The sequence below is a fragment of the Myodes glareolus genome, chromosome 1 (genome assembly GCF_982192425.1).
Source record: "Myodes glareolus chromosome 1, mMyoGla1.1, whole genome shotgun sequence".
Classification (NCBI taxonomy): domain Eukaryota; kingdom Metazoa; phylum Chordata; class Mammalia; order Rodentia; family Cricetidae; genus Myodes; species Myodes glareolus.
In genome coordinates, this window is record NC_142026.1 from 77316156 (window position 1) to 77388244 (window position 72089).

A 72089-nucleotide genomic window follows, 5' to 3' on the forward strand; every position below is an offset into this window, starting at 1 on the left:
AGCTGCAGCATTATAACCTCTTTCTGGAACAATCCTGAAAGACACAGGCAAAGGGAATTCTTCACAGTGGGCAGAGATTTGGGCAGTACACATCGTTATACAGTTTGTTTGGAAGGAGAAATAGTCAAATGTGTTATTGTTCACTAACTGATATGCTCTAGCCAATGGATTGGCTCCATGGTCAGGGCCTTGAAAGAGCATGACTGGAAAACTGGTGAGAAAGATATCTGGATGTATGTGGATAGACCTCTCCAACTGGGCAAAGGATGTGAAGATACATATATTCCATGTAAATATTCAACAAAAGGTCACTTCAGCTGAAAAAGATTTCAATAATCAAGTAGACAGGATGACCTGTTACATAGATAGTCAGGCTCTCCCTTTTCATTCCTGTTATTGACCAATGGGCCCATGAACAAAGTGACCATAGTGGCACAGATGACAATTATGCATGGATTCAGCAACATGAACTTCCACTTACCAAGGCTGCCCTTGCCACAGCTCTGTCTGGGTGCCAGATCTGCACATAGCACACACCAACATTCACCACCAGATATAGCACCATTACCCAAAATAAGCAGTCAACAATCCAGTGGCAGGCAGACTATACTGAACCACTTCTTCTATGGAAAGGACACCACTTTGTCCTTACTTATATATGCTTATGAATTTGCCTTTCCTGCATGGGATGCTTCTGCCAAAACCACCATCTGTGGACTGCAAAATGCCTAATTTATCATCATGGTATCCTACAGAGTATTGTTGTATGGATGAGTGATTGTATCTCACTACCATGGAACTCTAGGTTAGATTAAAGGCCATTTTCTACAGCTCTTTGAAGAGGTTGAAGATTATACTATCTATACTGAATATAATCTCTATGTATCTAAAGAACCTGATTAGCCTAATTATAAATATGACAAACATAGATGACTATTGATCTATAATTCTCAATACCTATCTTACTTATAGACTAAGACAATAAACAGCTGTGCAATAAAAGAGGACAATGACCTTCAAATGTATCTTGATCAGAGGTAGTAATGTACAGTGCAGCATGGTAAATATATATATATATCAAAACATAAGCAATGTTTTAAACAGAGGTAGAAGCATAAATGCATATAATATTCAATATAATTTAACTTTGTATCAATATACAAGAATCAATACCGATATAATTGTCTGAAAACAATAACTCACAAATACTCCCATCATTCAATTATCCCTCTTTTTTTTTCCAAAAAAGATCCTTGAGCCTATAAAATTCCTCCTGCATCCCTCAACCGTATACCAATTATAATTAACTCCTAAATGATGTCCCTAAGCCTGAGGGCAAACTTTGCTTGGAGAGGGGACGTCATCCTCTAAAATTGCTTCCAGCTGTCATGGGGGCGATGTTCTTCCTAGGGGATCCTGTTAAAGTAAATGATGGTTAAATTCCAAAATTAATATTTGGTCTGGTAAAATTTCAAACAGTCTCTGAGTATTTTGTGGAGGTCTGGCCAGAATGTTGTAAAAGATGTGCACCATTTCAGCCAACCAAGTTGGAACCGTCTTGTGCAGCTGGTACCCAAAATAGGTCTTGTAGTAGCACTATCAGAATCATGACGTCATATTAACCAGGTGGAGTTGTTGTTGTAGGAAGTTCTTTCTATGTGTTTCTTTCATTGGTTGAATAAAGAGACTGCCTTGGCCTTTTGATTGGGCAGCCCTTAGGTGGACGGAGTAGACAGAACAGAATGCTGGGAAGAAGGGAAGTGTGGCAGATGCCACGATTCTCCGGCCTGAGATGGACATAGGTTAGAATCTTCCTGGTAAGCCACGATCCCATGGTGATACACAGATTACTAGACATGGGTTAACGCAAGATGTGAGCGTTAGCCAAGAAGAGGCTAGATATAATGGACCAGGCAGTAATCTAATTAATACAATTTTCATGTGGTTATTTCGGAGGTTAAGCTAGCCGAGTGGCCGGATGCAGCCCACCGCTCCTCATTACTACAGAGTATTGTTTCTGATCAAGGAACTCACTTCATAGTAGAGAAGTGCTACAGTGATCTTATATTAGAACTGATCTCACCAAGTTCTCCACCATCCTGAAGCAGCTGGCCAGAATGAATTCCCGAAGAAACAGTTACAGGACCAATAGGTGGCAGGCACCAGGCTGTGGCAGAGTTCTCCAGAAGGTAGTATATGATTTCAATCAGTGTCCAGAATATTGTATTTTTTTCTCCTTTAGCTAGGCTCCATGTGTACCAGTAATCAAGGGGAAAGGGAATAGCTCCTCTCACTATCACCCCTAGTGACTCACTAGGAAAATTTTGCATTCCTGTACCCTCAACCTGAAGTCCTGCTGATCCAGAAATTTTGGTTCCAGACAGGGGAGTGGGAGCTGAAACAAGCATTCCTTTGAACTGGAAGCTCAGACACCCGCTGGTCACTTTTGGCTTCTAATGCCCTTAAACCAACAAGCTAAAAAAAGTAATAAATGTTATAGGAGGGGTGATTGTTCCATGTTACCTTGGGAGAAGTTTTCCTCTCTATTCATTTTGCTTTTTAACACAGTGAGTTTAACCAGAGCCATCCGTAAGACTGTGGGTTTGGGCCTATGTGTTAGAGTCTGGTGGGCTCAGCAGGTCTGTAGCTAAAGGCAGTAATTATTTACCTATAGTTCATCAATAGCCAATATTTGAGAGGTAAAGAGTGGGCCCTGTGCGCCTTTGTGGTCTAATGTGAGGACAATGCAGGTAAGTACAGTTGTTGTTGGTTACTGATTACAGCCGCTATCTGGAGTCTAGAGAATGGTAGGTCTTAGCCCTTTCTCCTCTTTTCCTTCTTATTTCCTTTGCTTCTCTTCTTCAGTGTTCCCAGAGCCATCGATGAGATAGAGTGACGTTTTTAGGGCTGGTATCACATACCTCTCTTGTTTTCTACATCTGGGACAGTTAATAGTCTATAATTCACCACTGCATTAAACATTTTTTCCTTTCTTTTATCTACAAACATCTTTAGCATAAGTCACAGAAGACAAACGTGTCCCTTATTTAATAAAATGACAAAACCACTATCCTGTAGCGAAAGCAGTACACACAGGATGAATTCAGCCCTAGGCTGTTAGCAAGGACCTTACAAGTGACTTCCACCTATTTCTTTTCAGAATTCAAGCTCCTTAAATATCTCTCCCCAAGGCACAATTGCAGTATTTGGTTTGGGCTTTTCATGTTTGTGTTAGCTATGGGACACTGGCATCTGAATTTAGCCTGCTATCATGTGGTATAAGTTGTAGCCAGGGAGGCTGGTAATCAAGTCGAGGTTAGGCTGCCTTTCAGGGTTCAGAACTCACTGTAGGATCAGATACCACGTGCTCCTAGATCCAGTTCTGCTCTAGACTGGCAGCAAGCATGTGGGGAGGCTGTGCAGAGCGCATCTAGGGCAGCCTGACAGCTGGAGCTGTGTGGAAAGTGAGAAGACCCCCCCGCCCATCTGCCCTCGCAGCTATCCCTCCCAGCTATCCCCCGTCTGCCCTCACAGCTACCCCGCCTGCTTCGAGGAATCTCCGTTGAGACCAGGTCAAGCTGTTCCCAGGCCAGCCTAATCACCCTGAAACTAGATAGGTCCCTAATGATGAGAAAACAGGATATCTGTCACCCTGAGACTAGATGGGTCCCTGATGATGAGAAAACAGGATATCTGTAGTCAGATACCTAGAGGTCAGCCTTCGGCCGACAGGAAGACAAAATGGGAACAGGGAGCTCAGAGTGTGCTGAAATGAGCCTTAACTGACTCCCATATATTCAAGATAAACAGACAACCCTGTAACCATATATTTCCCTGACCTGCCCCTAACCTGAGCCCATCTCTTATCTGAAATATATTTCCCTGACCTGCCCCTAACCTGACCCCATTGTCTTATCTGAAATGTATTTCCCTGACCTGCCCCTAACCTGACCCCATCGTCTTATCTGAAATAACCACTGAGAGTGCATCCGCTTCTGTAAGCCCGCTTCTTGCTATATAATCAACCCCGAATTTAGCCTGGGGCGCCTGTGTGAATAAACTACCTCTTGCTTTTGCATCCAGTGTGGACTAGTCTTGGTTCTTGGGCGTCGTGGTCCCTGAAGAGAAAAGACTTCTAGTCGGAAAAGAGAAAAAGAGAAAGAAAAAGAGAAAAAAAGAAAAGAGAAAGACTTCTAGTCGGAAGTCTTTCAGGAAGCCCCTGACGCAAGTGGAGGGACTGGTCCCCCGATAGGGCGGGGACACTTATCCGGAAACAGAGGTTGGATGGATTTAGCTGATTGGCTGCGTGTTAGAAGAAGGATGGAGAATGGGCGGGTTTAGAGAAGTGACGTAAACGGAAGCTGGGACTAAATTTGTGTGAGCACTGGAAAGTGGACTACGTAGGCGAAGCCACAAGTGTCAAGGCCCCTTGTCTGTCGTTGCACCGGGGCCTGTACCGTGGGGAATCGTGTTGTAGTCTTGGGTGCGGAGGACACGGCCAGGTGTCGCGGGGACGCGAAAACTCCCCGGAGCCAGTGTCGCTGCGCAGGGCGGTCTGGGAAAGTCAGCGCAGTGGCGGTCCTGGACCTTCCAGGTCAGAGGAGCTGCGGGGCTTGGACACAGGAGGGAAGGGACCAGAGATGCGAATTTAAGAACTGGAATAATCCTGTTTTACTCCCATTATTGTCTGATGCCAAAATATTCTTAAGAACACTTGAGTAGAATATTTGAATGTATCTGTTGATGTGTGCAAACGCGGTTCTGTTAGCAATTGTGGAAACGACAAAGCTATTGAAATTTACAATCGTGCATACTAACTTACGTGTCATATACCTCTTCTCTCTGCAAGAGATTGGCATATAAACCTGGGGACTTTATTTCCGATGAACTTTTAGTTATTAATCTGAAAGGGACGCCTGAAATTTTCGTTGAATCTGATTTTTATTTTTTATTTTTTTGCGAGTTCCACAAGTACGGTTGTAAACATTAATCGTTAAAAGTAAACTTTATTTATCATTAAGTTTTCATCGTGAGATATGCATTCTGTGCTGTAAATACAGTATTCTGAAAAGTCCTTGCTGACTTGATGGCACACATCTTTAATCCCAACACTCAGAAGGCAGAGGTAGGTGGATTGCAGTGAGTTGGAGGCCAGCAAGATCTACATAGTGAGTTCCAGGACAGCCAGAACTCCATGGTGAGTTCTCAAAAAAACAAAGGAAGCAAAACAACGACAAGAAAAAAATAGACAAAGAAAAACGAAATGTTTCATTGTGCATGTGCTGAGTTTGTAATGTTGCAACTTAGAGCCTGAAAAAGCACAGTATGCTGTTTTAGTATCAGATCACAGTATTTCTACAGTTATAAACCAAGTGGGGGCGACACATGCCATTAATCCCACCACGGGGGAGGCAGAAACTGGTGGATCTTGGAGTTCCTTGCTAGCCTGGTCAACAGAGTGAGTTTAAGGACAGCGAGAGTGACAGAAAGAAACCCTGTTTGGGGAAGAAAAACAAAGAAAATGAGAAAAAAAATTAAAAGGTATTATAGTGACCTCTGCTGCCACCTGGGGCCATGGTGACATCCCAGCACCAGCTGCTTCTAGGAACCATGTCTGGATCCATGGTTCCACCATTGCCTGGGTCTGTATCCCATTATTTTCACCAAAGGCCACATGAATGTCCCATATATAGGTTTCCTCAGGACATCTTTGCAAATTTCTCTGCCAGTGTTTGACCTGTGTGTGAATGAGTCTCATTTCTCACAGAGTAAAGTGCAGATCTCAGATGAAAAAAGAAAAATTTCTAAGAAATTTCTCCCTTCTTTGTGTGTATCCTTTTGGGAACTGTAAGACATTGTAATTTTTGGTTCATGATCAGTTCTGAACCTCACTGTGTATAACATTCTTTTCCGAATCATTCAGTACCATTTCTGCCCTGAGTTTTCACTGAGCTGTGATTGGACGTGGGATTCAAGTTACAGTAACTAAAAATGCTATGTAATTATTTTCGATATCCTGACACTGCAGGACAGTTAGGGAATCACTTGTATGATCCTGTATTTCGTTTTCTCTTCACCTATTGAGCACAGCATTGTGTTAGAAATCCAGGTGCTTCCTGAACAATCTCTTTCTCATGTGTAGGGGGTTAACTGATCACCCAGACCTGTTCACCTGTGCAGCAGAAAAAAGGGCATGGAAGGAGAGAGGAGACAGTAGCTAAGGTTCCAGGTATGTTGGAGAGATTGAAGAAGTGGTTTGAGTGAATGTGGAAGTGGGACGTGAAATCAGTTTCGCCACATTCTATTTTATTAGAATTCAGAAGGCATCCACTAAGAAAAAATCTCAGGGTTTTCCTATTGTAGGCATGAGAAGACTTTCCACAGAAGAATTGATAGTGGAGGCAAGTTAAAATTTTATGTGAATAAGCATATGAACGCTGTCTTTACTCCACTCACCTCACTGATTGTTTCTTCATACTGTGGTCTTAATATATTATAAAATAATGGAATAAATGCCTCTGGTTTTATTCATTTTTTTCAGAACTTTAGAGCCTTTGGTATTCTAGCATATTCTCTACATTTTAGTGTTAATGTCTCTGTTTCTGAAAATAATGCCAACAAAGTTTTGATAAGAATCAGGAAATATATTTATTGACTGTTAAACTCCATCTGTACTGTCTTCCCATGAATATCTCCTATTGTCTTTTAGGAATTAGTATAAATATTTAGAATAGAATATTTAGAATAGAAATCTTTAGAATGTAGTAAAGGATTTTACTTGTTTACTACTTGTAGGTTCTCCTCCAAGACCTCTGACTTCACTAGCACCACCAAAACTGGCTAGGTTTCCAGTACTGGGCATGATTTCTGTTTTGTTGAAGGTCTTACGTTCTATTAGAAGCTGTTGGTGACCTTGAAGGTATGTGTGACACTCTTGTACCCTTGGTGCTATCGTGCAGTGTAGATCAGTGCTGTGGTTCATCCGTATCATAGCTGGGTAGGACTGTTGATTGGCTTCCTCCTCTGTATGTTTCCTTCTGGTACCTTGAAAGCTAGTCCCCACAGTGCAAGCTTTAAGGTCATATTCATTTGGAATTCTCTGGGTTTTGTGTCTGAAGTACATGAATTCTTCAACATTAGGTACTCACCTTATACTTTGGGAAGCCACCATGGGCAATAGTCATAGTGTATAATGATTTGGGAGTCTTATGGACAGCTGTGACCAACAGCTTCAAAACAGACTTCTCAAGCCTGATTTTGGTGGTTTTGTTAGAAAATCTATGGCTCTTGTGAGGAGCATCATCAGCTCAGATGGGAAATTTTCATTTATACTTTAACTGTATTTGTATTCATGCATTTATATGTATCATAGGCATTTTTGTAGATGGATAGTAGTATAGTTTCTTATGATTGTTCCGGACTTCCCTTTTCCATAATTCCCCATAATTCAATCCCTCCCCTACTTTTCCATTTATCACTTTAGATCATTTATTCCCTGTTAATTCTGTCTCCCCACACCCCACGGTGGTCTCCTTTTACTTTTCTGGTTGCTGCAGTCACTCTAGGTTGTATACTCACATTTGAAGATTTGGAGCTCGGAACTTCCTATGAGAGAGAACATGCAATGTCTGTCTTTCTGGGTCTGGGTTACCTCACTCAATATGATCCTTTCTAAGTCCATGATTTCAATTTCTTTATATCTGAATTGTATTCCATAGTGTATGTGTACCACACTTTCACTGTCCATTGGTCAGTTCAAGGACATTTAGGTTGTTTCCATTTTGTAACTATCGTGAATGAAGCAGCAATGAGTATGGTTGAGTAAGTAGCATAGGATCTGTTTAGTAGAATGTTAAGTCCTTTGAGCATATGTTAAGGAATAGAACAGCTGGGACGTGTGTTGAATTTATTTAACCTGAGGGTTTATTTAATTGATGAGTCTCTATTTTAGTTTCCAGTGTGGCTAGTTTTTTTGTTCGTGGAATTTTTATTTCCTATGGTTTTGTTTTTATGTTGTTGCTGGTTGTATTGTTCATAGTATTCTTCCTTTTCTTTGAAAATTGGTGATTTGCTATTTTGTTCATGGTTGACTACATCCCAGTTCACATGAAATTTATTATTTCCCATGTTCTCACAGATTATTCCTCTGACTGTCCTGTGTTTGTGTTACCTCTAATTTATTGTTGGCAGTGCTGCTTTAGTAACATCGTTTGTATTAATTCGTGACTATCTTGAAACACACTTATGTCTCCATCAATTTTAAGGAGTAGTTTTCTTTGTGCAACAAAATGCTTGATGGTGATTTCCTTTTCAAGCTTCAAATGTTGTTTTATGCTACTCTGTCTTTGGGATCATTGATGAGACATCTGGTAGAATTCTGTTGCTTTGGTCTTTTCATGTGGTTGGACATTGTATTCTAATGACTTTCAGTATTAATTTTTAACTCTTCCTTTTTGACCTCTTGATTTAAAAGGGAAGCAAACCATCTATCTATAATTCATTGTTCCTGGAAGAGAAAATCAAAGAAGAGAAACAATAAGAAATGGCTAATTCTCCAACAAACATGCCACAGGTCAGTGGTCCTTTCTATCTAAATATGTTTTGTTTTCATATATTGAAAGCCTTTGGTTTTCTGCTTTTAATATTTTTTAATTTTATTATGAAAAATGATGCAAACAAACAAACAAACAGACAATATCACTCACTGAAATTAAGCAGACCCAAAGACTATACAACTCAGTGTATTTTTATATAGGCACAGTAGTCAGGGGGTACAGAAACCTTGGAGTCTTACATGGGATTTATTTTATATTTTCACAGTCTAATATATTTTTATTTACTTATCCACCACCAAAACTCCAAAAACCTTTGATACAATTAGAACTAGGAAAGTACTTCACATTATATCTTTTTTCATTATATCCTGGTCTTCATTACCTTCATTTAGTCCCTGATCGTTTGACCTTTTCTGTTCTCTTTTCTCCGTGTTATATTGTGGCCCCATATACATTGTTTCTATATACATATGTTATTGGGTAGATTCTGCATATGAGCATAAAATGTGGTGTCTTCTTTCTAAAAGTGGATGGCTGCCTTTAATATTACACATTTTGGTCTGTCCATTTTCCTGCAAATTTTTATTTTATTTTTCTCTTTAGCTGAATTGTACTCCATTTATACAATTTTAATTATCCATTCATCTGTTGATAGATTAATTGTTTGATTCCAGTATTTTTTCTTTGGTGATTAAAACAGCAGTAAACATGGGGTAGAAATATCTTTGTAGTGGGGCGTGTTGTTCTCTGGATATATGACCAGGAGTGAAAGAGCTGGTTCATATGTTATTTCTCTCATTTTTTTCAATAACTTTCATACTAATTCCTACAATGGCTGTATTAATTTGCACCATCTAGTCCATCAACGGTGAATAAGGATTCCTTTCTCTCCATATTTCCTCCAGCATTTATTATCAGGTTTGTTGAGGACAGCCATTCTGCTTTGGATGACATAGTATTTCCAAGTAGTTTTAATTTGCATTTCGATATGACATTTTTTTGGATCCGGAACACTTTTTTGAATGTTTCTTGGCCATTTCTTTTTGTCTCTTCACAAAGTGTCTATTCAGTTCATTTGCCCATTTGTTAATTGTCAGTTTTATTTTCTTGCTATTTAATTTCTGTCATTCTTGCTAAATTCTAGGTATGAGCTCCTATCCGAAGTGTCACTGGTACAGACTCTCTCCCATTTTGTGGGTGTCTGTGTGCTCTGATTGTTTCCGATGATAAACCGAAACTCTTTATTTTCATGTAGTCAGTCCCATCTGTTGACACTTGGGTCAGTTCCTGTGCTGTTGGTGTTCTTTCTAATCAATATGTCCTTGCCCATGCCAATATCCTGATGGATATTCCCTATGTTTTCTAGGTTTTTGTGTTTCTGATTTTAAGTAAGGCTTTTGATACATTTAGAATGGATTTTGTACAAGGTGAAAAATAAAAATTTAATTTCATTCTCCTGCTGGATCCCAGTTGAACAGCACCACTTGTTGAAAATACCATATTTTTGTAATGTATCTTTTTGTCTCCTTTGTCAGATTTTAAGTAGGCATGGGTTTCTATTTTCTTTTTGGGTCTTCTATTTTCTCATCCCCCTTTCTGATTTTATGATAATACCAGGCTATATTTACGAGTACAAATTTATAATATAATTACATAAATCCTCACTTACATCACTTTTCTCATTTTTCTCCTCCCCAGATTATTCCCATTCGTCACGCCCGGGACAAATATCTCACATGAACTTATGACCTTTAATTTAAATATATTTCCACATTGACTTATGAACAAAAAATATATTGATATCTAATTGCTGTAGAAAAATGGACTACATCCTTATATTCTGTTGAATAAGGGTTCATGTGCCATGCAATCTCTGTTTGTGAGATCTGTCCCATTTTCTTGAATCATGGTTATAAAAGTGCATATTGAGACACATGGATGTTTCCATAACATCTTAGAAATGTAGGGAATTAAAAGAGACTAAAATCCTGATTCTTAGTACTAAATAATACTTGCTTCCTGATACTAAAGTTTCAACATACTATATAATACAGAACGTGGCACAATCTGTGTGACTTGATTTTGCCATGAAACTGATGTTCTTGAGTGTAGATTCAGATTGTTGTAGCATGAATAATAAAAACCCAGAGACAGATATTGGAGTTCAACCTGAATATCAGAGCAGCAAAGCAGCCAGCCACTAGAAGGACCTTTTACCTCTACCAAATCTTCAGACCGAAGGGGCGAGATCCTGTCTCCACAAATCCTCAGGCTCCCCACTCCACTTAGTTCTTGTCTCTTTCCCTTTATATTCCTCTCTTGGCCCAGTCATATCACTCTTGTCTCAACCTTTCTAGTGCTGGGATTAAAGGCATGTGATCCCAACTGCTGGAATCACCTTTGTGTGAGCTCTGTTTCTTTTTTAGACAGATTTAATCTTGTGTAGCCATGGGTGGCCTTGAACTCAGAGAGGTCCATCTGTCTCTGTCTCCCAAGTCCTGGGATTACAGGTGTGTGTCACACTTCCTGGCCTGTATGACTGACTAGTGTGGCTGTTTTGCCCACTGTTCTTCTAGCAAGCTTTACTTATTAAAATACAAATAATATGCGACTATAGATTGATTTACATTGTTGTCTATTTGTATTTCTTTTTGGTGTTTAATATCATGGTAATGATGGCGTTCCCATGTGCTTGTTGACACCTGCTATCTGTTTATCTCAGAAGAATTGCTGCTCACATCACACACTTGGTTAAGATGCTCAGTGTTAACTTGCTAAACTAGAAATATCAGTATTCCTTTGTCTTTTTTTCCCCCAAACAGCATTCCTCTATGCTTTTGGGGTTGGACTCATTGTGTAGCATTATGTGGAATGCTTGAGAAAAAAATGTCTTGAGGTCATTGACTTATTGATGTGCTGAAACAATCACATTTGATGCAGAAAGAACATTCCTCATGTTTATTAGTTTGCTTTAATGCCTTTCTGTTTAATTGTTTACTCTCTATGTCTACCTTAAAGCTGCAGTGTTTTAAAGTGGAGATTTTAGATATGGGCTTTGACCCGAGGTTTACATTAATTCAATATTCGTGACAGGGACACAATATGTCACTGGTTTGCATTTTCATAGAAATAACAGGAGAATCACAAACACTCTAACCTAAAATCTGCTAGATAATATAGCATAAGTACTGAAAAAGAACACATAGAGTACTATCAAATTTAGACACAATAGCTCACATTTTCTCCCGAGCCATTCTTCTGTACTCTGTTATATTTGCAAAGCTCTGAAAGTATCTGTAATTTGCAGAATTTAATATATCTGTTTACTTGCATGAAATCTATGTCATTTTGTTAATCCCATTGATGAGAATAAGACCACTACCACAAATTTGAAGTATTCTTGTTTTTTTTTTAATTGAGGTGCACCCACGAGATGGCCAGCAACTCCTCCTTAGGTTGATGAGAGCAGCCCCAACTCCTCCTTAGGTTAAAGAGAACATCCCTGAGCTCCGAGTCCATCTTTTGGGCCCCTATCAGGAGTAAAGTCACAAATTGTTTTTATAGAAGGGATACAGTGGAGCAATAAGAAAATAAAAAAAATCTTTTAAAAAAATCAAATAGTCACTATGTAATTAGGGAGGGGTAAGGGAGAGTAAGGATATTCTCAAAAACAAATCAAGGTCATAGATTGGTATTGGGGGAAGGCGCTAGTTCGTTTCTCAACCATCTTGACTCGAAATAATCACATAGAAACTATACTATTTAAGTCATAGCTTGGTCAATCACTTAAGTGTATTGCTAGCTAGCTCTCATATCTTAAATTAACCCATTTCTATTATTTTATATTTTACCATGATGCTTGCGGTTTTCTGACAGGGTTCCAATGCATCTGTCTTCAGCAGCGGCTACATGGCTTCTCCCTGATTGCCCATTCTCTCTATATATCTCTTTCAGCCTGGCTTAACTCTGTTAAGTCATTGGCTGAAAGCAATTTTTTTATTAACCAATAGCAATAAAATATATTCACATCATACATCACCTCCCACATTAGTTTGGGGAAGGTCAGGATCCAGGAAACAGCGCCCCTCAACTTTCACAGTAAATAGAAACTTAATTTTAGAACTAGAGCGTAATGACTCCTGCTTTCAAAATGAAGGTGGGCAGCTTTCTCAGCTTCTGAATGAATCCACAGTTATTACACTTGCATGTACATGCTTAGCTATAACTTAAACAGTATTTGATTAGATTTTTTTTACTCCTTTCAGTTTTTATTACTCTTTGTGAATGAAGTGAAATATTCTTCAAAACTTCTAAAATTGTCAGAGTTGTCTTATGTATGTGCTTAGGAAAATTTTAGATAGTATCAAATGTGGCTGATGTGGATTTTTTTTTTTTACCTGCTTTGTAGTGGCCCAAATATTCTTATAAATAAATTAATTTCTTGGAATACTTGACCTAATATGTTAATATTAAATGGAAAGTATTCAGTGTTATTACTATCTTTCTTACTATGGGAAAAAAAGTAAAATCAGTCACATATTCTGCCTCCCATACTTACCCCTTTGCTATTTAATGGTGTGGCATTGGACCTAGAGTTTACACATCCCAACTAAGCCTGTTAAAATAAAGGTCCAAGTACAGACAGGATTGATTCAGTGTCATGTTTCCTCATCACAGAGTTCCCTTCTGAGACATGTCTGCTATGATCCTATGTAACAAAATACACCATTCATGACAAATAGTTAATGATGTCCCAACTGTAAATGTCTGCTATTTCATGTATACTGCTTGTAAGATTATTCTGCCATCCTGTTTTCACAGAGTTAAAAAAAATTCATTATAGAATGTGACCATATTTGAAATTAGGTTTTTCAGTAGTTGTCTTTGTTCATTTGCATCCTGTCTCAGTATGTTCTGGAAAGCACTTTTCCCAGCATCATGTGATCAAAATGTACGTTGTGTTTCAGGGTCTGTTGACTTTCGGAGATGTAGCTGTGGACTTCCCACAGGAGGAGTGGGAATGCCTGGATTCTACTCAGAGGGCTTTGTACATTGATGTGATGTTGGAGAATTACAGCAACCTGGTCTCTGTGGGTGAGAACATTTTGCTTATAGAATTCTTCATTCATCCTTTGTATGTACTAACTTCATAGGTTATAAACTCTCTGTTAAACTGTTACTGAAACTACAGGAGACTAGGAAATTTTGATAGTAGAAAAGAACTTTTTCGTGGTATTTACGTTTTTTCATTTTCTGTTTTTGAGCACCCTTCATTTAGTTTCCAAGGTGCATTTATGAACTCAGTAGCGTAGAATATTTCCACCAGATTCTTAAACCTCCATGTCCTTTGTAGTTGTTTAGCAGTGACTATGAGAATGAATCACAGAATATAGCAACCCCACATGGGAGTTTATTGTTAGAGGGGTAAGGGGGTGATGGAGGAGGGTTATCTGTCTATTGTGTTATTTTCATTGGTCAATAAAGAGACTGCCTTGGCCCCTTGATAGGACAGAAAATTAGGTAGGCGGAGTAGACGAGGAGAGTTATCTGTCTATTGTGTTATTTTCATTGGTCAATAAAGAGACTGCCTTGGCCCCTTGATAGGACAGAAAATTAGGTAGGCGGAGTAGACGAGGAGGGTTATCTGTCTATTGTGTTATTTTCATTGGTCAATAAAGAGACTGCCTTGGCCCCTTGATAGGACAGAAAATTAGGTAGGCGGAGTAAACAGAACAAAATGCTGGGAAGAGGGCTATGAGCCAGACGCCATGGAGCCAGCCACCAGGTCAGACATGCTGAATCTTTCCCGGTAAGCCACACCTTGTGGTGTGATACAGATTAATAGAAATGGGTTAATATCAAGATATGAGAGTTAGTCAGTAACTAACTCTCTAGAGATAATGGGCCAGGCAGTGCTTAAATGAATACAATTTGTGTGTTGTTATTTCTGGGACTAAGCTAACCGTGCGGGAGCTGGGCAGGATGAAAAGCAGGCCTGCCCGCAGCTCCTTTCTACAAGGGGAAATTTGTGACAGTCAGCTGTTAAAGAGAAGTAGTACAGAAGAGAGGGATGAGAAAAGTGCATGTAGAACTTGTTTATAAAGGGCCCCTTTTTCATACCTACAGAGCCTTACACAACACGTCACACATGACATAGTGACATACGACTTTGGGCCCCTGGGCTGACTAAGTATTTGCCTGAATGCTGGCATATAGATTCTGCTGCCTACAGGGGACTGGCCAGCTTAATGCCTAGATTCTAACATTCCCATTTTTGTTTATTATTAAAAGGTGAGGAATTAAAAAGCATACCAGGTAGGGCAGTGATGGGGATGCCTAGTTCTCAAGACTGCTTTCTGCTGACATAGGGCGTGTCAACCATCTTTGGGGGACCTGAGAAAGACTGAGTGCTGGCCATATCCTGGGGTAGCTGGTGTTTTCGCTGCCATCCAGGCTGTGTGGAAGTGTTTGGTGTTTCTTGGACCTGGCGAGATGCTGTCATAGCAGAAGATAAAGTTAAATTTAGGAAAAAAATATTTTCTTCCGTCCTGGTAATTGAAGGAGGGGGGTGTCAAGACCAGGGATAGGTGGGGAGACTTAGGCTGTCTATTGACAGTACTTATCTAGAGTGCATCTTACCTGTTCTAAGAACTATAATAGTAATATATAGAGAGAAATCTGGAACATGTTTTATTCTTTTTTAAAAAATTATTTATTTATTTATTTATTAAAAATTTCCACCTTCTCCCCTCCTCCCATTTCTTTCCCACTCCTCCACTCCTCCTCCCCTCTCCTTTTCCAGTCCTAAGAGAAGTCAGGGTGCCCTGCCCTGTGGGAAGTCCAAGGCCCTCCCCACCTTTATCCAGGTCTAGGAAAGTGAGCATCCAAACAGACTGGGCTCCCAAAAAGCCAGTACATGCAGTAGAATCAAAACCCAGTGCCATTATCATTGGCTTCTCAGTCAGCCCTCATTGTCAGCCACATTCAGAGAGTCCAGTTTGATCATATGCTCATTCAATTCCAGTCCAGCTGGCCTTGGTGAGCTTCTATTAGATCAGTCCCACTGTCTCCATGGGTGGACACACCTCTCGCGGTCCAGACTTCCTTGCTCATGTTCTCCCTCCTTCTGCTTTTCATCTGGGCCTTGGGAGCTCGGTTCAGTGCTCCAATGTGGGTCTCTATCTCTATCTCCATCCATCGCTGGATGAAGGTTCTATGGTGATATGCAAGATATTCATCAGTGTGGCTATGGGATAAGGCCAGTTCAGGCACCTTCTCCTCTGCTGCCCAAGGAACTAGCTGGTGACATCTCCTTGGACACCTGGGAACCCCTCTAGAGCCAAGTCGCTTGCCAACCCTAAAATGGCTCACTTAATTAAGATATCTTCTTCCCTGCTCCCATATCCACCCTTCCTCCATCTCAACCTTCCCATTCCCCCAAGTTCTCCCTAATCCTCCCCTTCACCCTTCTCTCTCCTCATCTCCCCTTTCCCCCCAACCCACACCCACCTCTGTGCTCCCAACTTTTGCCTGGCAATCTTGTCTACTTCCAATATCCAGAAGGATAAATATATGTTTTTCTTTGGGTTCACCTTCTTATTTAGCTTCTCTAGGATCATGAATTATAGGCTCAATGTCCTTTGTTTATGGCTAGAATCCACTTATGAGTGAGTACATACCATATTCATCTTTCTCAAATCATGTTTTAAAAAAATTACCAATTAGCTTTTGTCTTTACAAACCTTAAATCTCTTGTTTTTTCCCCATCACCATGGCATCACCTTAACACTCAGGAGACACAGATGGTTGATCTCTGAGGACTGTTAATAGTACAGAATTGTATTGAAATCTGTTTTGTGAGTCTTCTATTTTTTTTGAGTCTTGGGGTATGAATGTCTCTGGGCTGTTGTGTCTTATGACTCGAGCATGTTTGATAGTTTTGTGACTCCAACTCTGTGGCTAACAGCTGATAGTCCTGTAACAATAACTGAGTTGTTTGATTAGAAGTTTTGAATAAGTCATTGGTGATACATAGACAGGAGATCAATCGAAGCAGGTTTATTAATATAAACAGGAGAACATGGATCAGCCTGGGGAAGGAAGAGGAGTCAGGAAGGAAAGCATATTGGATTCCCAATCTGGCAGAGTACAGTTGTGGGGTAAAGCCTTATTCTTCTGAAATTGGGATAAGGCAGTTGATCTTGGTGTTCTCTGAAACTTAACGGAGCAGGATCCTGTCAGAGTTGCTGTGTATGAAGAAGGATGAGTTCGAAGTGGAGCGGTAATGGGTTTGAGATGAGATAAATGAATGCAAAGAGGAAGGCCCTTAATCTGAGTAGCTGTTGGAGTTACAAGAATTACTTTGCAGGGGCCGTGCCATTTAGGAGAAAGATGTGTGGGGCATTGGTCTGGGGGAGAGAGAAGGACCTGATCCTTAGTTTTGATCAAAGATAGACAAAAGTTGTACATAGTTGCGGTAGAGAGTAGTCACTAAAGTTCCATAGATGGGAACAGAGGTGATAAAGTAAATGCGTGAAGAGGTGGTCAGGGAGAGCCGAGAGTTTAGGTGGGAGACTGGGGGTTAGAACTGGCTGCCCATACATGATATCAAAGGGCAAGATGGAAAGAGGTCATTTGGGGAGAGCCTGGAGCCTGAGTAAAGCAAGAGCTTTACTCAGTCATGGGGACGTTCCTTTGACATTTTAACAAGAATGTTTTTAAAGCAGTGGCTAGTTTGTTCTATCTTTCCTGAGGACTGGGGGTGATATGAGATATGAAAAATGCCAAGGGGTGATGAGAGATTTAGATAGTTTGAGAGTTCTGAAAAGTGAATTCAGGACTGTTGTCTGACTGAAGAGATGCTGAAATGCCAAACTGGGGGATAATCTCCCTGAGAAGGAGGTCAAAGACTGAGTTCTCTTGTTAGAGGGTGGAAATGCTTCTGTCCAGCCTGAGAATGTATCCTCTAGGACCAGGAGATATTTATCTCACCTGACTGTGGGCAGGTGGGTAAAATCAAGTTGCCAGTCAGTCCCTGGGAGGGAGCCCCTGGCTTTGTGAGTAGGAAAAGGGAAGCTACAATACCTGGAATCATGGTCTGACATCTGACAAGTTTTACAAGAGACAGTAATAGTTTTTAAGAAATGCAAGCCATTAGGAGTGGGCGGGAGCTGAGCCTTGACCAAATGAGATAGAGCCAGACTATTAGGATGAAAGAGCTGTTATAAATGGGATAGAATTTGTTGAGTATCACTGGGTGATTGTTTAGATGTGGGTTGTAGAGTATGGAGTCCCTGTTTTGGGTAAGGTGAGTCTGGGCTGGGCCTTGGAGGGCTGCAGCTCTAGCTGCCTTGTCAGCCTGGCTGTTTCCCCTAGAGGTAATGGAGCTCTTGGTTTGATGAGACCAGTATATAGCTTTGGGGAGATGGGAGGCTTTCAGCATGGCGATAATCTGACCTGAGTTTGGTATGGGTTCTCCTTTTGTTGTAAGTAGCCCACACTTGTAACATGAGGGCTGGCTTGTTGGGGTTTCTGTTCCCACCTGGTACCCCACAGCCGGCAACTCCCAAGGAAAATCACACACAGGACTCCATAAGATAGTCTCCCGCATCATTTCCCTCTTTTTTTTTTAAACAAAGGAAAATACCCATAGTCCATTTGTTGGGAATGTGGGCATAGTATTCCAGGCTACTTCCTGCTGGTTGGGAGCACTGATAATCTTATGGGGACCTAAAGAAAATTTAGAGTTATAATCAAGTCCTAACTGGAGTATGCTGTGAGTCTTGATCATCTCAGGCAGCAGTCTTTGATCTGTTCTGGATGTAGAACTCAGGCATCCTGGCCGTCTGTTCCTACCAGAGATTTCTCGGGTGGTCTTCCTTGTTCAAACTGGATTTTTCTTAACTCAGAATGAATCCACAGCCTCTCATTTTCTGTGGAAACAAAAGTAAAATCTCTTCTCCAAAGTATCATATCTTTTGACTTCAATTTTGAAGCCAAGGTATTTTCAAAATACCTGTCTTGGATTAATTCAGCAGCATTTATAAGCAAATATCTTTTAGCAGTGTTGCTCCTTGCTCAGCATTCAAACAATTTAAAGAGAGCATAATAGCATACAATATCAAGATTCTCTGTGTATTTTCCATCTTTATGCAGCTTTATTTTAACCTCTATTTTTTTATTTTTACTTTTACTTTTTGAGACAGGTTCTTTGTATATCTTTGTTCTGAAATAACTCTGTAGACCAGGCTGTCCTTGAACTCACAGAGATCTGCCTGTCTCTACCTCCCCAGTGCTGGGATTAAAGGTATGTGCTACAACACCTTGAACTCAGAGATCTGTCTGTCTCTGCCTCCCAGGCATTGGGATTGAAGGTGTGTGCTACCACACCTTGAAGTCACAGAGGTCAATCTACCTCTACCCCTTGAAGTTACAGAGGTCAATATGCCTTTGCCTCCCAGGCACTGGGATTAAAGGTGTGTACCACCACACCCTACTGCTCTCTTTCTTTTTTATTTTTAATGACTTTAACCTTTAACCTGCATATATTCTTAATACACTGTAAACCATTGAGAGGTTCTCTTCCTCTTTGAATCTCTCTTTTCTGTATATCTCTCCTTTTTTCTGACCATATGAGCCTTTAAGAAGCGGATTGAAGTCATGGCTTTGTAGGCTGGATCTAGCCCATTCCTTAGCTTTCCAGCATCATGGCAGAGGGACCGCCAGAGCCATTTTTTATTGTCACAACTCTACAGTGTTTCAAGGTCCCTGCCAGCAAGCAAGCTGCAGCATTCTGCTCACAGACCACACTCAGTTGGACCGCCTGCCTGAAAGTCAGAGTTTGCCCTGGCAGGACGGCCCAGAAAGCTGGCATTTTAAAACAGCACAGCTTTTTTCCTGCTACAACTGACAACCAAAAAGCATTCATTCAGTTTCTCGTCAACACCATTTATGTGTTTCGTGGCAGGACCTCTTAAAGGAGCTGCAAAGTTTTGCAGCTAAAGCTGAGTCAGGAAGCCTCTCTTAGATGAGAGCGCTTGCTTGCCTCTAGCAAACAGAGCAGACCCGAGAAATTGCTGCTACCAAGAAACCATGCATAATGCTGTTATTTTGTTCTAGAATTACTTCCCAAGCTGTCTCAGGCTTAATGTGGATACAGCTGTCCACATGTTGACACCATATGTAACATGAAGGCCGGCTTGTTGGGGTATCTGTCCCGCCCGGTACCCCACAGCTGGCAAGCCCAAAGAAAATCACACACAGAGATCTCTATAAGTTATAAAGCTGATTGGCCCATTAGCTCAGGCTACTTATTAGTTCTTATAACTTATGTTATATAAGAACATAACATTCTTATGTTATGTTCCTTAACATAACATTCCATTGTCCTTATCTACGTTAGCCACACGGCTCAGTACCTTTCTCGGTTGGGCAGCTTACATCTTTCCTCTCTGGTGGTCTGGGCAGAACTACAGAGGGAGCTTCCTGCTTCCCAGACTACTCCCAGTCTCTTTGCTCCACCTCTACTTCCTGTCTGGCTTTCCCGCCTACACTGCCTGCCTGGCCAATCAGCGTTTTATTAAAATATGATTGACAGAATACAGACAATTCTAAAAATTGCAAACAGTCTTTGAGTATTTTGTGGAGGTCTGGCCAGAATGTTGTACAAGATGTGCACCATTTCAGCTAACCAAGTTGGGATCATCTGTGCAGCTGATACCTGAAACAGGACTTGTAGTAGCACTATCAGTATCATAACGATATCATAACGATATCAACCGAGTGGAGTTGTTGTTATGGGGGGTCCCATCTTCTTCCTGGAAACTTCAAATGTCAGTGCAGGAAAAACTCATTGTTCATTGTGGAAAACTTAAACATTAATTATATAGACATAGATAAACATATATTCAATGAAAGGTATGATAGACATATTCAATGAAAAGTATGATAGATATGAAGAAAAGTAAAGATGTTTTCTAAACTCATATTTCTTTCTGTCTCATATCATGGCTCTTGACATAAGACAGAAACTCCAGAAACTCTGGGTTTTTCTCTTAACAACAGGCTTGGAATTAGAGAGGGACCGAGCCAAGAGTCCAACTCCAAAACCAGCTCTATAAATTCAGAAATATGATTTAGTATATTCCAGAGCTTCATACTCACAGAACCTGTTCAGTTTTCTTGATAATCCATATTGGGTAGTTATTTTTCCATCTGTCAGTATTCAAACATCCAGGGTCCCTTGAATTTTTCAAAGACGAGTGTTTTCCTGTGGAGAGAACAGAACCCTCTCCCCATTCTATGTTTTTCTTACCACCTGTATGGTCATCATCATCGTAGATGCTGTCATTTCTCCTTTCCAAGGGGTTTCTTCTCTTCAAATCTAACCTTTATTAATTTTGATGGTATCCACAATTTTTCTTCTCCTGTGGAAACAAGAGCAAAACCCCTTCCCCAACGTAGCACATCTCCTGGCTTCCATTGAGAGGTCAGCACATCCTTGATATAAACCAGTTGATTTAGTTCAGCAGACTTTTCCATTATCCAATGTCTTTTGCCGCTGTTGTTCCCTTCTCATTAGCATTAAGAAAATTCAAGGTTAATAGGGCATTATGTAATCTATTTCTGGGGGTATTTTCCACCCCTTTATGTTTATTTAACATCCTTTATAGTTCGATTTGATCTTTCTATGACTGCTTGACCTGTAGGATTGTATGGTATACCTGTAACATGCTTAATATTATAATAAGCAAAAAACTGTTTCATTTTCCTAGATACATAAGCTGGACCATTATCTGTTTTTATCTGTGCAGGTATACCCATAATGGCCATAACTTCTAATAAATGTGTGATTACTGAGTCAGCTTTTTCTGAGCTTAAAGCAGTTGCCCACTGAAAGCCTGAATAAGTGTCAATGGTGTGATGTACATATTTTAATTTTCCAAATTCTGCAAAGTAGAACACATCCATCTGCCAAATTTCATTCCTTTTAATACCCTTTGGATTCGTCCCTGCAGGCAATGGTGTTGGGTTATAAAAAGAGCAAATAGGGCATTTCTTTACAATCTCCTTAGCTTGTTGCCATGTAATAGAAAACTCTTTTTTCAAGCCTTTGCTATTGACATGATGTTTTTTATGAAATTCAGATGCCTGCAGCACACTACCAATCAATAAGTGATCAATATCTGCATTACCTTGTGCTAGAGGACCTGGCAGACCCGTATGGGATCGGATGTGTGTTATATACATAGGGCAAAGCCTGTTCCTGATCATGTCTTGTACCTGGATAAATAATGAGGTCAGTTCTGTATCATCAGGTATAAATTCAGCAGTTTCAATATGCAAAATAACTCTTTCTGCATATTGTGAGTCAGTAATTATATTAAGAGGTTCTTTAAAATCCCTAAGCACCATAAGGATGGCATATAATTCTGTCTTCTGGACAGAATCATAAGGACTTTGTTCCACTTTACTCAATTCTTCTGATTTGTAACCTGCTTTCCCTGATTTATTAGCATCAGTATAAAATGTACGGGCTCCGGTTATTGGAGCATCACGGACAATTCAAGGAAGGATCCAAGAAGTTCTCTTTATAAAGTTAAGTCTCTTGCTTTTTGGGTAATTGTTATTGATTTCTCCCAAAAAATTAGCACAAGCTCTTTGCCATGGTTCACTGTCTTCCCACAACTTTTTTATCTCATCAGCAGTGAAAGGCACTATAATTTCTGCTGGGTCTATACCTGCTAATTGACGAAGTCTCAATTTTCCTTTTATAATCAATTCAGAGACTTTTTCCACATAAGTTTTTAATTTTTTACTTGGTTTGTGTGGTAAAAAGATCCATTCCAAGATAATATCATCTCTTTGCATCAAGATTCCTGTAGGAGAAATTCTGGAAGGAAATATGACGAGAATACAACTAAGCTTTGGATTTACCCTGTCCACATGAGCCTCCTGTAATTTTTCCTCAACCATTGTCAGTTCTTTTTCTGCTTCAGCTGTTAATTCTCTGGGACTGTTTAAGTCTTTATCACCATCCAAGGTCTTGTTTAAATGAATTATTAGATCAGGTGTTATCTCAACAGCCGGTCGTAGGCTGGAAATGTCTCCTAATAATCTTTGAAAGTCATTAAGAGTTCGTAACCGGTCTCTCCTGATTTGTGCCTTTTGTGTCTTAATTCTTTGTAAACCTATTTTGTAACCTAAATAATTAACAGAATCTCCTCTCTGAATTTTTTCAGGAGCAATTTGCAATCCCCATTTAGGTAATACTATTTTTACTTCTTCAAACAGCCTTTCTAAGGTGTCTTTGTTTTGATCAGATATCAGGATATCATCCATATAATGGTATATTATGGACTTAGGAAATAGTTTGCGTATAATTTTCAATGGTTGGCTTACAAAATATTGGCACAGGGTGGAAGAGTTTAACATTCCCTGTGGGAGGACGGTCCACTGGTACCTCCTTGCAGGCTGAGAGTTATTATAAGTAGGCACTGTGAAGGCAAACTTTTCTCTATCTTTTTCTTGTAATGGTATAGTGAAGAAACAATCTTTCAGATCAATAACTATAAGAGGCCATCCCTTTGGTAACAGGGAGGGCAGAGGAATTCCAGATTGCAGAGGGCCCATAGGTTGAATAACCTTGTTGATAGCTCTAAGATCTGTCACCATTCTCCATTTACTAGATTTTTTTCTTAACAACAAATACAGGAGAATTCCAAGGGCTGGTAGATTCTTCTATATGTCGAGCATCTAATTGCTCTTGTACCAGCTGTTCTAAAGCCTGTAACTTTCTCAGCTAAAGGCCACTGTTTAGTCCATATTGGTTTCTCAGTCAACCACTGTAGAGGCATGGCTGTTGGTACCTCTGAAGGGCCATCAATTGTGTTGTGTTCTTGTATAGCTCTAATGGCTGGTTTCTGCTACCTGTAATAGCTTGTAATATTGTCCTCAGAAATATACGCTCTGGAAGCAGCAGGAATGTTAATTTGGATATTCTATTGCTGCAATAGGTCACGGCCCCATAAATTCACTGCAATATTGGCTACATATGGCCTTAGTTTTCCTATTTGTTCATCTGGACCTATACAATTGACCCATCTTGTGCTTTGTCTTACTCGAGATAGGGTTCCAATTCCTAGGAACTGAATATCTACCTCCTGAAGAAGCCAATGCGGATGCCAAGATTCTAGAGTAATGATACATCTGCACCTGTGTCCAGTAAGCCAGTAATAAATTTGCCATTTACACACACTCTTAGCTTTGGTCTTTGTTCATTTATAGAAGTCTGCCAGAATATTCGTTTACTTTGTCCTCTTAGATTTCTTGATTCATTCACCACATTTAACTCATCCTTCAGGCCATTATTGCTTTTAACAGCAGGCATGGGGCATTCTAATTTCCCTGAAGAGGCATGTTCTCTTTAGTGATTGGAAATGACTGAACCACATTTGCCATGGGGGCCTACGTGAGGCCTCCCATTGAATTTCCCAATGGCAATGGGTTGCCCTGTTTATCTCTTGTTGACTTACACTCATTCGTCCAATGCCTGCCCTTTCCTCATCTCCTACATAAACCTGAAGGCTGAGTCCTCCTATTCCTGTTATTCCTAGAAGAGGCGTTATTCCTGGAATTCCATTGTCTGCAGTCCCTTTTCATGTGTCCCATTTTGCCACAATGAAAGCATTTTGTAATCTGATGTCTCCTTTTACCTTTGGAAATTGCTACTTGCACCCATGTTTCATTGCCATAATCAAATGTATCAACATTCATTGTATGTAAAACCCATTCATCCAAAGGTGCTGATCTGATCTTTAAAGGCCCCAGGATCCTTTTGCATTCTACATTGGCATTCTCATAAGCCAAAGACTCAATTACTATATTTCTTGCTTCTGGATCAGGTATCTCTATTTGTACAGCCTTAGGGTTCTCTCTGACCCTGTTTGACCCTGATATACGATTCTACTCTCTGACCTGAGTCTTGAACCCTGTCCCAGGCCCTTAGAGCTGCTGTGGCACATATGGATAAAATGTTTTCATCATAAAGAGCTTTTTCCTGAGGATCAGAGTAAAGTCCTTCCCCTAGAATTTGATCTAGAGAAACCTCAATTCCTTTCGCTGATTCTTGTTGTTGTAAAAATCTGGCCTCTTGTTTGAATAGGCATTTGAAATGCCATAAAGGTCCGTTCTCAAGGACAGCTGATGTTAATTGATTCCAATCTTGAGTGGTGGCCCTGCTGCTCAGAGCCCAGGATTTTAACATCTCCCTAACAAAGGATGAATGTATTCCATAATTCACAATTGCTTGTTTAAATTCTTTCAGATCATTCATACATATAGGCTCCCATGTATATTCTTTAATGACCTTAGGGTTTTTGGAGCTGGTTATCTTTTCTGATGTTATTACTGGAAAGGCAGTTATAACTCTATGTAGACTGAGAGTTTTTTGAGGTGAAAGTTGCCTTTCTACCTTTTGCTCCTGTTCATCAGAGTCTATGATTTCCTCAATCTTATTAAATCTGCTCACCATTGCCTTCTGTAAGTCCTGAGTCTCCTGTCCAGTATTATGCTCCAAAGCCTTCATTAATGATTCTAAAGCATGGAGCTTGTCCGTCAGAGACACCATTTCCTCCTTGGACACAATCGCCTTCATTGATAATTCTAAGGCATGGAGCTTGTCCGTTAGAGATACCATATCCTCCTTGGACATAATCCTCATGGCATGTACTGTGCCTTCTTGTATGGAAATCCTGTCAATTAATCTATCATACCCTTTTGATAAAGTCCGATTTTCACATTCAATGGTTATAATCTTCTCAGCTAATGTTTCAGCACTTACAGTCATGGACTGGAGGTTACGAGTCATTTTAGTTGTCCCCTCCTCCAGAGCAGTGAAGCTCCCTTCTAAAGAAGCAATATCAGACTGTACCTTCTTGATATTTTGGTCAGTCGACCGAGTCATATTAGACAATGATCTAGTCTCCTCCTTGAGAACTCCAAACTCTGATCTAGTCTCCTCCTTGAAAACTCCAAACTCTTTTTTGAGGAGGCTGGTGTCAGTCTGAATTGTCCTTAAGGTTTTAATCTCTGCCCTCAGCATTGTGGATTCAATCTGTAAGGACTGTATCATCCTTATAAAATAGCCACACACCAGAAAAGCAACAGATCCCAAAAATAACCAAGTAAGAGGAATATCAGAGACATCCTTCATAATATCCTCCATAGCGCAATTAAAAAAACCATTGAACTTTTGGATAGTAATATTTTCTGACATTTTCAATCAAAAGAAATTGTACTTGTATGTATGTATGTATGTATTTATTTTCAACCGAAAAGGGAAATCTTACCTGTAATGACCGTTGCCTGCCAGTAGGTGGCAGGGGTGCACCTGAATCTACCTGGCAATGGCGTCAATCCAGGAAGTAAACTCTAAAATATATACACTCAAATCCAGAGGTTAAGTTCACAGATCGTGTGCTTTGGCACAGGTCGAGCGCTGGACTCAGCCAGGCGACGGGGAAGACAGCGCCCAATAGGGGTAGCAGAAGCCAAAAAGTTCCCTCCCCGATCCGCCAGAGATCGGGGCCAGTCGGGAGCCAGTAGCGGTGTGTGGCTCTGGTTGCTTGGCCCACGCCACAAAGGGGGGAAAACCCACATGTTCGGGCGCCAGATAATGGCGAGTCAATCCCACACCAGTTTTGTTTTAAAGGGGTATTTATTTTGGGGGGTAAAACTTACATACACCATAAACCGTCAGGAAGGGAGCTTAGTCGCTGGAGCAGGAGCTGGGAGCAGGAGCCGGAACCAAGTGCCGGAACCAAGAGGCTGAGCCGAGGCTTGCCGCTCTTCTTTTAAAGAGAAATATACCACACCCCAGTGGGCTGGTATTTCAGCGGCTATTGACTGACGCAGCGGAAGGCGCTCCTGCAGCACTGTGGGCTTGTGCTTCAGCGACTATTGGCTGAAGCAACAGAAGGTCCTCCCGCAGCACACACTTATTCCAGATATCAACATGGGACAGGAGGATATGAAAAGCATGGTTAGAGTCTCTGTAAACTTTTAGGAGCAATCCTTGTGCCAATTGGAAGGCACTGGTGAGAGCTATTAATTCAGGCTGCTGGCTAGTAGTGTGCAGGGAGTGCCTGTGCTTCTACTACCCCAGTATCTGATTCCATGGCATAGCCTGCTTTTTGGGTCCCCTCATGTAAAAAGATGCTCTCATCTGTGTGACTGGTGTAGGTGGCCTGAGGTGCCTTCCTGTATGTAGGAAGCATGGGGCAGTAGTTCCACTAGGGGTTCAATGTAAGAGTGAAAAGGGGAGTGGTCAGTGTTGGGTTGAGAAAGATTTGAGATATTGAGGGGTGGGCATGATTGGAAAGTGTATGGCATCTTTTACTATTGCCACCTGGAGTGAAAGAACTCAGGAAGTGGGTAGAGTTTGTAAGCCTTTATAAGTTAGGAGATGGGACAGGTTGTTGGAGGAGAAGATAGTGGCAGGTGAACCAAAGGTTAGTTTTTTTGATTCACAAATGAGAAGCTCCATAGTTGCTAAGCAAGTATTCAGGATGGCCATCCATGGGTGGTTAGAAAAAAAAATCTAGGGTTTTTTTTTGACAGGTATGCTGTGGGTGCAAAGGAAATTCCCAGCTTGCAGCCTAGGACCCCAAGGGCACATTCCACTTTTTCTTTTACAACAAGGGAGGGAGGACGAGTTAGGTCTGGGAGCTGAAGAGCTGGAGCCTAGAGAAGAACCTTTTGGGGCTTCTGAAATGGCTTAGTAAAAGGATTGAGGAGAGGTTCATGTGGGGGGCCCAAAGCTGCCTCATGTAAGGGGCAAGCCAGGACAGAAAAAGCGGGACTCCAAGAATGCAAGAAGCCAGATAGTCTTAGGAACAATAAAATTTCTTTTTTAGTAGAGGGGACTTTAAGAGATTGGAAAAGTAATTCTGTCTAAAGTAATATTTTTGTGAGTTGGGGTAATGATTAGTCTCAAGAAGGTGACCTGGGGTGAGGACATTTTGACCTTGAAAGATGAGACTCTTTAGCTCCTGTTGAACAAGAAATTTAGACAAGCAGATATGTTAGTTTGGCTAATTTCTAAGGACAGACTACAAAGTAAAATATCATCCACATACTGTATGAATTTAGATTTGGGGAGAGACAGAGAGAGTAGATCTGAAGTCAGAGCCTGACCCAATAGATGCGGACTGTCTTGGAAACCCTGGGGTATGATAGTCCAGGTAAGCTGTGTGAAGAGGTGAGTGTCAGGGTCAAAAGTGTTCAGGTAAAAGCAAAGATATTTATAAGCTGAGAACTGACAGTGATAGAGAAATAAGTACCCTTGAGACCCAGAATTGAGAAATGAGAGGTCTCTGAGGTACAGTGTAGAGTAGGTTGGAGGGATTAGGTACTATGCAATACAAAGGGAACTACTGCAGAATTAATGAGTCAGAGGTCTTGAACTAGATGGTAGGTCCTGTTAGGTTTGTTAACTACAAGTATAATGACGTTAACTGGAAAGGATATAGGACAAAGTAGGTTTTTTCCTTAGGAGGTCAGAGTTGATAGGTTTATGTCCCGTAGGGCTCGAGAGTGGGAATGTGTACTGGGCTTGGGTAGTGTACTGCTTAGGTCCTGTAATTGAATGACGATTAGGGAATGGTGTCTAGCAAGAGAGGGGTTTTGGGTGTCCCAGACTTGGGGATTCACCTGGGATGTTAGTAGAGGGAAGAACATGTTGGAATCGGTAGGGTGCGTAGCTAGGAAGAGGAGGAGGGAAGGGGCTGCTGGTAAGTCTAGGATCAGGCAAATGTGGGGAGCAAAATAAATAGAAGCTCCTACTTCTACTGAAAACACCTTCCCAGTAAGGGGACAGAACAGGTTGTTCTGTCTAAAAATAAGTGAGTGAGAGGAATGCCACTGAAAATGCAGTTGAGTGGTCAGATATGATGAGGCAGGTAAAGCTGCCCCCCACCCTGACAATGGGGGATGGAAAGGAGAGGGAGGTCCTCCGAATTCCCTCAGGACTGAGTATGTGGCACCAGTGTCAAAGAGGAAGGAGATAGATTTCATTGACACCAGGATGTCTACATGGGGCTCCCTGTCAGACATGACAGTGGTTGGGACAAGAGAGCCTGGGTTCCTTCAGTCATCCATGGCCAGGCCCTAGGAGGTTGGCTGGAGGGTAGTCTATGTTTGATGTCCCCATGCCTCAAGTGCATAGGGGCAATTAATTGACCAGTGTCCCTCTTGATGATACTTTGGACGTGGCCTAGGGGGCCCATGGGAATTAGTAGAAGCCTGGGACCAATTACTTTCCTGACCACATTTGAAGCTGGAACCTAGAGACACTCACTGAGGCTGTTGGGATAGCCTTGACCAGCATTTGGTATTTTTGTTCACAGGCTTTCTCATATCTCCCATGATATAACTTAAAAGCTAGTGTTAAGACTTTTTTCTGAGACATTAGGGACCTTTTTACTTTTTCTTTCTTTTTAAAAATACTTTAGCACTAATGTTGGCAAAGCTCTCGAAAAAAATAGGTCATAAGGATTTGTCTGCCCTCTGGTTGTTCAGGATCTAGGTTAGTATGTTGTAAGAGGGCCTTTGTGAGGCATTCTAGGAACTGAGACAGACTTTCCTGTCCTGAACCATTTCCTGAAGTTTCTCATAGTTCATTGGCATAAAGGTAGACTTACAGAGACATGCCAGGAGGCCAGTTGTAAACTGATCTCTAGCTAGCGTGCTCCCTGGAGTGTATTATAATCCCATTGGGTGTCACAATCAGAGACTGCCTCTGCCCCAACTGGATGTGCTGCATTAGTTTGATGAACCTTGTCTGCATGGGCTCTAGCCTGTTCCCAAACTTGCCTGCATTCTTCAGGGAGTAGGTTGTTAGGTAAAATCATATATGTGTCACAAAAAGTAAGACCATAAGATTGGGTTATATATTAGAATTCCTTTATGAAAGTGGTAGAGTTGGAGGTATAAGAACCCAGTTTTGTTTTCTATTTGGGAGAGGTTTGCCATATGAAGGGGACGTGTACCTTGACCAATTTATTTTTCACTCTGGCTACTTCTTGCAAAGGGAGAACTGTTATCAGACTGGTTGGTGTAGGGTGTGGCACACACACCATGGCATCAGAATGAGTGACAGTAGGGGTGAAAGTGGGCGCAAGAGTTGGGCAATTGGAGTGGTCCATTGCTGGAGAAGAAGAGGCTGCTTTATAGAAGCTTTTCAGTTTCAAGAGGTCCCATTTATTAATTGTTTCTTTCAGTGTCTGTGCTACTGAGGTTATATTTAGGAAGTGCTTTCCTGTGCCAATGTGTTCAAGTGTACTTCCCACTATCTCTTCTATCAGGTTCAGTGTGGCTGGCTTTATGTTGAAATCTTTGATCCATTTGGACTAGAGTTTTGTGCATGGTGATAGATATGGATCTGTTTTCATTCTCCTACATGTTGATATCCAGTTATACCAGCACCATTTGATATTTTTTTGCTTCTTTGTCAAAAATCAGGTGTTTTAAGATGTGTGGATTAATATCCGCGTCTTCGATTCGGTTCCATTGGTCCTCCTGTTGGTTTTTATGCCAATACCAGGCTGTTTGAGAAAGACACTTAAGGAAATGTTCAACATTCTTAGACATCAGAGAAATGCAAATCAAAACAACTCTGATTACGTAAAAAAGGTCACTTTTTGCACGTGTACAGAGTCTTACACAACCATTTAATGCATTCTGTATGTGGTATGGCTGTAGGACTCCTGGGCTCACTAAGTATTTGCCCGAATGTCAGTGGATACATCCTGCCAGCTGACAGAGCAGGCCAATATAATGTCTGGATCCTAACATCCATCATTGTATTTTACATTGCTTTAATTGTGGGAAAAACTAGAGTTATGCAAAGTGATAATGCTCCCTAACTATGCTAAAAATTCTGATAGGAAATAACTTGTGAAATCATTTCTATATTCTTCTACATTGTATTCTCTTCATGTAGTGGGCAGAGTACTGTGTTAGATGTCTGTATTTTTAAAAATTCTAGCGTGGATCAAGGGTTACCTCACAGAACACATAGATTATTGTATGCAGGGTAGGCCTGGACACCTGTCTGAAAAGAATGAGATTGTTCTGGAATGTGGAAAGGAGAGAGCAGCCACAACTAGGGTGAGCTAGTGAATAACCAGGACAACAGTGATGGCTTCCAGTGAATGAGAAAGTAAGAGCATGAATGTTTTTGCAATATATAATTCCACTTTTGTTAGTGAAGGCTGCTTGTGTGTTCCCAGCTCTGTAGACCTTAAATAATTACACAGAAACTATATTATTTAATTCACTGTTTGACCAAGTATACACTTGACTTCAGTATATTTCTGGCTAACTCTTATATCTTAATTTAACTCATTTCTATTAATCTGTGGATTGCCACATGACTGTGGCTTACTGGGTAAAGTTCCATCCCCAGTGTCTATTTTTTGGTGGGGTACATGGCTTCTCCTGACTCTGCCTTCTTTCTCCCGGCATTCAGTTTAGTTTTCCTTGCCTAGCTCTACTCTACCCTATCACAGGTCAAGCCAGCTTCCTTATTCATTAACCAATAAAAGCAACACATATACAGATGGTCTTCCCATACCACACTTGCAAGAATTCCTGATCATTTAACTTAATATAGTGTTCTGATCCCCAGATGCATCCTGCCTTGTGTAACTATTAGAAGACATTATATCTATTGCACCTGAATTATGGTGACTTAATACTAGTGCAAAATGCAATTTAATTTGAATCTGATGATATCAGACTAGAATTATAAGCTTAATGTGAGTTCAAGAAATAGAATTATTATCTAATTGCCTTCCTTGTATGCATATCTTCATATTACATCCTTCATTTTCTTTCCAGTGGAGAACACACAGACAGACTTCTAGGAAATAAACTCAGGAGTCGGTGTGCAGAGTGAACTTGAGAGTAACCCTATGAGTAAAGTTAAGAAGCACTGCAATGTGTGGAGCTCAAGCAGTGAAGGATAGACCATGGCAGCCCTGCCTCAAGAAGTCTAGAGCCTCTGCTATCTGGCAGAGTACTTGCTTTCCATCCATCACATTTGAAGAATCTAATGTGTTGCTTTAGAAAAAAATAAAATAAACCTTCTCATGCTTTTAGTAGGTCTTTAATCTTAAAGGGAATTGAACCATCTACTTAGTAAGTACAAATACCATGAACCTGGAATTGAATTACACTCTTCTTCATCAATTTCACAAAAAACTTAGCTTATTAATATAGACATGTTTTCTAAATAAAATCAGTCAGTGATCTCTATTCCAAAACTAATTATGGGCAGACCCTCAATTATTTTTTCCATGGTTTTCTAAGTTAGGTATTTTCAATAAAGGTGGGTTATTTGTTATGAATGGCTACCTTTGAAGGCTGTCATGTGTTTTTTTCTGAGAATCCATACAATTACAACAAATGAAAAATATCAAATTCTGGGAGTTCTAGTCTAAATAGTCCCATGTTCATTTATCTTAAAACGGAGCTTAGGGAGGCATTTATCAAATGTTTAATCTTGGAAGAAGCCCTGTTAATATGACTTGTGCTCATTTTCAGAGAACTATTGCAAATGTGATCCTGCCCATCAACATATGAATAATAAAAAAGAGTTTTCTCAGTGTAATCAGCCTGACAAAATGCTCCATGACCCCTCCAAAGGTGCACTTTCTAGAACAAGTGAACCTGAAGAAAGCTCTAATAAGGGCACCTGCACTAATCACAGAGATGCCTCTATTGACTCATCAAACCCAGATAGACATGACAGCTTGCACACTGGAAAAGAACCTTGCAAATCTAAAGACTGCGAGAAATCTTTAAATTTGAGTTCCGACATTACTCAAGATCAGAGTCTCCACACTGCAAAGAAAGACAACAGGCAGGAAGAATATGATGATTATTTCAGCTCTGCCTACAGTCTTTTGCAACAACCAATCTTCATCGGAGATACACCACACCAGTGTGAGAAATGTGGGAAATGCTTCAGTACTGCCTCAAGCCTCACTGTACATCAGAGAATTCATACTGGGAAAAAGCCCTATAAGTGCCACTTTTGTGGTAAATCATTTAACCAGTGCGCAAATCTAAAAACACATCAAAGACTTCATACTGGGGAGAAACCTTATAAATGCAAAGAATGTGGAAAATCATTTCCTCAGTTGTCAGCACTTAAAAGCCATCAGAAAATGCATACTGGAGAGAAGCCTTACAAATGTAAGGAATGTGACAAATCCTTTGCCCACTGTTCCAGTTTCAGGAGACATCAGAAAATCCATGCTGCTGATCAACATTATACTTGTCAAGAATGTGACAAGGTCTTTCATCAGCTTTCACATCTTAAAAACCATTACAGACTCCACACTGGAGAGAAGCCTTACAAGTGCAATGAATGTGATAGATCGTTTACCCACTATTCATCATTTAGAAGACATGAAAAAACTCATTCTTTAGAGAAATTTAATGAATGCAAAGAATGTGGTAAGTCCTTCCTTGAATTATCACATCTTAAAAGACATTACAGAACTCATACTGGTGAGAAGCCTTACAAATGTGAGATATGTGATAAATCCTTTACTGTGAATTCGACTCTTAGAACACATCAGAAAATTCATACAGGAGAGAAACCTTACAAATGTAGGGAATGTGACAAATCCTTTATCAAGTACTCACATCTTACAAGACATCAGAGTGTTCACACTGGAGAGAAACCTTATAGATGCAAGGAATGTGACAGGTCTTTTACTGAGTTCTCAACTCTTAGAGAGCATCAAAAAATTCATACTGGAGAGAAACCCTACAAATGTGGAGAATGTGACAAATCCTTCATCCAGCGTTCAAATCTTAGAATACATCAGAGAGTTCACACTGGAGAGAGACCTTACATATGTAAGGACTGTGGAAAATCTTTTACTAAGTGCTCAACTCTTCAAGCACATCAGAAAATTCATACTGGAGAGAAACCTTACAAGTGTATAAAATGTAACAAATCCTTTACCCAGGATTCACATCTTAGAACACATCACAGAGTTCATACTGGAGAGAGACCTTACAGTTGTAAGGAGTGTGGCAAATCTTTTACTAGGCGCTCATATGTTAAAGCACATATGAAAATTCATACTGGAGAGAAACCACACAAATGCAAAGACTGTGACTTTTCTTTTATTCAGATGTCGAATCTTAGAAGACATCAAAAAATTCATGCTGGAGAGAAACATACTGTTGTCAATAATAAGACATAGCATTTTCTGGTACTCTGCTTACAAGTCACAACACTATTCAAAATAGAGACATAAAGATAAGAAACATTTGGAAGTCTTTCCTGAAGGTTTAAATTTTAAAAAATACCTTAGAGTTTATGTTAAATTAAAATTATGCAAATGAAATGGTGAGAAAAGTTTTTATTTCTTTTTATGTGTATGCCTGCTTTGCTGCAAGTATATCTGTGGACTAAATATATGTCTGGTGCAAGCAGAGGGGTCATCAGATGTCCTGAAGCTGGAATTACAGACCATTGTGAACTGCTGTGGATGTTTAGGGCACTGAACACTGGTCTTTAAGAAAATCAGTACTCTTACCCAATAAGCCATTTCTTCAGCACCAAGTAAAAAATGTAATAAAAACTTGTATCTTGTTGAACATCCAAAAATTCATAATAATGCCAGGCAAGGTGGTATATCCCTTTAATCCCAGTACTCAGGAAGCAGAAGCAAGCTCTCTGTGAGTTGGAGGACATTATCACCACCTACATATTGAGTTCCAGAACAGCCAAGACTGCATAAACCCTTTCTCAAAACAAAAACCAAAAAGTCATAATAAAGTAACAAAGTGTATGACAAAACCTTTAGTTTTTTCTTTAATTGTTCTGTACATTACAAAATTCATAGTTCTGAGAAACCATATAAAAGTATCCCATATATAATCCTCATGTCTTGCTGTTCATTGGAAATTTCACTCCTCAAATGCATTGATTTTTTTAAAGTAATTTTATTAAATTATAAAAGTTTCTATTTCCGCCCCTCCTCCTCCCTCTCCATCCCTAAGAGCAGTCAGGGTTTCCTGCCCTGAGGTCCAAATGAGGAGCAGAAGGACGAAGAAAGTGAAAAAGGAAATAAGGACTGCGAGGGATGCGATCACCCACTGATACAAGGGGACGGATCTAATGAGAGTTTACCAAGGCCAGTTGGACTGGGATTGAACAAGGACGCAATCCAACCAGATTCTCTGAATGTGGCTGGATTCTCTAAATGCATTGATTTTTTACAAATTCTTTACATCTTGCTGAAATTGTAGAGATAAGAGAAAATTCATCATGAAAGAAAATGCTCTGATAAAGTCTTATCCTTTATTCACCCTCAAAATCTTCATACTGGAGTCAAACCATACAAATAGCAAGAAGGTGACTAACTGCCATGTTTTTTTTACCATGGCATGAATTCCTCTCTATGATGTTGGCTTGAATTCAGTGTCCCATCCTTTTATAGCATATGTGTTCTACTGTTGTCACGTAGTTCTTTTTCTGTAACATGGGTTGCAAAATGATAGGTTCTCATGTAGCTTATTCATAATCATTTCATTTTGTTGATTTTCAGCAGCCCAATCTCTTCCCACCACCGCAGTACATATTTGAGATATTCATCCCCCAGGATTCCCAATCTCTAATTTCATATTATCTATATTCTATTCTTCATTCTCTCTTCATGCATCTTTTCACTAATGGTCCATCTCTAGCTCCTGGTTTCTACATGTACTCTTACTTGAACACACAATGCAAAATGTTTGAAACTGAGACCCACATTGCGGGGGGCCATCCTGTCCCGCAGGAATGAACGCCACCAAAAACGAGAATTCCTTCTCTGGTCACATCTTTATTTGGAGCAGTCCCTTGAGGAAAATTGGGGGAAGGGAAGATAGAGCAGGGACGAGAGAAAGCTTAGAGAGAGAGCGTTGGGCCCCGAGGCAGCTGCTTTTAAACGGTGGAGCAGCTTGAACGCTGTCCTGATTGGTTAATGCCATTCTGCTGGTCTGAGCATGTGCAGGCAAGGGTGCTCAGCCCCACGTGGCTACCTCCAAACTGCAGGACCACCTGTGCCTCCAGGTGGCTCCCAACATCTCTCCCTAATTATTGTCTTTAAGAGCAATAAGGCAAAACTATTCTTCAATCTGGTCCCCACCTCACTTGGGCTAGCAGGTAGCACACCAATCAAAGACATACAGCACTTCCACCTAGACACAGCATGCCAAGGATATCTCTGCTCCCACCCATTCCCAAGGAAGGAAAAGGCAAAGTAGAGTCAGTCAGAAAATTGTTAAGAGATAAGAGGTTGCACAGGGTGTTGCTCAAGTCGATGGTGTGAAACAGCTGCTCTTGGCACTGCCCAGAAGGTCATCTCTGCTGCTTCCGCACGAATCTTCCACAGCAGGACACTCAGCATCCACTGGGTCATCTTTCTTCTTTACTTCTCTCGTCAGTCTTGCTGGCATCCAGATGTATGTCAGCATTCCTAGAAAAACATAAACAAAACTCTCCTCCGAAATTAACATTTAAGAGTATTAAAAACTCTCAGTGTAAAAATTCAGCACAATCAGTACTGGAAGTAGGCTGGTTTTGAACTTAGAGACCTGTAGGTCTCTGCTTCAAAAAGCAAATCTTGTTTGCCTGTACCAGCAAAATTTTGAATTAAAAATTAAGTGTATAGAATGCAAGAGAAATCCTTTCTCTGGGGGAAGCTGTCACTGGTAGTAGTCCCCCTCTATTGTTTAAAAACCAAAGCAGTTGTCACTGGGAATTGAACTCAGGACCTTTGGAAGAGCAGTCAGTGCTCTTAACCTCTGAGCCATCTCTCCAGCTCCCTATTCAGATGGAAAAACCTCTAGGTAGCATTGTTTATTTCACCCGTTGCCAGGGGCAATAGGTAATGATAACCAGGTTGACGCGCCTTTATTATGATAATTAGGACCAGTTTTTTGAGGGAGAGTGGGCGTTGCTCAAGTCGATCATCTCACTACTTCCTGCTGACAAAGGGGTGATGTTTGGGAGATAAATGTTTTTACCTGACTGAATTTTTGGCGACAATTGTTTTTATCTGACTAAATTCTTGGCGGCCTTGGCTGAGGGCGGCAGCAGCGGACGGCGGCGGCTGCCACAGCTCCGCCTCTGAAGCCCATTATGGCGCGCTCCGCATGGCCCAAAGGCATGGCTCCGCCCCGGGCCGTGCGCGGGCTCGCCGTTTCACCTCAGGCAATGAACTCGTTTCACCTCAGGCAATGAACTCGCACCGCAGGCTGTGAGTCTTTTTCAAGCTCCGGCGAGGGGGGCATCCGCCCACCCGTGGAGGGCCCGGTTAGGGCCGCGGGGGCCCCAGTCTCAGACCTTCCCAGGGGTCTCCGTCTTTAGGTCTTAAGCGGCGCTGCTGCTCACCACGCAGCTTCCGCCTCATTCAGGCGAGTCCGCTCAGGTGCTGAAAAAGTCCTCCAAAAACCATAGCCCCGCCAGAAGGCCGGGACATATAGTCTCTGATGTCACACGGACTTTAGCCCGCCCGTCGCCATGGCGACCTGGCTGTTCGTAGGCCTCCAGCAAACTCCCCGCCAGCAACTGGTTAGCATGGCCACGCCTCCCGAACGAGCTAGCATTGGAGAGTGCAATTTTGCGTCTCCCTCCTGAGTAGCTGGGATTACAGGTGTGCACCACCGTGCCTGGCCCACTTCCGTGTTTCTAATCAGGCATTACCGCTCAAAGGTGGGCCGGCTGCCGCCAGCACTCTCAGCACGATCAAGCAGCTTGTCTTTCTCAGTCAAAAATTAAAGTTTTTTGTACGTGAGAGCCAGAGACTGAGCTCTCTTATCAAAATTAGGCGAAAATCACCTCCAAAAGCTCTGTGGCTCTTTAAGAATAGGGAAGGCAGTCTTAGAACACGATCAACTCGCCTCCCTACGAGACTGTTGCCTCCGAGTCTCTTATCAGCGAGTACGCAGGTGGACGGAAAGGGAGCGGAAGCCGCGGTCTCCCGTACCCCATCGTCCTCATAGTCCCGCCTTAGTTACCTCGCCTTTTTTGCTGCTGTTTACATTCCTCCTGCACTGAACTTAAGGGATTTTTCTTCCCCGTTGCTTTCTGTACCTTCTTTCAGATACCTTAACTTTGATTTTTTTTGTATTTTCTTTTCTTTTTAGGCCTATCCTTTGAAATTCTTTTCCCTCCCCATTTTTGGGGGATTCACTGACGTCACTCACCGCTCCACGTGTTCAGAGTTCTGAAATTCACCGGCTCTCTGTCCTGGTGTCTGATCTCAGCTTTTTCTCCCGGGCTTACAGCACGTTGCTGGGCGCTTCCTTCTCAGGGTCCCCCGGCATAGTTGTCAGGGTCCCTCAGCGTCCCGGGATTTCGAGCACCAGTTGCGGGGGGCCATCCTGTCCCGCAGGAATGAACGCCACCAAAAACGAGAATTCCTTCTCTGGTCACATCTTTATTTGGAGCAGTCCCTTGAGGAAAATTGGGGGAAGGGAAGATAGAGCAGGGACGAGAGAAAGCTTAGAGAGAGAGCGTTGGGCCCCGAGGCAGCTGCTTTTAAACGGTGGAGCAGCTTGAACGCTGTCCTGATTGGTTAATGCCATTCTGCTGGTCTGAGCATGTGCAGGCAAGGGTGCTCAGCCCCACGTGGCTACCTCCAAACTGCAGGACCACCTGTGCCTCCAGGTGGCTCCCAACACCACATATAAGAGAAAACATGATGGTTAAATTTTGGGACTTAGGTAATTGTACTCATTATAATTTCCAGTTGCCTACATTTACATTTTAATTTTATACTTACATTTTTATTTACACCTGAGTGATATATCAAGTTTTATCGATATGCATCCCATTTTCATCTACTGATATTTCAGTTCATGGTCATTTAGGTTAATATCACTTCCTAGATACACTGAATAAAGCAATATTGGATGTGATGGGCAGTTGCTCATTGGAAAGGATGTAAACTCTTTGGAATTCATGCCCAGGATAATGATTGTGTCTGAGTTTCCTCTGAGATTAAATCGCTCCATCTAGGTGGAATCTTCTTAAAATATAGAGCATTAAAAGAGAGGTAAAGAACAGAATGCTATAATAGGATTTGTTACATTCCATCCATCAGAGAAGTTCCAAAAACTTAGACAAAATAGCTTTAAAAAGTCACAGAAACTGTCAAGCTGCTCAAGTACCCTCTTGCCTCAGGCATATATAACCAGTAAGGACTTGTCACTGTCAGACAAGCCGAGCTGCATAGAAGATGCTCAGACCAGCCATCAGGCAGCCACCAGTCAAGCTGCCTGGACTAGACAAGACAAGCTTCCTGGAGGACGTAGTGAGTGGCTGGAAAGACACTTTTGGCCTCCCTTGAATTGTCTGCAAGCTGTGCAGTGATCCCTAGATTTCGAGGTTCATTAGCCATTACCCGTCCAGGGTAAGGCAACTGCCACACTTGTGTTTTTTTTCTTTCATTTATGTATTTATTTGAGAACATACACACTGATTATCAAAGTTGATTCTCTAGTTCCCATTCCCACAGCAGTATATGACCTCCTTTTCCCATATTGATGTCAATATTTTTATTCTTTATGATGGACATTGTACCTAGGGCAGCATGGAGGATTAAAAGAGTCTTAATCTGCCTTTCCTGATAATTATATGACTTTATTGTTTGCTTTAGTTTCACTTTGGATTTGTTGTTGTTTTTTTTTTCCTGTAGTAGTTTGAATGTAATTGACCCCTGCAATTTCATAGGAGTGCCACTATTGTGAGATGTGGGCTTGTTGGAGTGTGTATGTCCATTTCTGAAGAAGTGTATCACTGTGGAGGCAGGCTTTGAGGTTTCCAAGGTTCAGAATAATGACCAGTGTTGCAGGTGACTTCCTGTGTTGACTTCAAGATATAGGATTCTCACCTCCTCCAGCACTATGTCTGCCTCCATGCTGCCAAGATCCCCATCATGATGATAATAGACTGAACCTCCGAAACTTTAAGCAAATCACCCCAATTACATGTTTTTCTACAAAAGAATTGCTGTAGTCATGTTATCTATTCACAGAAATAAAAACCCCAACTAAGACAGAATTTCATACAAGGAACTGGAATATTGCTGTGACAGGCCTGACCATGTATTTGTTTGGAGTGATGTGGACTTTGGGACTGAAGATTAGAAAAGCAGTTGAATGTTTTAAGTATTGCTTAATGTGTCATACTAGTAGGAACATGGAAGACAGTGGTGCTTATTGTGATTTGATAACTCTGGGAATCAAGAGGTTTCAGAGGATAAAGATGTTAGTGTGTTGTCTAGAGACTGGTCTTGTGATATTTTGGTGAAAACAGTGGGTGCTTTTGCCCTTGTCCAAAGAGTCTGCCTGAAGCTAAAGTTAAAAATTTTGAATTAATTTTATTGCCATAGGAAATCTCAAAACACCATAGTTCAGGTTCTGTTGTGTGGTTATTAGTGGTGACTCTAAAGAAGATTTATAATGGAAAGGAGAAAACTGTGCAGGGTAAATTACAAAATCTAAATCTTGAGGAGAAAACACTAGTAAGTGGAATGGATGTAAATCCTGTGTTCAACGAAGTAAATCGAATAAGAACTTAAGTAAAGGGAGTAGTGACATAAAGATTCAACCCAACTAAGTTTCCAACTTTTGAAAAGAAAAGATTAGAGCTGGGAAGACAGAGGCTGTTTGATCTCTTGAGTTTGAGACTAGCCTGGTCTACAGAACATGTTCAAGGACAGTGATGTTTTGGCAATAAAGATAACAATCCAAAACAGAAGGCTGGTGAAGATATAATTGAACCAAAGGGCCATGCTCCAGTTCCACAAAGCAGCAGAAGTTCCACTTCAGCCATGTGGTTTTGACTTTAGAGTTAAAGGTGGAAGAAATGGGTTACATAATTTGCTTCCAGGCCTAAAGAAAGCTGCTGAGATCAGACATGTGTCAGGATGCCCCTGAATGGAGGCCTAGTAGATATGCTATTTTGTGAAGCTGTGAGGTTGAAACCTGGATTGTTGAATTATCTCAGGTCGAGAAATAACCAGGCTAGCTTAAAGACAAAACAATTATATTTTTATTTATTATAAGGGGCAAACTCAAAGAACAGGAATAAGAAGTCCAAGCTCAGCTGTGCTGTGAGGGAACCACAGAGAGAGCTCACCTGAGCCTCACAGCATTTTTCTTTGGGTCCCAGAAAACCACACCCTAACTTGGTCCCACCTCTTAAAGATAATTGATTGACAAAGATGCCCCATCACTGATTGCCTTTGAGAAACAGAGTAATGGCATACCTGCAGAGGAAAGCTGCTAAAAGAGAGTGGTACCAAGCCAGGTGGTAGTGCACACCTTTAATCCTAGCACTTGGAGGGTAGAGGCAGGCAGATCTCTGTGAGTTCAAGGCCAGATTGGTCCAAGACAGCTAAAACTGTTACAGAGACCCTGTCTTGAAAAATCCAAACAAAACACAAATAAACAAAAAACCCAAAAGAGACAGAGACAGAGACAGAGACAGAGAGTGGAACCAGCCCAGGAGAAACAAGCATGATATAGTCATGTAAACTGAATGGAGGCCAACAGCCTCCACTGGAGCAGGCCCGAGGCAGTGAACTTCACAGGAGCAACTGCTGAGGGAGTAGGCTGGAACCAGAGACCTCTGCGGGTCTGGGTGCAAATCTGGAACCTCCAAGGGAGTAGGCCAGAATCACAAACATCTGGACCTCTGAGCACGAGTCTGGAACCTCCAAGGGAGTAGGCCTGAGCTGGGACTGCTGTGGGTCTGAGCATGAGTCTGGAACCTCTGAGGGAGTAGACCAGAGCCAGAGATGTCTGCCTAACCGGGCCCAAGTCAGGGACCTATAGGGGAGAGGGCTCAGGCCAGGTACATCTTTGGAAACAGGTCTGAGCCAGTGATCTCCTGGGGCAGCAAACTCCACAGGAGCGGGTACAGGGGAATGGCCAGTGAGGGAGTGGGCCAGAGACAGGAATCTCTGCAGGTCCAGGTGTGAGTCTGGGACCTCTGGGCTGGAGCCAGAGACCTCTGCATGTTCAGTCGTGGGTCTGGGGCCTCTAAGAAAGTGGACCAAGCCAGAGTCAGAGATGTCTGCAGGACCATGCCCAAGCTGAGGAGCTCCATGGGAGCAGGGCCAGGCCAGGGACATCTACAGAAACAGGTCTGAGTCACTGACCTTTACTGAACTGAGGCAGCCAATGCCACAGGAGGAGGTACAATGGAGTGACCACCCAGGGAGCAGGCTCAAGTCAGCGAACTCTGCAGGACCAGAAGCAAATACAAGGGAGCCACTGTTGAGGGAGCAGGCCCAAACCAGAGACCTGTGCCAGACCTGGCATGAATTAGCAGCCTTTGAGGTAGCAGGCCTGAGTTGCTGGATTGAGCTGGAGCAGGCTCAATCTAGTGACTTCCACCAGAGCAGGCCTGAGCCAGCAACCTCTGCCAGAGCAGGCCCAAGGCAGCAATCTCAGCAGAAGGAGCCCCAAGCAAACTTTGTGGGAGCAGGCCTAAATGACGCCTGGTATTGCAGAGCAAACCCCAGGAGCACCAAATGGTCTCCAGGAACATGGAGTGACCAATGGGGTGACTGGAATTATGGCCCTGAATGCACCACAAGGAGCAACCATTTGAGCCTTGGATCTACTGGCACATGGAAGATTGATTACCAGAGTCACAGACAGCCCTAAATACACCAATCAGAGGAAAAGATGGGTAGACAAGGTAAGAATGTACACATCACAAAGAGCAACATGATACCAGTAAAATTTAGTGGCTCTACAACACCAAGATTTGAACAACCAAATATAGATGAAGCAGAAGAAAATGACCTAATAACTTTAGGAGAATGTTTGAAATTCTTAAAGAGAAAATGAAAAATTCCCTCAAAGAAATGGAGGAAAAGACAAACAAAAGTTAAAAGACATCAAACAAATCCCTTAAAGAAAACCAAGAAAAGCAATCAAACATATGAAAGAAACTATTCAGGACTTGAAAACTGAAATAGAGACAATAAAGAAAACACAATCTGAGGGAATTATAGAAACAGAAATCATGAGAAATAAATCAGGAACCACAAATGCAAGCATACACAGCAGAATACAAGAGATGGAAGAGAGGATCTCAAGCACTGAAGACACAATAGAGGAAATAGAATCATTGGTCAAAGAAAATATTAAATCTAACAAAAGTTTAACACAAAATATCCAGAAAACATGGGACACCATAAGAAAACCAAACCTAAGAATAATAGGTAGAGAAGTCTAACTCAAAAGCATAGAAAATATATCTTAAAAGTTTTAGAAGAAAACTTTCCCAATCTAGAGAAGATATGCCTATGAAGAAGGTACAAGAAGCTTACAGAACACCAAATAAACTGGATCAAAAACAGTCTACTTGCCACATAATCAAAATACTAAATATATGGAATAAAGAAAGAATATTAAGAGCTGCAAAGGGAAGAGGCCAAGTAACATATAAAGGCAGACCTATCAGAATTACACCTGACTTCTCAATGCAAAGTATGAAAGCCAGAAAGTTTTAGACAAGCATTATGCAGACATTAAGAGACCATGGATGCGAGCCCAGACTACTATACCCAGCAAAATTTTCAATCACCATAGAAGAACAAAGCAAGATATTCCATGACAGAACCAGATTTAACCAATACCTAGTCATAAACTCAGCCCTACACAAAGTACTAGAAGGAAAACTCGAACCCAAGGAAGTTGGCAACATCAACAAAAACACAGACAATAAAAGATTTCACAGCAGCAAATCCAAAAGAAGGGTAAAACACACAAAATAACATCACCAACAATGAAAACTAAAATAAAAGGAACAAGTTCATAACGCTAAATGCCTATATAAAGAAGATGGAAAAATCCCACACTAGTGAATTAATAGAACATTTGAAAACTCTAGAACAAAAAGAAGCAAACTCACTCAGGAGAACTAGATGACAGGAAATAATCAAAATGAGAGCTGAAATCAACCAAATAGAAACAAAGAAAGCAAAACAAAGAATCAATGAGACAAAGAGTTGGTTCATCGAGAAAATCAGCAAAATAGACAAACATTTATCTGAACTAACCAAAAGGCAGAGAGAGAATATCCAAATTAACAAAATCAGAAATGAAAAGGGGAACATAACAACAGACATGGAAGAAATTCAGAGAATCATAAAGTCATATTTCACAAACCTGTGCTCCACAGAATTGGAAAACTTAAAGAAATGGACAACTTTCTGGAAAAATATTACTGACCAAAATTAAATCAAGACCAGATAAGCAAATTAAATAGACATGTAACTGTAAAACAAATAGAAACAGTCAATAAAAGTCTCCCAACTAAAAATAGCCCAGGAGCAGATGGTTTCAACTCAGAATTCTACAAGATTTTCAAAGAACTAGTACCAGCATTCCTCAAATTGTTCCACATAATAGAAACAGAAGGAACTTTGCCAAACTCTTTTTATGAGGCTACAGTTACCCTGATTACCAAAACACATAAAGACATTACTAAGAAAGAGAATCACAGACCAATCTCACTCATAAATATTGATGCAATAATACTGGCAAATAGAATCCAAGAACACATCAGAAAAATCATCCACCAGGATCAAAGTCGGCTTCATCCCAGTGATGTGGGGATGGTTCAACATACAAAAATCTGTCAGTGTAATTCACCATATAAACAAACTGAAAAATAAAAACCACATGATTGGGGCTGGGGAGATGGCTCAATGGTTAAGAGCACTGTCTGCTCTTCCAGAGGACCCGGGTTCAATTCCCAGCAACCACATGGCAGCTCACAACTGTCTGTAATTCTAGCTCCAGGAGACCCAACACTCACGGCAAAACACCAATGTATGTAAAATATAAATAAATAAATATTTTAAAAAAACAAAAAACCACATGATCATCTCATTAGATGCTAAAAAAGCCTTTGGCAAAATAAAACATCCCTTCATGATAAAGGTCTTAGAGAAAGCAGGGATACAAAGAACATACCTAAACATAATAAAGGCAATTTACAGCAAGCCAACAGCCAACATCAAACTAAATAGAGAGAAATTCACAGCAATCCTACTGAAATCAGGAACAAGACAAAGTTGTCCACTCTCTCCATATCTATTCAATATAGTTCTTGAGGTACTACCTAGAGCCATGAGACAACAAATGGAAATCAAGGGGAAACAAATTGGAAAAAATGAAGTTAAACTCTCACGATTTGCTGATGATATGATAGTTTATATAAGCAACCCCAAAAGTTCTACCAAGGAACTTCTACAAATCATAAACACTTTCAGTAATGTAGCAGGATATAAGATTAACTCAAAAAAATCAGTAGCCCTCCTGTACAGAGATGATAAATGAGCTGAAAAAGAAATAAGAGAAACATCACCCTTCACAATAGCCACAAATAGCATAAAATATCTAGGATTAACTTTAACGAAACAAATGGAAGATTTGTATGGCAAGAACTTTAAACCTTTGAAGAAAAAAATTTGAAGAAGACGCCAGAGAATGGAAAGATCTCCCACGCTTTGGGGTAAGTAGAATAAACATAGTAAAAATAGAAATCTTACCAAAATCCATCTGCAAATTCAATGCAATGCCCATCAAAATCCCAGCAAAATTCTTGACAGACTTCAAAAGAATGATACTCAACTTTATATGGAAAAGCAAAAAACCCAGGATAGTCAAAACAGTCTTGTACTGCCACAGACCGGCTCAGGGGAGCCACTCAGACCGTGGTAGAAGCAGGGTCTTGGTACACAGGAAGGCATAAGTTTGGAGAATGACAGACAGACACAACACACAAGAGAATGGTTGGAATCTGCTGCGACTTTACTGAATTCATGTTTTCATTATATAGTATTCAAAGAAAGAATAAATCATAAGGTCATGTATCATTGGTTGGCACAGTATAAAAGCTTCTTTTAGTCGCATCAGCAATTTATAAGAAAAGCATATTATCAAGGACAGGTATTAGACATAAAACATCCTTAGGAGAGGAACTCTTGTCCTTGGGAGCATAAACCTCAGACAGGTGGTTTCATCTTATGAATAGAAAGTTTCTGTCTTATTATCGCTATCATGGCCCTTCCTCTTTCTAACCCTTTCTTTATCTCATCTAGTGATCAAATATGCCTAATTAGCTCTCCACACCTGTTGAAATATACTTTTTAGTACCTTCTTATGCAGCAGATACCATGGGGGTTGGGATCTAGCAAGCCTATCCATAAAGTTCAAAGTATAATAAAACAGTCTTTGTCCATCAACATTAACCCATCTATTCCCTTGCTCATCATACACCCCATGTATGACAAAGGTTCTGCTGTAGTCTTATACATTCCCATACTGTGCTTCCCTATCTCAGAGCTGTTCCTGCAGAGAATGATCCTTGTCTTGTATATATAAAGATTATCATTATTATGAAAGAAATTGTGCAAAGCTCATATCCTGCATAGCTAGCTAATTGAAAAACCTGTCTATGCCCCAAGGGCAGCCAATACCGGGCTGTCTGTCATTTACCTCCAGGAAGCCTAGTCCCATGGAACACATAGCTCCCGTCTGACATAATGACATATGTCATGTCACACAGACAACACTGGAGTTGGTGTGGCACTCACTGTACAATAAAGGAATTTCTGGAGGCATCACAATCCCTGACTTCAAACTCTACTACAGAGCTACAGTACTGAAAACAGCCTGATATTGACATAAAAACAGATAGAAGGACCAACAGAAATGAATCAAAGACACAGATATTAATCCACACACCTACAAACACCTTATTTTTGACAAAGAAGCAAAAAATATCAAATGGAAAAATGAAAGCATATTAAACAAATGGTGCTGGCATAACTCGATATCAACATGTAGAAGAATGAAAATCGATCCATATCTATCACCATGCACAAAACTCAAGTCCAAATGGATCAAAGACCTCAATATAAAGCCAACCACACTGAAACTCATAGAAGAGAAAGTGGAAAGTACACTTGAACACTTTGGTACAGGAGACTACTTCCTAAATATAACCCAGAAGCACACACAGTTAGAGAATCAATTAATAAATGGGATCTCCTGAAATGGAAAAGCTTCTGTAAAGCAAAGGACACAGTCAACAAGACAAAATGGCAGCCAACATAATGAGAAAAGATCTTCACCAACCTTATAAAAAACAAAGGTCTGATCTCCAAAATATACAAAGAATTCAAGAAATTGATCATCAAAAGAACAATCCAATAAAAAATGGAGTACAGACCTAAACAGAAAACTCTAAACAAAAGAATCTAAAATGGCTGAAAGACACTTAAGGAAATGCTCAATGTCCTTAGCCATGAGAAAAATGCAAATGAAAACAACTCTGAGATTCCATCTTACACCTATAAGAATGGTCAAGATAGAAAACACCAATGGCAACTTATTTTGGAGAGGATGTGTGGTAAAGGGAACACTCCTGCATTGCTGATGGGAGTGCAAAGTGATACAGCTCCTTTGGATATCAGTATGGCAATTTATCAGAAAATTAGAAAACAACCTTCCTCAAGACTCAGCAATGCCACTTAGGGGTATATACCCAAAGGATGCTCAATCGTACCACAAGGACATGTGCTCAGCTATGTTCATAGAAGCATTGTTTGTCATAGCCAGAACCTGGAAACAGCCTAAATGCCCCTCGACTGACGGATGGATAAAATAAAATATGGTACATTTACAAAATGGGGCGCTACACAGCAGGAAAAAATAATGTCATCTTGAAACTTGCAGGCAAATGGATGGATCTAGAAAATATCTTATTGAGTGAGGTAACCCAGATCCAGAAAGACAATTATCACATGTACTTACTCATTAGTGGATTTTAGACATAAAGCAAAGAAAACAGCCTACAATTCACAATCCTAAAGAACCTAGACAACAATGAGCACCCTAAGAGAGACAAACATGGATCTAATCTACATGGGAAGTAGAAAAAGACAAGATCTGACTATATTGGGAGCATGGGGACCATGAGAGAGGGTTGAAGGTGAGGGGCTAGAACATTATGGGAACATAGAAAAATGAATAGCTCAATAAAACCAATAATTCAAAACACACACACACACACACATTAAAACAAATACTGAATACAATTTGAGGTCTGAAGAGCATTTTGCCATCAGACATGGAGATACTTTGTTTAACTCTCATAAGAGACTTTGAAGTTTGGACTTTTAAACATTGTTGAAACTGTGATAAATTATGGAGACTTTTCACTGTTGTTTTCAATGTATTTTGTATTATCATATGGTTACAAGGTTATGGGGACCAGGGAGTGGAATGTGGTAGTTTGAATGTAATTTGTTCCTGTAATCTAATAGAGGAAGTGTGTCACTTTAAGGGGTTGACATTGATGTTTTCTATGCTCAGGATAATGTCCAATGTTTCAGCTGACTTCCTGTTGGCTGCAAGATGTGGAACTCTCAGCTTTTTCTTTTTTCAGCACCACATCTGCCTGAACATTGCCATGATCCCCACCAAGAAGATATTGGACTGATCCCCTCAAACTATATGCAAGCTACCCCAATTAAATATAATAGTTATAATAGTTGCCATTTTCATTGTGGCTCTTAACAGGAATAAAAACCCTAAGACAATCCTTTATTTTTGTTTTGTTTTTCTTAACTTTAATTTATTTTGAGATTATAATACAGACACAACAATTCTCCTTTCCTTTTCCTGCTGCCAAATCCTCACCTATGTCCTTCCTTGTTCTCTTTTAAATTCATGACTGCTTATTTTAGTAATTGTTACTCATACATATATGAATATTCATATACATATTTATTTCTGTCAGGTTCTCATAGCACACACCTTTATCCCACCACTGTTTCTGCAGAAACAGGCAGATCTCTAAGTTTGAGACCAGCCTGGTCTACAGAATGAATTCCATGACAGCCTGGGCTACACAGAGAAAGTCTGTTTATATAACAAAAGCAAGCATAAAGAAAAAAGAGAAAAATCTATATTCCTAAAATTGGTGTGATATTTTGATTATGTTCTGACAAATAAAACTTACTTGGAGTCAGAAAGTGGAGTTAGCCACTTGCTGATTTGAAGGTTTGGAGGACCAAAGAGAGAGGATCAATCTTGGATGGAGAATCAGAAGAAATAAGAAGTCACTGGTGGCTGTTCACCTGCTTCTCTGATATTTCAGGGTTTTACTCTGATTTGTGACTCCAGAGTTTTTATTTTTGACCGGTTTTATTTATTATGTATACTGCATTCTGCCAGCATGTATACCTATAGGCCAGAAGAGGGCACAAGATCTTATTACAGATAGTTGTGAGCTACCATTTGGTTGCTGGGAATTGAACTCAGAAACTCTGTAAGAATAGCCAGTCTTCTTAACCACTAGCTATCTCTTCATCCCCCCGATTTTATTGATAAAGATTAGATTAACAGGTCACCTAAATATGACCTACTCTGTCCATATCATGTTTCTAGTATATATATATATATATATATATATATATATATATATATATATATGTTTTTCAGGCTGACCATTTGGTATTTTATAACTAATTTCCATGTGTTTGTGGGCTTTCTGAAATTAGTGTTGGTATTGAATTTTAACTTAAAGCCACAGTGATCCAATAACCCACATAAATACAGGGTTGTTCCAAGTATTTTGCATCAGTTGAGTGTAGAAGGAGTGGTGGGCTGTGTTCCTTCCAGGATCCTGGCTAGCTTACCCCTGAAATAATTACATGGAAACTGTATTCTTTTAAACACTGCCTGGCCCATTATTGGCTAACTCTCACATCTTGATTAGCCCATTTCTAATAATGTGTGTAGCACCACGAGGTGTTGGCTTACCGGGAAAGATTCAGCATGTCTGACCTGGCAGCTGGCTGCATGGTGTCTGACTGAATCTGCTTCTTTCTCCCAGCATCCTGTTCTGTCTACTCCACCCACCAAAGAGCTGGCCTATCAAAAAGGCCAAGGCAGTCTCTTTATTAACCAATGAAAGTAACACATGGACAGATGACCGTACTACATCATTTCCCTTTTTTCTTTTTAAACAAAAAAGGAAGGCTTTAACTTTAACATAGTAAAATTACATATAGCAAAACAGTTATAAAGCAAGAATTACAGTTAAAATATATATATCTATTTTATCTTTTATTATAACTAAGGAAAACTATAACTATCTATTCTTCAACTCCATCAAAGACTCCAGAAGGATATAATATTACCTAAGTAAACAAGAAGTATATTGTAAGCAACTTCCAAACTCTAGAAATGACAGAGACGTCTCACTGCCTGGACAGTCACCCAAAGTTCCTCTGTACCATTGGGGCATCCATCTTCAGCATTCAGGCCCATAGTATTCAGCAGACATTTCCATGGAGCAGGAAATTTTAAAGGCAGTTCAGTCACTATCTGCTCTGTCCTGTGCTACATCCACGGCAGTCTTGCCAGTGTAGCAGAAATGCTGACTGAATGGGCAAATATTGCCAGAAGGATTGGGATTCGTGCTTCTCGGAGCTGTGTGTTCCAGGCGGTCCCTTGGCAATCAGTTGTGGTGTAATGCTACCTGAGTAGCCATTAGTACTGACTCAACGTGGCTGTCCTTGGAGCCATATGTCTGTCTTTTCCCCTTGTCTGTGTGTTCTTTGTGATTCTTGCATATTGCTAACAGATCAGACTATTCCAGGCAGTTGCGGATACAAACAAGACTGCTAAGGACATTTTTGAATTCTGCTCCACTATTAATTAAAGCCTTAAAAAAGTAGCCAGTTCTGGGAATTGCCAGAATCATCATTAGGACAATTCCCTGATGATGTGGAACAAAAAGAGTTAAAATTAACTTTAAAATTACTAGGAAAAACCTTAGAAGCCTTAGGCATTTGCCTGGGAAGTATGTGCAATTGTAAACAGAAGGCCTATGAAACCTTTCTTGTGGGAAGAAAAAGACCTAACCTAAGCTGACAATATCTGAGCCTGAGAATTGAGAAGGGAGAAGAGTTGAAGTTAGTGATATAAAGTAAACTTCAGAGAAATTCAAGACTATGTATTAGAATTTTCCTAGCAGAAAGCTTTCCCAGGGAGATAGTAGCCTTTTTCTTTCTCACCCAGGCACACAAGGTCACTTAGCTCAAACCAACCAGCCACCTGCAAGCTGATAAAGATGGTCTAGCTCAAGGGCAGTGATCTCTTTGAAGGCAAGAGGAGAGAGTTTGTTTTGTAAAGTGTGAGAGAGCAGAAGTCCTTGTGCCCAAGTCAAAGCATCTTCAAAGATTCTTTTTGTAAACTGTTTTATGCTGTTCTTTTCTGTTTTATTTGATGATGTATGCCTTTGCCAAGTTCTTTGATTGTAAAAAAGAAATATATAATCCTGCACTGAAGTAAATCACAACAGCATGTCTCAAAAACATTGAGAGTGTCTGTGTGTCACTTTCCTCGCCGCATCCTGATTTCTCCTGTGCCTTCGCCCTGATTCCCTTACGGTCTGAGTGGCTCCCCTGAGCCGGTCCGTAGCAGTCCTGCAGAATGTCTCACAGACCCTTTCATGAATCAGGAACCCCAAAAGACCATCTCACCTTTAGGCAAGTTCAACAGTCCTCTCTCTGTGGGTTCTTTGTGTCCAGTTTATACAACAGTCCAGGCAAGAGCAGTTTCTTGCCCACTTGGTTATCAAACTTCATAAGCAGCCTCTTCAATGCCCATCTTCCTCTTGAAGTAGATTGGTGCTGCCAGGAGCAGACGTGTCTCATTGTCATGAGAAGCCCTAAGTTATTAAAACATTAAATGCCATAGTCTGTAGTCTTTGAAAGATATGAAGAATGCCTATCTGAAATATATCTATGCACATCTAGAAAATCTAACTAACTTGACTACAAGCTTGACTATTATTGATGATTATCCATTAACAACCCATATTTCCTATTATACATTACATTTTTAAATGAACTACACAATCACAATACCTTAATCAAGAACAGAAACACATATACATATAACAAAATTGACCTTAAAATCCATGCCAATGCAAATTATTCATATCTATATCATACCCCCTTTAAATGTAAAAGAACATTTATAGACAATATTTGGGAATACGGGCACAGTTATTTCTCTCCAAACTTCTTCCTGATGTATAGGGGCGTTATTAATCAGATCTTTCATGGTATAACTTGTGTGCTAGATTGATCTCAGTCAGCGGTTGAGCAAAGTAATTTCTTGAGGGTGTTCATAGCAACCTTTCAGGAGGACGTGGTCTATCATACAATATTGGGATAGAAGCAATTCACACAGTCTCCTCCTTTGTGAAAACAAAAGAAGAACCTCCTTTCCAAAGCATCATATTCTTAGACCCAAATCCTGAAGTCAAGATACCTTTAGAACATATATGTTGAATCAGCTTAGCAGCCCACACAATGAAATGTCTTTCTGTATTTAGCTCCTTCACAGTCAAAAATTTTAAAGAAAACACAATGTACATAATCCAGACTCTCTGTGAATTTTCCATTTTTATGTGGCTTATTTTTATTTATTTCTTTTAATCTATAACTATCTGTACTCTGTCTCTTTAAAGACTTTACCCTTTTTTTAAGGCATTAACTTTATTCTCTATATTCTTTTTCTTCTCTCTCCCAAGACTATGTACACTCATCCAACACAGAGGTCTTTTATGTCTGAATCTGTTCTATTGTGAATCTGTAATTTTTTACTATCTAGGAGCATTTTTGTTTTGCAGTTTTAAATCACTAAGCACTTAAGAATCTAAGCTGTGACATTCCTAGGTCAAAGACAGGTACTGCCTGCTTGCTGTGCCCAGTTCAATATGGCGGAGCCAGAGCTGCTTCTGCTTCTGAGCTGCAGAGCCGTGGACTGCTCTGGATGTTGGCTCCACCTTTCTCCAAATTCAAAATGGTGAACGTATCATTTCTGTTAGCTCTGGGGTGACTAGGTAGGAGCCACAGTCAGCAGTTTAACTCTGAGACTGAGTGTGCAGCACAGAAACTCTTTTCATCCAAGTTACATCCAAATCTGGCATGCAGAGCATGCATAACCTGGAAACATCTCTCTGAATGGCTGCAAGAATCCGCCATGCTCTCCTGCCTGCCTAAGCCTGATTTCTCCATCTGCCTAGGTGCAGGCGGGGAGCACTGAGCCATTGGCATGGTACTTTCTTCCCGATCCCAAGCAGCACACAAACATCCAGACCCATAAAAGCCATTGAAATGCTTTAAAGTCAGAGTTTGCACTGGTGGCACAGCCCAGGAAGCCGCGTTTTTAAAATGACGCAGTTTTTTTTTTCTGCTGCTGTTGCTGAATCAGGAAATCTCTCTACAGTTCGTCTTAGCAGACAGCAAAAAACTGTGTTAAACTCTCTTTCCCTTATTTTTAAGCCCTCTCAGGTTTTTAAGTGGATTTAGTTACCATGTTGGGTGCCACTCTGTAGTAAAAGGGAGTGGTGGGGTGCATTCCCTCCTGGATCCCGGCTAGCTTACCCCTGAAATAATTACATGGAAACTGTATTCTTTTAAACACTGCCTGGCCCATTATCTCCAGCCTCTTATTGGCTAACTTTCACATCTTGATTAGCCCATTTCTAATAATGTGTGTAGCACCACGAGGTGATGGCTTACCGGGAAAGATTCAGCATGTCTGACCTGGCGGCTGGCTGCATGGCGTCTGACTGAATCTGCTTCTTTCTCCCAGCATCCTGTTCTGTCTACTCCACCCACCAAAGAGCTGGCCTATCAAAAAGGCCAAGGCAGTCTCTTTCTTTATTAACCAATGAAAGTAACACATGGACAGATTACCCTCCTACATCAGTTTGAGGTTTGCTTTGTTACTGAGCAGGTGGTCAGTTTGTGAGGAGGTTCCATGGGGTGCTGAGAAAAAGATATATTCTTTTATGTTTGGATGGATTGTTCAATAGGTGTCTGTTAAGTCCATTTGAGTCATAACATCTATTAGTTCCCTTATTTCTCTATTAGGTTTCTGTCTGGCATATCTGTCCAGTAGTGAAAGTGGACTGCTGAAGTTCCCCACTATTAGTGTGTGTGGCTTTATGTGTGATTTAAGCTTTAGGAATGTTTCTTTTACATGTGAAGGTGCCCTTGTATTTGGTGCATAGATATTCAGTATTGAGATTTCCTCCTGATAAATTTTTCCTGTGACAAATATGAAATGTCCTTCTTTATATCTTTTGATTGATTTTAGTTTGAAGTGTGTTTTGTTTGATATTAGGATAGCTACCCCAGCTTGTGTCTTAGGTCCATTTGATTGGATTTTTCCCCAACCCTTTACTCTGAGGTGATGTATATATTTCAGGTTGAGGTGTTTATTGTATACAGTAGAAGGACAAATTCTTTTTGTATCCATTCTGTTAGCCTGTGCCTTTTTATAGGTGAGTTGAATTTATTTATATTAATGAGTATTAATAACCAGTAATTGCTAGTTCCTGTAATTTTAGTTGTTGTTATAGGTGATGTTATTGTGTGTGTTTTTCCATTCTTTGGCATTTGCTGCTATTGTCAGTGTTTTTGTGGGTGTAGCTGGCTTCCTTGGGTTGGAACTTTCCTTCTAACACTTTGTGTATGGCTGAATTTGTGGCTAGATATTGTTCAGTTCTTGTTCTGTCATTGAATACCTTGTTTTCTCTATCTGTCATAACTGAAAAATTTGCTGGTTATAGTAGTCTGGTCTGGCATCCATGGTCTCTTAATGTCTGTATAATGCTTGATTAGACTTGAATTGGATTTTTACTCCTTCTTCTATTCCTATTATTCTCAGGCCTGTTTTTTTTCATGGTATATCCCATATTTTCTGGATATTTCGTGTTAATGTTTTGTTAGATTTAACATTTTCTTTGACTGATGAATTTTTTCCCTCTATTGTATACTCAATGCCTAAGATTCTATCTTCCATCTCTTGGATTCTGCAGTTTATGTTTGCATTTGTGGTTCCTGTTTGTTTATCCATAATTTCCATTTTCAGAATTCCATCCATTTGTTTTGTTTTTATTCTATCTCAGTTTTCAAGTCTTGAATCATTTCTTTCATCTGTTTGATTGCTTTTCTTGGTTTTCTTTAATAAATTTGTAATGTTGTCAGGGTTTCTGTCCTGCCCAGTTCCCGCAACCATTAAGTCCCAAATAAATCACACAGAGGTCTACATTAGTTATAAACTCATTGGTCCATTAGCTCAGGCTTCTTATTAATTCTTATAGCTTATATTAGCCCATTATTCTTATCTATGCTAGCCACATGTCTCAGTACCTTATTCAGTGAGGCAGTCACATCTTACTTTTTCTGTGACTGGGTATCAATTGCTGACTAGAACTTCCTTCTTCCCAGAATTCTCCTGTTCTCATTGACCTGCCTCTACTTCCTGTATAGTTATTCCACCTACACTTTCTGCCTGGCTATTGGCCAGTCAGCATTTATTTAAATTATAATTGACAGAATACAGACCATTGTCCCACAGCAGTGTACTTATTGTTATATCTATCCCAGTGTCTATCAAATCCTCAATTACAATGTGATTAATTCACTTTTAAGTTTGGCCTTTGATCATTTATAGAAGTTTGCCAAAATATTTGCTTTATGGTTTTTCATTTTTTTATGTTCTAAAGCTGTACTGTCATCCAGAGCAGTATGGTTTTCCATAATAAGTGTTAAGTCTTTCAATTGCTCTGTCAAGGTGTTTGCCCAAGACCAATAGGGAATGACTGAACCAAATTTGATAAGGGGGCCTACAAGAAATTCCTTAGACATTTCCCGATAGTAAAGGGTTACCTTGCATGTCCTGCATTTATCTGCATTCATTAGTCCAATATTGTCCTTTGTCACAAATTTCTGCATAGCACAGTATGCTGGGGCCTTCTGTTTGAATTTTATCTGGGAAAAACATCATTCCTAGGAATGTCTTGCCTACAATTCCTTTTCATATGACCTGGTTTACTACAATTAAAACATCCTTTGATTTTCCTTAAAAATCTATTTTTGTACCATCATAAATATGAGATCCAATATACACTGTATTTTCTAGTGCTTTCATATACGAGTGCTGATATTTCCTTTAAAGGCCCGGTCATCATTTTATATTCTGATACAGCAATTTTAAAAACCAGAGATTCTATTAATATTTGTCTTACTTTTGGATGTAATATCATTCTAGTTAAAACTGAAGTCAATCTTTGTTAAAAATCAGTGAAGGCTGTTTTTGGACCTTGTATAATTTTAGTAAATGGCTCTGTCCTCTTTCCTGATTTTTCAGGAAATGTCCCAAGCATTCAAAGCTGCTGTACAGCATAGGGCCAAGGTATGATCATCAAGTGTAACCTGTTTTTCCATACCAGCATAATGGCCCTCATGGAGGACTTGATCTTGGGAAACTTCATAACTTGTATCCCACCTCATTATTCAATGATCCCAGCTTTGTCTCCCTATTAGGTCCTCCACTGTAATTGAGGACTAGCTTCCAATACTGTTGTAACTAAATATTACCAGTCTTGTGGAATAATTCTATACCAAGGGGCCCATGAGTTTAACATCTGCTTTACTAAAGATGAATGCTTACCATATGAAACTATTGGTTCTTTGAACCTCTTCAAATTTATCATTTCTATAGGATTTCAGTTAACTTCTAAATAGCTTTGGGTATACCTATCATATGGTGGTTATTCATGAATGGTAACTAGATAAAATAAGGTTGTTTTTTTTTCAATAACCTTGGGTCACTCCTTTTTAGTTTTATAATGTAATGGTGTGGTAACTTCTCTAAACTTGTCTGTCTGTGGGAATATTTTTCTAAGTCCCATTAGTCTGTCTTACTAATGATTTTATTTTATCAGTTAATTTTTTATATTTAGCACTACTATCAGATATTCTTAGGAATGAAACAAGAAATACCAAATGCAGCCTCCTTTCTCTATGTTTGTATCTTTGCCTTTTGTTTCTGGTGCATAATCACAGCCATGCCCCACTTCAGGGTGGCGTACTGCTTTTTGCTACAGCTATGGGCTCTGCTCCTAGCTCCTAGTTCCACGGCTGTGTAACAGGCACTCTGTTCTGTTGGAGGAATCTGTTGCTCTTCCATTAACAGAGCCCTGTTTCTTCCACCACTTCCCGGTGGGCATATGGTACAAGGCACACTAAAATCCTGGATCTGGACATGCTAACAGCCCAGTTTCCAACTTTCCATCTGTTTGCGGGGACAAATTGGTTCATCTCTGGAACTTCCCACGAGCAAGGTTCTTGGGTTCTGCCCTATCACTGCACTCACTAAGCAGTGCATTCATTCTTTGGGCCAGGGCCCTAGTACCACCTGAATGGTGGGTGCCTTCATTTCTTGGATCTATGAATTCTTTTGTGGATGCTGTTGTCTTTTGGCCTAGTGCCTGGGCAATTGCCCTTTCTTGGGTGCCATTATCTTGTGGATGAATGGATAACAGCATCAGCCAGTTGTTTATTTTTCTGCCTCACCTGTGGAAAACAGGCTGACAAAACCATATACATTTCTAACTTCTGCCAGCAAAAAGTTATATGTAAAGAGTTGCACCGTGGGCAGCCACGACTGCTGCCATTTTGTTGGAGCTTAATAAAAGGAGGGGCCACAGACTTGTGAGATTCCACCTGAGTCAAATGGTGCCAGTAGCCAGCTTGGATGTGGCTTGGCTGCTGCCACCTACATGACCTGTCACTAACTACCTTTAAGCTATTAGCTATTCTTTTAAAAAGTTACTTTTCTGCTTTATTACATTTGGTGTATTTGTGTGATTGTCCACCTAGGCAGGGCCTGCTGAGGCTTTCATTACACACAGAGACCCATCTGCAGTACATCTCCTCCCCTTCCATGACTCCACTTTCCTGATAAAAAAACAGCCAGCTTTCTCTTGCCTACTTTTCATTTAACTTTATGTAGATCTTAAATTCAACTGTGTGTAAATATACATATATTTATTGTTAAATGTTTTAAATAATCTATTCATTGTATCTCATTTCAGACAAAGAACGCAATAAGTTTCAAATATTTTAAATTAGCGTGTACTTTTACATCTCTCACAACATAATGTATATGGAATCCAACCCTGCTTCAAAATATATTAAGCTGTTCTTCACTGTTATCAATTAAGTTTCTATTGCAAACAGTCTTTTCTTCTTTGTCTTTCACAAGTATAAATCTCACCTGTTAAGTTAAAAATAAGTACAGTCAAGCTTGGACTCAGCTTTCCAGGCAGATCTTATACTGTCGTCATAACTTATTTATACCTGATAAACAGCACTCAAGTACTCAGAGATCTGGGGGAATATGGCATTTAAATGTTTAATTATTAAAAGACTTTTCATAACAGAGAGACAGATTGGCTCCAAGCAGTAGCATCCTGTTTTCTCCAAAGAAGACAGAGATAAATGATGTCACACTGGGCACAAAAGAACATCCATCCATTATTTGCTTCATTAAGTAAAAGCACTAACCACTGGGCTGTGTTGCAATGGTCACAGAGACACAGCAGCAGTTACTGAGTGAGCGGAAAAACAAAGGGAACACAGGACACAAGGCATGCCTTTGCCACCAAGCCCACACTTCGAATACAGGCTGTGGTCATGGAACTACAGCCTTTGCCACTGCTGAGCTGGTGGGAAGAGTGAAGAGAACTCAGGGTGTGTGACCCAGCAATAGCCGAAGTTACTGCTGAAATTGTGGCTGTCAGCACTGAGCCAACTGAGTGTGGCCCACACTGCACTGCAGAGCCAGGAAAGACAGAAGACAGGAAAGTTTGGAGGGCTATACCTTCCACAGTCAGTGCCTACAGTTGATCAATGGGAAACAGCTAGAGGCTACTTGGTCCATGATCCAAGGAGTCTGTATGATTAAATCAATGGCTTTAAACAGAGGAGCGGATTTAGGAATTCTCCTAATTTTGTGATTGCAATATTTAAAATAAAAAAAGGAGAGGTAAAAAAAAACAAAAAATGTGTGCCTATACCCTCCTAAGCTTGTGGACGCAGTGGTCTCAGAGATTTTGCAATGGTGGACATTTAAAAACCCAAGATAAATTTGCCGCCAATCACAATCTACAGCAGGACCTCTGAGCATGGCCAGCACCCAGCCAACAGGTCCTAGGCAGGGAGCTGCGTGGCAGGTGAGAGACCAAGACAGAGCAGCCAGTCCCATAAGGAGCCATAGCCACAGTGGGTAAGAGACTAAGATGGATAGGTATGCCATACAAAGTGAGGTCGGATATTTATTTAGTGGGTTATGGAAGGGAAGGGAAAGGGGAGAAAGGAGAAGAGCAGAGAGAGGCAGAGAGAAAGAGAGAAAGAAAAAGAGAGAAACAGAGAAAGAAAGGGGAGGGGAAAAGTGGGGGAAAGGGAGAGAAGTAGAAGAGGCATCTACTTCTCTACTTTGGGAGAGAGATGGAAAGGGAGGGCTCAAACTGGAAGCAGAAGGAAGATCTGCCTGCCTCAGAGGTGTTACTCTGGGGGGAGTAGATGGGGCTTGTCTCTTAAAAGGACAGGACAGACCATTACACACAGAATATTGAAAGAGATATTAAATAAATGTGATATTTTCTGAGAGGTGGTACATTCAAACCTGCAGAGAAGCACCTGAAGCTCAGAGATAGAAAACTTAATAGGTTCAGAAAGTCACAGAAACTGACAAGAATCATTAGTGCCCTTCTGCCTCAAGCATATTTAATCAGTAAGAACTGTTGACACTGTCAGACAAGCTGAACTGCAGAGAAGATGTTCAGATCACCCATAAAGCAGACACCAATCAAACTGCCTTCACCAGACAAGACAACCTGCCTGGAGGAGGTAGTGAGTGACTTGAAAAACACAACCTCCTTTGAGCTTCACGTAAGCTATGGAGTTAACCCCAGGTTTCTAGTTTCATTAACCATTGCCCTCACGGGTGATGCAGCTGTCTTTGAATCCTTTATGCCTCTATAAGTAACTCCAAGAAAACTCAGTCCACTGTACTTTAGAGATGACTCTTTGGTTAAGAGCTCTTTCAGAAGGCTCACTTTGAATTCTCTGCACCCTCACCTGGGTACACAATCTGTAACCTCAACTCCAGGGCATCCAATGATCTCTTCTGGAATTGTTAGCACAGGGAACAGACATGGTTCATAGACATACAAGTAGCAAGAATACCCCCAGAAGAGAAAACGAACAGAATTTTATTTGTTCACCAAGATGGATGTTGTTGCTTCCCAAATTTGGTTTTCATTGGTTCCCGATATGCCTTTAGTAGATGTTTGCTATTGTTTCCACAGGAATAATATCACACATCAGTGTTGTCATTGAGTAGCAGAATAGTTTTCTCTTTTTCATTTGTTCATTGTTTTGAGAACACTAGACTGATTTCAAAAGTTCTTTCTCTAGTTCTCACTCTTACATCAGTGTTTGATCTCATTTCCCAAAATTTATGCCAATGTTAGTTATCATTTCTATTTCTGATGATTGTCATTGTAGCTAGGGCATCATGGAAGAATAGAGGAGTCCTACTCTGCACTTCCCTAATAGATAAATAACTTGTTTGCTGGTTTTGGTTTTAGTCTGTTTTTGTAATTATTTGTTCATTTTTTATTTATTTTACATTTTCTATTTTGAATTATTTGCTTTCTTTTTTCAATTTTTATTGCTTTATAAATAATACCATTCAAAATTTCCACCTCCTCCCCTCCTCCCATTTACCTCCCGCTTCCCCCTCCTAAGAGAGGGCAGGGTACCCTGCCCTGTGAGAAGTCCAAGGCCCTCCCCCCTCCATCCAGGTCTAGGAAGGTGAGCATCCAAACAGACTAGGATCCCAAAAAAGCCAGTACATGCAGTAGAGACATATCCCAGTGCCATTACCATTGGCTTCTCAGTCAGCCCCCATTGTCAGCCACATTCAGAGAGTCCAGTTTGATCACATGCTTATTCAGTCCACCTGGCTTTGGTGAACTCCCATTAGATCAGACACACTGTTTCAGTGGGTGGACCAACTCCTTGCTGCCCTGACTTCCTTGCTCATCTTCTCCCTCCTTCTGCTCTTCAACTGAACCTTGGGTGCTCACTCCAGTGATCCTTGAATTATTTATTATATAACTAGAACATTGCTCTCATTTTCCTCTCTACTAATTTTCCAAATTCTGAGGTAAAGGATTTGTCAAATTCAATGCAGTTGGGGATGTGTAACTTCAACTGGAGAGAAAGACATGGGGAGTATATACTCTGTACCTTTATATGGTTTCTCAAAAGTATGAATTTTGTTATGTAGCACAATTAAAAGGTAAAGCTAGAGGTTTTGTAATATTGTTTATATTTCTTCATTAGAATAATTTTGTTGTTGTTTTGACATTAGAATGTTTTTGTTGTTGTTGAGTTTATGATGTACTGGCCATCCTGGAACTCAGTATGTGGATGATAATGTCCTCTAACTCAAATATGTTTTCTTCACTCTGCATACTGAGTGCTGGAATAAAGGAGTACACCACCATATGTGGCATTATCATGAATTTTTGGATGTTAAACACTAAAAATGACTTTTATTACATTTTAAACCAGGGGCTGAAGATATGGCTTAGTGTGGATAGGTGTGCTGATTGCTCTTCTAGAGAACTAGTGTTCAATTGCCAACACACACAGCAGTTCACAGTGGTCTGGCACTCCTGATTCAGGGGATCTGATGAACTCTTATGTACTCTACTTGTACCAGGAATACATGTACACAGACATACTTGCTGGCAGAGAACACATACATCTCAAAAGAAATAAAAAGCTTTTCCCACTGTTACATTTGAAGAATTTTATTTTAATATAAACTCTAGGAAACTTTGAAAAATGTAATCCTTCATTAAAGAATTTCACGTTTCGTAACTTTATATTTCTATTGTGTATATTGCTGTGATCTATAAGCATAGAATACTGGAAATGCTATGTGACATTATTTACATTGATAAGTTTCTCTCCAGGATAAATTTTCTAATGTCTACTAAGATTCCAAATCTGAATAAAGGAGGCCTCATTCTTTGCCTTTCCAGTTTGAATTTTCTGATGTGATTTGTGGTAAGAGCTTTTTGTAAGATATTTGTCATATTCCTTACAACTCTAAGGTTTTTCTCCAGTAAGAACACTCTGATGTATTCTAAGATGTGAATCCTGGGCAAAGGACTTGTCACATTCCATGCATTGGTATAGTTTCTTTCCAGTATGGTTTTTCTGATGTCTTCTAAAGGTTGAGATCAAAGTAAAGTATTTTTTCCATTCCTTAGAACTGCTCATGTCTTAAAACTCATCAGAAAATTGATACAGGAGAAAAAATGTAACAAATGCAAAGTCTGCGACATATTCTTTGCCCAATTTGCAAGTCTTAGAATACACCAGAGAGTTCATTCTAAGATATGAGCCACTCGTGTTAGATTTGTCACATTCCTTATATCTGTAAAGTTTCTCTTCAGTGTGAACACTCTGATGGCTTCTAAGACATGAGTGTTCAGTAAAGGATTTGTCATATTCCTTAAATTTGTAAGCTTTCTCCCCAATGTAAATACTCTAATGACTTTTAAGATGTGACCCACTGGTAAGGGATTTGTCACATTCCATACATTTGTAAGGTTTGTCCCCAGTATGAACTCTGATTCATTCTTAGTTATAAGCAACTGGTGAAAGATTTGTCACATTCCATACATTTGTATGTTTCTCTTCAATATGTACTCTCTGATGTATTTTGAGATTTGAATGCTGGGTAAAGGGTTTTTCACAAACAATGCACTTGTAGGATTTAATTCCACTATGAATTCTCTCATGTTCATTGAGGTACGAGGCAGTACTGAAACATTTCCCACAGAGGTATTGTGTCTTTCCAATGGTTGTTGCAAAAGACAATATGCCACACTGAAATAGTCATCATATTCCCCCTGCCTGTGTTCACTCTTTGTAGAGTCTCTGTCAGTGTAGAATGTCTAATCTTGGGTAATGTCATAACTCAAACTTACAGATTTCTCACAGTCTTTAGATTGGCAAGGTCCTTCTCCAGTGTGCATGCTTTCATGTCTGCCTGGGCTTGATGAGTCAATAGAGGCATCCCTGTGATTACTGCATCTGTAGTTATTATAGTTTTTTGGAGTTTCACTTGTTCTATAAAGTGCACATGTGGAGAGGTCATGAAGCACTTTACCAAGTTCATTACACTAACAAGACTCCTTTTCAGTCTTCAAATGTTGATGGACATTTGCTGTAGGAACTCCTTCAGCTAGTAGCCTTTAAGATAACAGTGCACTTGGGCATGGCCTCTTATACTTTAAATGCTAATGTAAAGCATTCACTCACTCCCTGGTGGCTGTATTTGGTTCCTCTTTCCTGTTCATGCAGAGGACTGTGATCTGAGTCTTCACTTAAGTAAATAACCCTTTATTATACTCATTTCTGAGCTTAGTGTGAGATTTCTTTTTAACATCCATGTTCATCTGGTGCCCACATGGATCCCAACTCCACTCCTATCAGGTAGACTGCCCTAAAAGGCCCAATATGTCAGGGCCCAGAAGGTCTTACACCCCAGTCTGCCTGGCTTGATTTCACCTGCTAAGTGAATTTTTGTAAAACCCACCATAGATGAGCTAAGTGCAGCAACTTGGAAATTTCCCAGGCTCCTGCATCCTTCTCCCCATCACTGCAACTTTCCCTGCCACTTGTGCAGTTTCTGGTTTGTGCCCCTGCTCATGAGCTCTGGGATCCTTGTTCCATGTACAGAATTGATTTAATTGCTTTTAATTTGTCAAATAAATCATATTTAACCAAGGCACCAAGAAGTGTAACCAAAGCAGTACAGGATGTTCATGTCGCTGCTGGTCATATCTCTTTGCCACACAGCTGCAACTACAACACCTGTTGGACAATTATTACACCTATGACAATTTACTGAAATCTCATAACAAAGGTAACTTTGATTAATAAATAAATCAAAAAACTTGAAAGTTATATAATTGCCGACGATATCACCATTCAGCAATTTAATAACCTTTTTGCTTATACTATGGATTATATTCTGCAAGGCTTATATGTTTTTACCCTGATACATCCATTTATTGGATATTGGGACTCAGTTTTCTTTGTCATATTATATCCTTAAGAAAATGGTCTGATAACAGAGCCAAGAAGGAGGCACTTTTAGAAATGATACAGTCTTTACAGACTAATAATGAACAGCTAGCTGGCAGGATTAATACCATCAAAAATCAAAAGTTACCTGAAAAAATTAATACTATTGAAAAGGATAACATTAATTTGACAGACAAAATTCAATTCATGTCAAAGGATACTGGGAAATTATCTGAAAGCATTCATACTGTTGAATTTGACAATAAAAATCAGTTAAAAATTATGATAGGTACTAGATAGAGTATCTCTCCAGGAAGAAAATCTGCACACTATCCAAATAATGTCCAAGGATGAGATGTTATCTTTAAAGGAAAAACTTCATACCTTAGAATCACTTGTGCAGAATGAGGACCAGAGGCTAGGTGACTCAATGAAATCATTAGAAATGTATACAGGCCAAGAGATTCGGGGTTTACAACAGACAGTAGTAAAAATATTTGAAATTACTGAGGAAATTATTGAAGCTGGTGAGCAGAGAAAGAAGGTACAAGGACAGAATTTGGCATCATCAGTACCTGTCAGAGATGACTTATCCAGGGTTTTAGCTTAATACCCTGTAATCAACTCTGATAAATCATCAAGTTCTAAATGCCCTAAAGGATCCAAGGAATGTAGATGGACACCTATAGGAATGAATGATCTAAAAGAAATTAAGCAACCAATGGTATCTTGTAGCTTGTATAAAGCATTTGTTAGGGAGATGTTAAGAACCTGGGCTTCTACCAATAAGGCTATCCTACATGTCGGCTTCAGTTAGTTTCACTGGTCCTGGAAGTGGGTCAGAACTACTGTGAAAATGCTATTGGTGAGAGAAGCCAAAAATTTTAGGACAACAGGGAAAAGCAAAAGGACTTGAGACTTTCCAAGATCAAATCTTTGGTGAGAGCACTTATGCTGACCAAGCTCTTTACCATGAACAAATCTTGTTCCTATGTCACATGGCAGTCTCAACTGCTTGGGACAGGATTCAAGCACCATGAAAACAAATTGAATAATATACCAGGGTTAAACGGGGCCAGAGAGAACTCTCTAGTGACTTTTTACAAAGATTAACTAAGGCTGTAAAAATAGAAGCAACAGACCCTAAAGCTAGAGAGTACTTATTGAAAATCTGGCTTTTGAAAATGCCAACTTAGAATGCAAAAAGATACTTGTGCCTCTAAATGTTAAATCAGCACCAATAGATGAATGGATCCTGTAAACAATGAACATTGAGACATTTGAATATAATACTGAGGCTTGGGTAGAAGAAATTTTCAAAGGTATGAATAGACATCAAAATGCCAAATGTATTTATTGTTCTATGACAGGATATCTGAGAAGGGATTGTAGACAAGGCATTCCTGGAAATAATGTTTGCTCTGGAATGGCAAAAATAAAAAGTATCAATTTTCTGGATTATGTTGAAGGTATGGCAAAGGTCGACATTGGACCAATGAATACAGAACAACAAAAAGACAGACAAGGCAACCCAATACCGTTGGGAAACTCCTTGAGGGGGCCTCTCACAGGCCCCCAAGTCAAATGTGGTCCAGTCATTTCCAGTCACTGTGGAGGACATGTTTCACCAGACAAAATTAAAAATCCAGTGCCTGTAAAAAACCATACAGACCTGGATGATGGAATAAACATGGAGGATTAAATCAAAAATTCCAATAGAAAATAGGAAACTTATATTCTGGCAGACTTCTATAAATGATCAAAGACCAAAGCTAGAATGTGAGTATCATTACTCCAAAATCTTGGCATCCAATCTGGGCTCTTCAAAAAGGCAGATGTTCAATTCCTAGGAATTAGAATCCTATTTCAAGTTAAACAAAGCATGAGATGGTTGCATGCACAAACTGCAGACTTTAGAACCGCTGCTACAGGAACAGCTAGATACCAATCAGTCCTTGGAATTTTCCTGTTATTTGTTATTAAAAAGAAATCTAGAAATGTAGAATGGTAACAGATCTAAGAACTGTCAACAAGGTAATTCATGGGCCCTCTACATTCTGTAATTCCTCTGCATTCTCTATTACCAAAAGGATGGCCACTTATAGCTATTGATTTAAAAGACTGTTTTTTCACTATACCTTTATGGTGCGGGAGAATTATCTGTATTCTGTCAATAATGTATTTTATTTTATTTTTTTTTTAGTAAATTTTATTAAATTATAAAAGTTTCCATTTCCGCTTCCCCTCCCAACACCCTCCCACTCCCCCCACTCCCCCCCTCCTTCCCCTCCGTCCCCCAGGGCAGTCAGGGTTTCCTGCCCTGTGGTAAGCTCCAGCTCCCTCCCCCTCCCTCCAGGTCCAGGAAGGCGAGCGTCCAAACAGACTGGATCCCCAAAATCCAGCATATGCAGAGGAAACAGGTCCCAGTGTCATAGTCAATGGCTTTTCAGAAAGACCCCGGGCCAGCCACAGTCAGAGAATCCGGCCAAATTCCGAGAATCTGGCTAGATCACGTCCTCGTTCAGTCCCAGTCCGACTGGCCCTGGTAAACTCTCATCAGATCCGTTCCCTTGTATCAGTGGGTGCTAGCATCCCTCGCAGTACTGATTTCGTCTTTCATGTTCCTCCTCCTTCCGCTCCCCCTCCGGACCTCGGGGGGGCTCAATCCAGTGCTCCAATGTGGGCCTCCGACTGCATCGCCGTCCTTCGCCAGACGAAGGATCTATGGTGATAAGCAAAATATACATCAGTATGGTCATGGGCCAAGGCCGATTCAGGCACCCTCTCCTCTGTCCAGAGAGCAATCTGGGGGATTTCTCCTTGGACCTGGGATCCCATATATAATCAAGTCTCCTGTAAACCCTAAAATGGCTCCCTTAGTTGAAATATATTGTTCCCTGATCCCATATTCATCCTACCTCCCTCCCCCCCCATCCCCGGCCACCAAGCTTTCCCCGTTCCTCCCCTACTCCCTTCTCTCTAGCCCTCTCCCCCTCCATCGACCCTCCCACCCCCCCATGCACCCGAGGTTACCTGGGACTCTTGTCTATTTCCTACCTCCTGGTGGATAGCTAAATAATCTTCATCAGGTTCATCTTCTTATTTAGCTTCTCTAGGATCACAAATAATAGGCTCAAAGACCTTTAATTATGGTTAGAATCCACTTATGAGTGAATACATACCGTGTTCCTCTTTTTGGGTCTGGCTTACCTCACTCAGTAAAGCGTTTTCTATTTCCATCCATTTGCATGCAAAATTCAAGATGTCATTGTTTTTTACCGCCGAGTAAAACTCTAATGTATATATGTTCCACACCTTTTTTAACCATTCTTCTATTGAGGGGCACCTAGGTTGTTTCCATGTTCTGGCTATTACAAATAGTGCAGCTATGAACATAGTTGAACAAATGCTTTTGTAGTATGTTAGGGAATCTTTAGGGTATATTCCAAAGAGTGGTATTGCTGGGTCCTGAGGGAGGTTGACTCCCAGTTTCCTGAGAAACCGCCACACTGATTTCCACAGTGGCTGCACAAGTTTGCATTCCCACCAACAATGGATGAGTGTTCCCCTCACCCCACATCCTCTCCAGCATAGGCTATCGTGGGTGTTTTTGACTTTAGCTATTCTGACAGGTGTAAGATGGTATCTCAAAGTGGTTTTGATTTGCATTTCCCTGATCGCTAAGGAGGTTGAGCATGACCTTAAGTGTCTTCTGGCCATTCGAAGTTCATCTGTTGTGAATTCTCTGTTAAGTTCAGTACCCCATTTTTTAATTGGGTTAATTAGAGTTTTAGTGCCTAGTTTCTTGAGTTCTTTGTATATTTTGGAGATCAGACCTTTGTCTGATGAGGGGTTGGTGAAGATCTTCTCCCAGTCAGAAGGCAGCCTTTTTGTCCTACTGACAGTGTCCTTTGCTTTACAGAAGCTTCCCAGTTTCAGTAGATCCCATTTATTCATTGTTTCTCTTATTGTCTGTGCTGCTGGGGTCCTACTTAGGAAGAGGCCTCCTGTGCCTAAATCTTGTAGACTACTTCCCACTTTCTCTTCTATCAGGTTCAAAGTGGACGGATTAATGTTGATGTCTTTAATCCATTTGGACTTGATTTTTGTGCATGGTGATAGATATGGATCTACTTTCATTTTTTTACAGGTTGACATCCAGTTATGCCAGCACCATTTGTTAAAGATGCTTTCCTTCTTCCATTGTATACCTTTAGCTCCCTTGTCGAAAATTAGGTGTTCATAAGTTTGTGGGTTAATATCTGGGTCTTCTATTCGATTCCATAGGTTGACTTCTCTGTTCTTATGCCAATACCAAGCTGTTTTCAATACTGTAGCTCTATAATAGAGTTTGAAGTCAGGGATGGTAATGCCTCCAGAAGTTCTTTTATTGTACAAGATTGTTTTGGCTATCCTGGGTTTTTTGTTTTGCCATATAAACTTGATTATTGTTCTCTCAAGGTCTGTGAAGAAGTTTGATGGGATTTTGATGGGGATTGCATTGAATCTATAGATTGCTTTTGGTAGAATTGCCATTTTTACTATGTTGATTCTCCCAATCCAAGAGCAGGGGAGGTCTTTCCATTTTCTGGTATCCTCCTCAATTTCTTTCTTCAAAGACTTAAAGTTTTTGTCAAATAGGTCTTTCACTTCCTTGGTTAGAGTAACCCCAAGATATTTTATGCTATTTGTGGCTATCATGAAAGGTGATGCTTCTCTGATTTCCCTCTCTGCTTCTTTATCCTTTGTGTATAGGAGGGCCACTGATTTTTTGGAGTTGATCTTGTATCCTGCCACGTTACTAAAGGTGTTTATCAGCTGTAGGAGTTCTTTGGTAGAGTTTTTGGGGTCGCTTATGTACACTATCATATCGTCAGCAAATAACGAAAGTTTAACTTCATCCTTTCCAATTCGAATCCCCGTGATCCCCTTATGTTGTCTTATTGCTATTGCTAGAACTTCAAGCACTATATTGAAGAGGTATGGAGAGAGTGGACAGCCTTGTCACGTTCCTGATTTTAGTGGAAAGGCTTTGAGTTTCTCTCCATTCAGTTTGATGTTAGCTGTCGGCTTGCTGTATATTGCTTTTATTATATTTAGGTATGATCCTTGTATCCCCAGTCTCTCCAACACCTTTATCATAAATGGGTGTTGAATTTTGTCAAATGCTTTTTCAGCATCTAGTGAGATGATCATATGGTTTTTTTCTTTCAGTTTATTTATATGATGGATTACATTGATAGATTTGCGTATGTTGAACCAGCCCTGCATCTCTGGAATGAAGCCGACTTGATCATAATGGATAATTTTTCTAATGTGCTCTTGGATTCGGTTTGCCAGTATTTTATTGAGAATTTTCGCATCGATGTTCATGAGTGAGATTGGCCTGTAATTCTCTTTCTTGGTTGTGTCTTTGTGTGGTTTTGGTATTAGGGTAACTGTAGCTTCATAAAAGGAGTTAGGCAGTGACTCTTCTGTTTCTATATTGTGGAATACGTTAAGGAGTATAGGTATTAGCTCTTCCTGGAAGTTCTGGTAGAATTCTGCATTGAAACCATCTGGTCCTGGGCTTTTTTTGGTAGGGAGATTTTTGATAACAGCTTCTAACTCTTCGCGACTAACAGGTCTATTTAGATTGTTCACCTGTTCTTGGTTCAACTTTGGTATATGGTATTTATCTAAAAAAATGTCCATTTCTTTTACATTTTCCAACTTTGTGGCATATAAACTTTCATAGTAAGATCTAATGATTCTCTGAATTTCCTCTGTGTCTGTGGTTATGTCCCCCTTTTCATTTCTGATCTTATTAATTTGCATGTTCTCTCTCTGCCGTTTGATTAACTTGGATAGGGGTTTGTCAATCTTGTTGATTTTCTCCAAGAACCAGCTTTTTGATTCATTGATTCTTTGGATTGTTTTCTCTGTTTCTATTTTGTTGATTTCAGCCCTCAGTTTGATTATTTCCAGTCTTCTAGACCTCCTGGGTGAATCAGCTTCTTTTTTTTTCTAGTTCTTTCAAGTGTGCTGTTAAGTCTCCAATGTGTGCTTTCTCCGCTTTCTTTAATTGGGCACTTAGTGCTATGAACTTTCCTCTTAGCACTGCTTTCATAGTGTCCCATAGGTTTGAGTATGTTGTGTCTTTGTTTTCATTAAATTCAAGGAAGAGATTAATTTCTTTCTTTATTTCTTCCTTGACCCAGGGGTGATTTAGTAGTTGACTGTTCAGTTTCCATGAGTTTGTTGGCTTCCTGGGGGGAGCATTGTTGTTGAATTCTAATTTTAGTCCATGGTGATCTGACAAGACACAGGTAGTTACTAATATTTTTTTGTATCTGTGGAAGTTTGCTTTGTTACCGAGTATGTGGTCAATTTTCGAGAAGGTTCCTTGAGCTGCAGAGAAAAAGGTATATTCTTTCCTATTTGGGTGGAGTGTTCTATCGATGTCTGTTAAATCCATTAGATTCAATACCTCCAATAGGTCTCTCAATTCTCTGTTTGGTTTCTGTCTGATTGACCTGTCCATTGGTGAGAGAGGAGTGTTGAAGTCTCCTACTATTAGTGTGTGTGGTTTGATGACCGCCTTGAGTTCTAGAAGAGTTTCTTTTACATATGTGGGTGCCTTTATATTAGGAGCATAGATATTCAGGATTGAGACTTCCTCCTGATGAATTGTTCCAGTTATGAGTATGAAATGTCCATCTCCATTTCTTCTGATTGATTTTAGTTTGAAGTCGATTTTGTTAGATATTAGAATGGCCACGCCCGCTTGTTTCTTAGGTCCATTTGCTTGGAAAACCTTTTCCCAACCCTTTACTCTGAGTAAGTGTCTGTCTTTGTGGTTGAGGTGTGTTTCTTGTAAACAGCAGAATGTTGGATCCTGTTTTCGTATCCAATCTCTTAGTCTGTGCCTCTTTATAGGTGAATTGAGTCCATTGATATTAAGTGATATTAATGACCAGTGGTTGTTGACTCTGGTCATTTTTTTTTTTTTAGGTAGTAGAGTGTATGTGTTTTTCTTCTTTGATTTGTGCTTGTGAATGGTCGCTAGATGTTCGAGTTATTGTAGATCGTGTTGGGAATGTTGGATTCCTTCGGTAGTGATTTTCCTTCTAATATTCTCTGTAAGGCTGGATTAGTAGCTACGTATTGTTTAAATTAGTTTTTATCCTGGAATATTTTGTTTTCTCCGTTGATAGTGAACAATAGCTTGGCTGGGTATAGTAGTCTGGGTTTGCATCCATGGTCTCTTAGTTTCTGCAGTACCTCTATCCAGGATCTTCTGGCTTTCATGGTTTCCATAGAGAAATCCGGTGTAAGCCTGATAGGTTTACCTTTATAAGTTACTTGACCTTTTTCCTTTGCAGCTCTTAAAATTTTTTCTTTAATATTTATGTTTTGTGCTTTGATTATTATATGGCGCGGGGATGTTTTTTTCTGATCCAATCTATTCGGTGTTCTGTATGCTTCTTGAACCTTCATAGGAATATCGTTCTTTAAGTTGGGAAAGTTTTCTTCTATAATTTTGTTGAATATATTTTCTGGGCCTTCGATCTGCAGTTCTTCTCCTTCTTCAATCCCTATTATTCTTAGATTTGTTTTTTTTATTGTGTCCCAGATTTCCTGAATGTTTTGTGAAGAGAATTTGTTGGATTTGCCGTTTTCTCTGACCAGAGCATTTATTTTCTCTATGGTATCTTCAGAATCTGAGATTCGTTCTTCTATCTCTTGTATTCTATTGGTTATGCTTGATTCTGTAGTCTCCGCTCGTTTACCTAGGTTTTCCATATCCAGCCGGTTCTCGTTTTGTGTTTTCTTCATTGCCTCCATTTCAGTTTTCAATTCTTGGACTGTTTCCTTTACTTGTTTGATTGTTTTTTCTTGGTTTCTCAGGGTATCACTCACGGATTTACTTATTTCTTCAAACTTTTTGTTATATTTCTCATCCATTTCTATACTCATTTCTTCAAACTTTTTGTTATACTTCTCGACCAGTTCCTTAAGGGAGTTATTCATATCCTGTTTAAGGGACTCTATTACTTTCATAATGGCACTTTTTTCCACTTCATCTGGGTTAGAGTGTTCAAATCCTTCTGTTGTAGGGTCATTGGGATCTGATATTTTCATGTTGTTTTTCAGATTGTTGGAGGAGGTCTTGCCTTGGCGTCTGCCCATCTCTTCGATCAAATGCTCTCTATTGGAACTTCTGGTATCGGGTCAGGTTCCCTTGTTGGGCAGGGAGTTCACTGATAGAATGCCTACCTTTCCCCAAGCAGGGTATTGAAGCACAGGCACTGCCTCTTTCCGGGATGCCCCTACAGAGCAGGCCCAGTGTGCAAGGCAGCTGAACTGGGGAAATTTTATGGGCTCAGTGGGA

At 40.2% G+C, this 72089-nt stretch overlaps 1 protein-coding gene and 1 pseudogene across 3 annotated transcripts; one reads left to right on the top strand and one right to left on the bottom strand.

Moving 5' to 3' along the window:
* Window positions 1–4353: 4353 nt before the first annotated feature.
* On the top strand, window positions 4354–33993 carry LOC125411829 (uncharacterized). 3 transcript variants are annotated; one of them, XM_087910380.1, is made up of 6 exons: window positions 4355–4594; window positions 6143–6229; window positions 6796–6919; window positions 8474–8572; window positions 13523–13649; window positions 32160–33993. In XM_087910380.1, the coding sequence occupies exons 4-6, from the start codon at window positions 8543–8545 to the stop codon at window positions 33836–33838; spliced, it is 1836 nt and encodes a 611-aa protein (XP_087766506.1). In that variant the 5' UTR covers window positions 4355–4594; window positions 6143–6229; window positions 6796–6919; window positions 8474–8542; the 3' UTR covers window positions 33839–33993. The 3 variants fall into 3 exon arrangements, with proteins under 3 accessions (XP_048308190.1, XP_087766506.1, XP_085547297.1); XM_048452233.3 differs by lacking the exon at window positions 6796–6919 and having other exon boundaries at window positions 4354–4594; XM_085691171.2 differs by lacking the exon at window positions 6143–6229.
* A 2829-nt stretch (window positions 33994–36822) lies between these two features.
* Window positions 36823–37005, bottom strand: LOC148123492 (Nuclear RNase P; annotated as a pseudogene).
* Window positions 37006–72089: the final 35084 nt, after the last annotated feature.

Excerpts from the sequence above, each read along its gene's own strand:
- LOC125411829 (XM_048452233.3), top strand. The coding sequence starts at position 8,543 with ATGGCTAATTCTCCAACAAACATGCCACAG. Across the intron at positions 8,573-13,522 it reads CTCCAACAAACATGCCACAG|GGTCTGTTGACTTTCGGAGA; the intron begins GTCAGTGGTCCT and ends GTTGTGTTTCAG. Across the intron at positions 13,650-32,159 it reads CAGCAACCTGGTCTCTGTGG|AGAACTATTGCAAATGTGAT; the intron begins GTGAGAACATTT and ends GCTCATTTTCAG.